This window comes from Ailuropoda melanoleuca, chromosome 7 (assembly GCF_002007445.2).
Source record: "Ailuropoda melanoleuca isolate Jingjing chromosome 7, ASM200744v2, whole genome shotgun sequence".
In the NCBI taxonomy this organism is placed as follows: Eukaryota; Metazoa; Chordata; class Mammalia; order Carnivora; family Ursidae; genus Ailuropoda; species Ailuropoda melanoleuca.
This window is the reverse complement of record NC_048224.1, coordinates 127,806,038-127,878,126: the sequence shown is the minus strand read 5'-3', so window position 1 is coordinate 127,878,126 and position 72,089 is coordinate 127,806,038. Positions and strand designations below refer to the sequence as shown.

The 72,089-nt window shown below is 40.2% G+C and overlaps 1 protein-coding gene across 1 annotated transcript; it reads right to left on the bottom strand.

Moving 5' to 3' along the window:
- Positions 1-29,349: 29,349 nt before the first annotated feature.
- On the bottom strand, positions 29,350-63,036 carry RAP2A (RAP2A, member of RAS oncogene family). The gene is made up of 2 exons (XM_034665393.1): positions 62,695-63,036; positions 29,350-33,183 (listed from the first exon to the last, which is right to left on the bottom strand). Exons 1-2 carry the CDS (start codon positions 63,006-63,008, stop codon positions 32,946-32,948), a joined length of 552 nt encoding a protein of 183 aa, XP_034521284.1. The 5' UTR covers positions 63,009-63,036; the 3' UTR covers positions 29,350-32,945.
- Positions 63,037-72,089: the final 9,053 nt, after the last annotated feature.

The window sequence follows — 72,089 nt, the reverse complement described above, 5'->3', positions numbered from 1 at the left end:
GAACAAATAATGGGGTTCCATTGGCTTTTGGAGATGCTTCTTCTGTATGAAGGAGTCCTGAACAAGGCAATAGCTAAGCTTTACTGAGCAAATACAAGAACTGGCTGCCTTTGGTCATGCACTGCAAAGGGAAGGGTCTTGCACTGCTATGAGGTGTCAGACTAGAAGAAACTTCCATAATGAGTGGCCCAAGGATTTGCTTAAGAGGGAAACACAGGGGGCAGATGATCAATTTAGGAATGCACACTAACTGTAAAGTTTCCTGTGGGAAAAATAAGCAAATATTTCAAACATCAGAAAGAAAATGCCCTGGGGAATTTCCGCCTCTCTTAAATGCAGTATGTCTTGGCTTAGGTACAAGACGAGGCTTGGAATTATTATTGCCCCCATACAGGGCAAATGTAGCCCAAACGGTCAGCTCAGGCAGCCAGTCACATCTAAACTCGCTAATGGGGAGAACTAAAGAGATGCTGTTATTGATTTGTATCTTTAAAAATCTTAAGAACAATTTTAGTTTACTGGTATTCCAGTTTGGAGCGAGGATCAGAAGAAAAGAGGAAGGCCAGAAGCTAGGGGTAAGAAGGTTCTTTTTTCTGCCTCCAGTGTGGGAAAGGGCAACCATCCGAAGGAAAACAGCAGGGGCCACGATGCGTATCTGGGGTCTCCGAAGGCTGCTGCGTGGGACCAGCTGAGCTGGAGGAACCCGGAGCGCAGAGGCTGCAGGAAATCCTGAACTTTGCTCGTGTTAACTCTGGACTGCGTCCCAGGCCCGGGAAACCCTAGTTCCCAGCCCCACGCCGCAGAGACTTGTAGGCTCCCAGGCGAATGGGGGAGGTGAGAAGAGGCGTATCCACTCAAGGCTGTAGGAGCCAAGTCTTCAACTAGTCCACTGTGGGGCTCGGGAGCCAGTCATCCTTCATGCCACTGACATGTGCCCCCCAGACCATCATGGAGGCTTCATAACCCTGCTCTGATCTCACCTCCGCCCCTCAGTTCGCACAGTAGCTGGGCTTCCCGGCTCGGAGAGTAGGTTGCACAGCCCCTTCGCGTCCTCTGAGGGATGGAGGTTGAGGCTTTGCTTCGGCCAGCACTGCAGGCCCGCGCATTGTTCAGGGCAGGAAAGACGGTGGCTAGGTGTCAATGCTAAGATCTCAGTCTCCGGACCACGCTCCTGGAGTGGTTTTGCGAACGATTCAAGCTGCTTGGCCAAACCAATTAAGTTTGCGAGAAGCTCGTTTGTCCTGGTTCTCCGTGTGTTCAGTGTGTGCCTCAAACTCCAGCCCCGTCCCCAGGCCCGGCTTTCTTACAGAGCTGTGTGCCGCTGGTGGGCCTTGGCACGTGCAAAGGAGCGTCTTCCTGTGTGACCACTGCGCACTCTGATCAGAATTTCCAAAGCACTGGGTCCTTCCGTCTGTTTGGAAAACACCCAGGGGAGTAAAAGGAGTGGGAGAGGACCATTGCCTACCTCACACGCATTTCTGGGCCCGCTGAGAAAATGTCGGGATCAGTTTGGCCAGCCTGTCTCCAAGTCACGTTCTGTGTTCTGTTTCCTGCCTTTCCGGGTGGACTACGTCACCACCTCCACTTGGCCCTGTGTGACATAGCGAAGTGCAAACAAGAAGCTCGAGGCAGGGAATGAATTGTCACTAGGACAGCGCTAACCACTTCAAGCCCCAGCAAAGCTGCGTTGTCAGTCAATGACTTCTCCTTTCCTCCCTGAGGTGAGGATCAAATAGCCAACGACTTTTCTAGTGCGATGGTGACGTTTCTTCTGATGATGTTAAAGAGTGAGGAAAAGGGCTCCTTTCCCCACCACCATGACAGTCAACAGGTAGGTCAGATTTCAGGAATCAATAGACATTTCAGACACATTAAGGGATATTCTGCTTGAAGGCCCCTGCCCCCGCCTCAGCTTGGCACTCTCTCTTACCTTTCCTTGCTTTCTCCATAGAACATATCATTATCTGGCATACTATATGTTTACTTTATGTAAACAAAACCTTTTGCCTCTCTCCCTCTCTTACACACACACACAAACACACATGCACACACACACACACACAACAGAATGTTCACGAGGGCAAGAATTTTATTTTTGCCTGTTCTGTTCATTGCCGCATCTCCTATACCTAGAAGAATGCTCAGCACAGAATAACCACTTAATAGATAATTGTTGAACGAAGGAAAGTCTTGGAAGATAGTGTTTTCTCTGAAGTGAAATGTTTACCTTCTCTCTTAGTCTGCACACCTGGAAGCCAGGTCACCTGCCTGGCAGTGAGCTCTCACCCTTCATAGAGCCAAGTCTGAGAGAGACCTGGCAAAGAGCTCGGGGACACGGTGAAGCCTGATGGTCAGAAGCACTGAGAGACGTTTGGGCAACTCTGGGGTCAGTCTTCATTTACCAAATCAATATTCCAGACATGATTCGGGAAACGGATGCAAAGAACAGCCCGATACGAAATTCCATGTACACCAGGTACGATTGGCACGTGCTTTTCCTTCTCCTCTTCCTCGGACAGTTCAAATCTGGATTTTTAGCAAAGTGAAGGAGAAAGATAAAGAACAAAATCCCAAACAAAGCCAGTTATGGAAAAACACTATACAATTCTTGGGGCACCTGGGTGGCTCAGTCGTTAAGCTTCTGCCTTCAGCTCAGGGCGTGATCCCAGGGTCCTGGGATCAAGCCTCGCATCAGGCTTCCTGCTCCGCTGGGAGCCTGCTTCTTCCTCTCCCACTCCCCCTTCTTGTGTTCCCTCTCTCGCTGGTTGTCTCTGTCAAATAAATAAATAAACTCTTTAAAAACAACAAAACCCACTATACAGTTCCACAGTAAGTAACCATTTTGTGTCTCTTTAAGGGGAAATTTCTTTGCAGAATGACGGCATCGGGTCTAAGTCCTTCCCTAGGTGCATATATGCTTTGCACACCAGCAAACGTTTCCTGGGCACTCATTCTGTCCTAAGACCTGTTCCGTGAGCAAGAGAACAAGACAGAGGTATCTGCTGCCTTTTCCAAGTTTGAGTCATGACGTTACTGTACGTCACCTTCCATGATAAAAACCGAGTCCCATTCAGGTGCTAGCTGACTTTATTGTCAAGGGCCAGAGAGTGACTAGACACCTTGGTTTTGTCAGCCATACGCTGTCACAACTAGTCAACTCTGCTGTCGTAGCATAATAACAAACAGTATGTTAATGAATGACCACGGCAGCATCCAAATAAAACTTTACTTACAAAAATAGATGTAAGCTGGATGGGACCGTTCGGCTCTTGTTTGCTGGGTCCTGCTCACTGCGTTGTTGCCTTATAGTCAGATTCTAGAGATGTGATTCAGATAAAACTATTGTTTTGGTTTCAAATTCCCATGCCGTTTGTATACAAAGACTTAGGAAAGTACAGGTTGGTCAAAGAGGACTGATTCCCAGTTTTAAGATGGATCAGATGGATAAGTTCTGGGGATTGTAGTTAATAACACTGTAGTAGGTACTGGAACGTTGGTAAGAGAGTAGATCTTAAAAATGTTCTCACCACAAAAAGAAATGGTTGGCACGTGAGATGATGGAGGTGTGAGCCAAGGCTATGGTGGGAATCGTTTTGCGATACTTAAGAATATCACATCAACACACCGCACACCTTAACTTACGCAATGTTATATGTCAATTACATGCCACTAAACCTGAAACCAAATCAAGAGAATTAAATATTTGTTTTCAGAGTTTATAGGCGTTGTCTGTGGGAAGGTCAGTCTACTAAAAGTTACCAAGACATCTTTTAAAAAAGAAAAGAAATACAGGCTTATAAAGGCACTCACTGTGCATTTACAGCGTTTGAGCAGGTATTCCTATCAGGGTGAGGGGTTCAGGTTATACCACAACTTTGCCTCTGTGACCGTAACTGTCACATCCGTGTGGTTGTCCCTGGGTCCCAATGGAGATGGGTTTGTTCTGTTTCCAGATGTTTCCTACACATCATTTAGGGCAGCAACCAGGGAACAAAATGACCCACTGGCCCCTAGCCACAGGTGGTATTTATACCTTGGGGCCGTGTGGCTATTTTACGACCCTCAGCTTGCCCTGGTTATGGCATAAAGAGAACAAGACTATCTTGTGTTGGTTCTTTGTTCATTGTTCTGACATCCCCATCTCCCATGCTCCTCTCTTTCCCTCTGGTGTGAGCCCTCCCTCAGCTTCGATCCATTAGTGTACTAGTTGACCCCTGTGTTGGCTATTTGTCTCCAGATATCCCTCTCCAGATCCACTCTCCCTCTTCTCCTGATGTTCTCTGCCTCGGAAGCCTGACTTTTATGGACTACATCAAAACCATCTCAGTCTTCCTTGCTCGCTTTTGGGTCCAGCCAAAAAGGATTCCTAACAACATATCTGGGGAAGGAAAGAAAGTGAAGATGGGGTATTTATTCCCCCAGTTCTCTTCTTGTAAGGTCACCTTGGGAGGGTCCCATTTCTTGATTGAAGATGGGTGCTCCTCTCAAAGCAACCAAGAGCCGTGAGCCTTCTGGATGCTGTAGCCACTCCCTTTTGTCTCTGCCCCAGGTCTAGAGGCCGGCGTAGTGCTACTGCTACTCGCTCAGGTGCCTGCCCTCTCCCTGTGCTTCCCCTGCACCGCACCCACAGCTTTGTACCTTATCACTTCATAAACAAATCTTCCTGGATAATCTTCATTGGGTGGTACCATCTGTTCCCTTGCAGACCCTGATTGATGAAACAGTTGTGGGCTATTGGTTGTACCATTATCGTGCTCTCTGGCAGAAAGCCCAAAGTCTATGGAGAGACTTCTAGAAGCTTCTTAACAAAAGCATTTCTAATTCTTAAGTCATCCAAACATTGAATCCCCATGAATACAGTGTTCTCCCGACAAGAGTAGACAAGCATAAGCCTCAAATAGATGTCATGTTGATCTGTAGGCTGTGACACATGGTGGCCCGTCTACAGGGCCGTGAGTATGACCATAAACCACACAGACCCAGGAGCTCCCACACCTGAGGCAGAACTCACAGAGCCTTAGCCACTCAGCACCACTGAGTCTCAAGCCAAGCACAGTTCTCAAGCAGCTTTGAAGACCCCAAAGGCGAAAGTAGACCCTAGAACTGTTTCTAGAAACAACTTGCAGAGTTTAGTTCAGCTGGAAGATTTTAGCATCAAGGGCCCCTTAAAGAAGTGGTTTGTGTGGTGATTATGGACAGAGTCTGAAGCCAGCTGTGTGCTCCATCCCAGCTTTGTGTGATATGACCCTTCAGAACATACCAGTGATATGACCTTAAGCAAAATGGCCCGTCATCAGTCTATTTCCTCATTTCTGAAATAGGTGCTGCTGTGAGAATGAAATTGGTAAGTATTTATAAAATATTTGGAACAGTACCTGATGCATAGTAAGTACAGTAGGCATTAACTATTATTGTTGAAGGAGGAACTTCCCTTCCATCTTTTGGGTTGAAATCTGCTTGGTTATGCTTGGAAGACCTCTCACCCCCAGATGCACCCTCTCTCTCTTTTTTTTTAATTAAAGGACTACTAGGTCCTTTAAGGCACAATGACCTAGTATGCTCTGCAGAAGTTTTCTTTTTTTTAAATTATGTTATGTTAGTCACCATACAATATATCATTAGTTTTTGATGTAGTGTTCCATGATTCATTATTTGGGTGTAATGCCCAGTGCCCATTACAACACGTGCCCTCCTTAATACCCATCACCCTGCAGAAATTTTCATATTGGGTCATAATTTCCTGGTTTACTTCAACTCTCAGTCAGCAAGGGTAGAATGTGCTCATTCTCACTCTCTTGTGCTAGAGAAGGCGGCCATGAACAAGAAAGGCCCAGTGCTGACCTTCATGGGAATGGAAAAACACAGCTCGGGCTGGGAGTCAAATGTCTTCACAACTACATTTAATTTAAAATCAAGCCACTTGAGAAAATTCAGCTGTAAGCTTGGCCTTCTCTCATCAACCTGAGCTCAGGGCAGCTAGCTGCAATCAAGCTGTGACTAACTCAGACTTTTCCCATCAAGACCCTTATGTTCTCTCCGTAGATTCCCTTGATACGAGAGTAAATAGAACTATCACAGGTCCTTAGCACCTCTATCTGGAAGAGTCTCCTAGAAGCATGAATGGATTTTCAGTTTAAAGTGTTAAAATAAGTCAAACTGTCTCTCTTTGCAGATGACATGATACTCTATATGGAAAACCCAAAGGAATCCACTCCCAAACTATTAGAAGTTATAGAACAATTCAGTAAGGTGGCAGGATACAAAATCAATGCCCAGAAATCAGTTGCATTTCTATACACGAATAACGAGACTGAAGAAAGAGAAATTAGGGAATCCATCCCATTTACAATAACACCAAAAACCATGCGTTACCTTGGAATTAACTTAACCAGAGACGTAAAGGACCTATATGCTAGAAACTATAGATCACTTTTGAAAGATATTGAGGAAGACATAAAAAGATGGAAAAATATTCCATGCTCATGGATTGGAAGAATTAACATAGTTAAAATGTCCATACTACCCAGAGCAATCTACACTTTCAATGCTATCCCGATCAAAATACCGAGGACATTTTTCAAAGAACTGGAACAAATAGTCCTTAAATTTGTATGGAACCAGAAAAGGCCCCGAATCTCCAAGGAACTGTTGAAAAGGAAAAACAAAGCTGGGGGCATCACAATGCCGGATTTCGAGCTGTACTACAAAGCTGTGATCACAAAGACAGCATGGTACTGGCACAAAAACAGACACATCGACCAATGGAACAGAATAGAGAACCCAGAAATGGACCCTCGGCTCTTTGGGCAACTAATCTTTGATAAAGCAGGAAAAAACATCCGGTGGAAAAAAGACAGTCTCTTCAATAAATGGTGCTGGGAAAATTGGACAGCTACATGCAAAAGAATGAAACTTGACCACTCTCTCACACCATACACAAAAATAAACTCCAAATGGATGAAAGACCTCAATGTGAGACAGGAATCCATCAAAATTCTAGAGGAGAACATAGGCAACAACTTCTATGACATCGGCCAGAGCAACCTTTTTCACGACACATCTCCAAAGGCAAGAGAAATAAAAGATAAAATGAACTTATGGGACTTTATCAGGATAAAGAGCTTCTGCACAGCCAAGGAAACAGTCAAAAAAACTAAGAGACAGCCCACGGAATGGGAGAATATATTTGCAAAGGACACCACAGATAAAGGACTGGTATCCAAGATCTACAAAGAACTTCTCAAACTCAATACACGAGAAACAAATAAACAAATCATAAAATGGGCAGAAGATATGAACAGACACTTTTCCAATGAAGACATACAAATGGCTAACAGACACATGAAAAAATGTTCAAAATCATTAGCCATCAGGGAAATTCAAATCAAAACCACACTGAGATACCACCTTACGCCAGTTAGAATGGCAAAGATAGACAAGGCAAGAAACAACAATTGTTGGAGAGGATGTGGAGAAAGGGGATCCCTCCTACATTGTTGGTGGGAATGCAAGTTGGTACAGCCACTCTGGAAAACAGTGTGGAGGTCCCTTAAAAAGTTAAAAATTGAACTACCCTATGACCCAGCCATTGCACTACTGGGTGTTTACCCCAAAGATACAGACGTAGTAAAGAGAAGGGCCATATGCACCCCAATGTTCATAGCTGCATTGTCCACAATAGCCAAATCATGGAAGGAGCCGAGATGCCCTTCAACAGATGACTGGATTAAGAAGCTGTGGTCCATATATACAATGGAATATTACTCAGCTATCAGAAAGAACGAATTCTCAACATTTGCTGCAACATGGACGGCACTGGAGGAGATAATGCTAAGTGAAATAAGTCAAGCAGAGAAAGACAATTATCATATGATTTCTCTCATCTATGGAACATAAGAACTAGGATGATCGGTAGGGGAAGAAAGGGATAAAGAAAAGGGGGGTAATCAGAAGGGGGAATGAAACATGAGAGACTATGGACTATGAGAAACAAACTGAAGACTTCAGAGGGGAGGGGGTGGGGGAATGGGATAGACTGGTGATGGGTAGTAAGGAGGGCACGTATTGCATGGTGCACTGGGTGTTATACGCAACTAATGAAGCATCAAACTTTACATCGGAATCTGGGGATGTACTGTATGGTGATTAACACAATATAATAAAATAAAATTTTTAAAAAAATAAATAAAGGATGCATAGCAGATGAAAAAAAATAAAATAAAGTGTTAAAATCAGGAGAAAAAGACTTCTGGTTACTTTTTCTATAATGAGCATATACTGGTTTTCCTTGGAGAACTAAAGATTTTTCAATTTAAAAAATGTTTACAGTTGCCATAGAGAGTATCCTACTTAAAGTCTCGGGAAGCACATCAGAAATAAGACACACCACAAGCTGACACTAATCGCATTCAAATAATGTGTCTAAAAACAAGTGGGAAAATTTTTAAGTGTTCATGGTTTCTTTTTCAGCGTTGAGAGCTGGGAGCCCCAGGATGAAGGGGTAGACCGTTAAAGTCATTCAGGCAGGCACAGGTAAGAAGTAAGAACATGTGGAAGGAAGTTGGAGATGCCAGCAAAAATACTTGGACCATAAGCCAAACCATAAAATCTGCATAAAAATGCATTGAAAATGGCACAACAACATTTCTTCATTTGTCTGATTTGGAACACCTTGTAGAAAGTTGAAGTCAACACTCAAAATCTAACCTCATCCATCCCCCTTCCACTCTCGTTCTCTAGCAGAAGAGAAGGTTCCTGCTTCTACCAAAAGGATCAATGGAGGGTAATCTTTGGTTTACCTGGATCTCCCGGATCAGCCTTTTTTCTCTTGTCTGAGGTCTGGAAAGCAGAGTCTGTATTCAACTTAATCTTGATGTCCAGAGAGCCATGCATACTGTCTTCGCATAGTCATTGAGGAATAAACTGTGATGGATAAATGGGTGGATGAATGAGTGAAGATGATAAAATTTGGGTGAAGGAGGCACAAACTTCCAGTTACAAAACAAATAAGTCACAGAGGTGAAAAGTACAGCATAAGGAATAGAGTCAATAATATTATAATATTGTAGTATAGTGACTACACTTATTACGGTGAACATTGAGTAATGTAAAGAATTGTCAAATCACTATGTTGAATATCTGAAACTAATGTAACATTGTATGTCAACTATACTTCAATAATAAAAATCTGAAAGCCACTGGTGTATGCAATATGTTGCAGGAATTTAGAGAAAAATATCAAAATTTCTTTAGTTTTCATTTTAAAAATTGGGGATTAAGGAAAGGAGTTAAGAGAACTAAAAGAATGTTTCCTCTATAATTTACAATGAAGGGTGTAAGAAAAGGAACACATTTTCTGTACCAAAGTGAGCTCTATTTAGGACATGAAGCATTTGTGGCTCAGGGGAACATCTAGGAGTCTTGGGCAGTTTTAGACTTCTGGGCTCATGGGTAAAACTGAGGGTTTGGACTAGGTGATCTCCAGGTTACCTTCAAGTTCTATGATACTAAGTATAAGGATTAAGGATGAAACAGACTAAAATTTACCAAGGTCTAACAATAGTTTAAAATGTGTGAATGCTCATGGTGCCTGGGTGGCTCAGTCAGTTAAGCATAGGACTCTTAATCTCAGCTCAGGTCTTGCTCAGGGTCATGAGTTCAAGTCTTACATTGGGCTCCACATTAGGCATGGAGACTACTTTAAAAAAAAATGTGGGAATGCTCAGTCATCAGCGAGAAGGCCAATGGGTGTTGATTTATTAAAATATCTAGTTTTCTGATGCCTTCTTCCACTCTACAAAATGATGTGTGCCATTTATGCTTTAATTAAAGTGAATAAATTGATTTATCTTTAGCAGACTGTTCTCGAGATTCTAGTCCAAACATATTGCAAAGCTTAACTGGACATTATTCTTTTAATACCGGTAGCTGGATTCGGAGAGAGATTGGGAATGACTAACGAGAAATTTTTCAACTAGGGCAGGCCTGGTGGGTTGATTACCCCATTTACCTCTAGCAGAAAAACAAGATCTCTCAAATCTCTTTCAACCCTTGGATTCTTTGGTTTTAGTTTCCACCTTGCACCTTTGAGCCAATGTTTCCACTGTCCAGGCCCACCACTTTGCAAATTCTACAGCTCTCTCTGCCAAAACCAAATGCTATCTTGTTTTTCTCCCCCTGGACGATTAACTCCCACAATCTTGGACCAAGATGTACGTCTAGATGCCAGCAGTGAACACTGTAGATCCCATCCATCCACATTGTCCCTCTGCCCAGGGCCAAACAAGTCAGAAAGATCAGTGCCAAATAATACTGAGCTTTGCATATTGATTCTCCTTCTTAAAATTAATTTCTTTACAGACTTCTGAATATTTTATTTGCATTGTCTCCTTTTTTTCTTCCTCTTGAGTTCCCTAACTACTTTCGGTCTTCTCTTACATTGTAAAGACAAGGGGTGTGGATTTAAGATTTGTTCTGCTATGTCCTGTTTATTTGCCCAAGCCCTGGAGATTTCTGACTTTCTAAAGGTCAGTGTGTGCATTTACAACACAAATACCCAAAATAAAAATACCACAGTATTTGATTTTTATTCATTTTTCGAGGCAACTGTCCAAAACAGGGTCGTTTAATTTTTCTCGGTCCTCCGTGTATATTCTCACAGTTACCGCGCCCAGCAAAATCTGCCCTAATTTGTTTCTGATCCAGTCCAGAAGATTCCAGAAGTATTGTAATTTATGTTTTTTTAATACCTGTCATCATAATGTCTGTTGTCAAAAACTCTTAACTCCAAAAGGACACAGAGAGCTATAAAATGAAAATGACCAGGCTTTTATTTACTGTTTAATGCCAGTGATGTTCAAATGGACAACCTGAGACCCTGTAAGGTCTTGAGCTACCGTTTGAATCAAGAGAGATTCACATACAATCTGTGATTCACAATCTAAGACTATGTTCGGAGCACTTTCAGATAAGGAACATTTTATTGAAAGATTTTAGTTATTTGGGAATGTGTCCTCTGTCTTTGGTATTCATGGTAATATTGGTGAATCAGAATAACCAATTTACCAGAAAACTCAATTTCTCACTCTCCTGGGGAGAAAGGAGGAATGCGGTGGGGCAGGCAGGGCAGGGCAGGAAAACCCCAAAGAAGCCAAACTAGCAAGTCAAGCTTGGAACACACCCTCTGGTCTGTTAATTCCAATTTTAGCCATTTGTTTTTTCGCTAACTCTACCATAAACCTAGTTTTTTCTGTATTGCTATGAGAGTATATCTTATCTTTTAAATGCAACACATCTTTAAATTGCACACTGCTTTCTATCTATTTAAAATTGTGTCCCCTAAATTGAGTTCTCTGGGGGCAAAGCTTGGGTTTTCCAGTCCTAGCCGCAGGTATGCGAGGAATTACTCAAAACAACACTTAACGATTGTCCCCATTGTTGAGTTGAGATAACCGAGGTTGGTAGAGGTGAGATAATGTGGACAAAGTCAAGATCTATCGTTAGCAAGCGAGTAAATTGGAATTTTCACCAAGGTCTGACATGTCCTGAGGGCCATGCTCAATGCCTCAATAGTATAGGAAATTATTATATACAGGTCCTCTCTAATTTTCATTTGATAAAATTTTCATTAACAAGAATCCAGAAAACTGTGACTCGCAATTATTTTTTTAATTGAATTTCTTTTTTAAGAGAGAGAGAAAAATTACAGGAGTGGTGACTTTATTAATCGCAATTAAAACATATAAATGTATAGATACAATTACAGTGACTATTCTGTTATTCCCCTGAAACATATTAGGTCTAACATTCTATTCTCTAATATTATAAATATTATAGAATGATTAATATTTTCGGAGATAACCCCAAGGCTTCTAAATAATTCAAATCAATGCCAAAACATTAATTAAACTAATTAAATAATACTAACACAGGGAAGTAGTCTTCTCTATTTCTTTTCATTTAGAGAATGTTTAGATTTCATGCTTTAATTTCTTGATTTATAGAAGCCTGATTGTTCTCAGATATGTTACCTTAAGTAACATATTTTCTATTATAAACAAGTAATTACTTATTGTAGAATATTTAGGAAACATTTAACAGAAATTTAACAAACCAGAGATACTTTTGTATTTTCTTCCTGTCATAAATAGATACAGGTATCTACATGATTTTAACTTACAAAATTGAGATTATATAGTATATATATTCTTTATTCTGCTGTGATTATTTTATCCCGTCTCTTATAATTCTTTACGTCCATGAATATAGATAGCCTAAAAATTCTCATGGGGTATATTTTACTTAATAGTTTCTTTTTTGACTATTTGAGTTGTTATATATAACACAATGATTAACACATTTACTCCTATCTATTGTTTTTTCTAGGTTAGATTCCTAGAAATAGAATTACCGAGTCAAAGACAGAAATATTTTTGAGGTTCCTGATAGGTATTTTTAAATTACTTTCCAGTAATTTTGCACCATTTTTCACTCCCAGATCTACCTGACCACACCATTCCTGGCAAGGGGTGTTATCGCAGCCTGTCAAGAGTCACAGTACGGCTTCATTGCAAATGATTTGCTTTATCAGGTTTGAAAAGTTTATTTTCTGTTGGTTCGTGGAATATGTTTCCCTAAAGGTTCTGTTGTCTAATATAGTAACAGTGACCATGTGGTAGCTATTGTACTAAAAGATAAAATAATCTCTTAATTCTAACCACCCTTTTCTATATTTATACACACACGTAAAATAATGATTTTCAAGATAAAAAAATTATCTCAGAAAAGTTTAGACACTCTTCCAAGATAACCCCGCTAGTAGTTGGTACAGTTTCAGCCAGGCCTGAGTCCAAAACATAACATTTTATTTATTTATTTTTCATCAGACACTTTAAGATCAGGCACCCAAGATTTGCTGTCCCTCAACGTTTCTCTACATTATTAAAAGGTTCTGGTCTCTTCCTTTCCATTTGTTTTCCAGATGAACTATATAATCATTTTATTAAGTCCCTCAAAATTGGCATTTTGAGCAATGTTGCATTAAGGGTATACACTGCACTTAAGAACAGTAACATCTTCATGGTACTGGATTTTTCAGCAACGTCGTGTCAAGACGTTTCTCAGGCACCTCATTTAGTTTTGTGGTTTCCTTCCTCCCCTGTTTAGGTGCTTCGGTTTGCTTGCTTTTTTTTTCTTTTCCAATAAGGAGGGGGATCTTTTCTTTATTATATTTTGATTGACTACAGTTAATATTGAATTGTGTATATTTGTGTTCCTCTTCATTAGAATTAGCTATAATAGTTTTCTAATTAATTTTCTAAGGTTTTCCAAATAGACAATTGTATACCTGCAATATTTTTTCCTTCTAGTTTCTATTTCTTTTTCTTTTTAGGATTTTTAAAATTTATTTATTTTGAGGGGGGAAGGGCAGAAGGAGAGGGAGAGAGAATTTCAAGCAGCCTCCTAGCTGAGTCAGAGCTGGTCATGGGTCTCGATCTCACGACCCTGAGATCATGACCTGAGCTGAAATGAAGAGTCAGAGGCTTAACTGACTGAGCCACCCAGGCACCCCTTCTAATTTCTATTTCTTTTCTATCTTTTTCTATGTCATTGAATAAAACTTCTAGAACAGTGTTAAATATTGATGATATGGTAATTATAAGAAACATCTCTCTTTTTTTTTTCCTTTACTGTCATGGAATTATTTCTAGTATTTTGCCTTCAGTCTAATGTGGGGGTGAATGTGCGTGCGTGTTAAATTGTGGTAAAATATACAGATCATGCAGTTAGTAGAAATCCCCCCTTGACTTTAGCACTTTTAAAAAAAAACTTTTAATTTTATTTATTTGACTTTGGCACTTTGCCAGTTTTTAGTTTTCAGTATTTTCGTGCCCAATTTAATGGGGAATTGGAAACACGTATATGGACCTAAAAACTTGTTGCTATTGTAAGTCTGAAATTGAGCACATAAATTTTAGAAAGATTTTCAACAAATGGTACAATATATTATTGCCTAATTAACTTTAAAATTCAATTCACTTCCCTAAGCATCTCAGTCTTCTGAGGTAAAATTATAACTGGCTTTTCCTAATTAAATTTATCCTACACTCCATTATTTTTCATTATACATGCTATTTCCACCTCCCACTAGAATGTATAGTTTTCCAGACCCAGACGAGGGAAAGTCAAACTTGGAGTTAATCAGGAAAAAGCTCTTGAACTGAAAGCTCACCGTCTATCTCACGCCAGTGCCCTAGAACCCACTGACTTCTGCCATAGAGCAAGAGGACTTGGTTCTGGCTGTTCTCGTGTCCTGAGCTCTTGATGACATCATGGGCAAGTCTAGCCACAGGACTAAAAGGAACTGTGGTTTTCTGAAGATAAAAATACATAGGCTCATCTATCAATGGTTGAACGGATAAAGAAAATGTGATGTATGTATATGTGTGTATATATGCCTGTGTGTATTACATACATACATATATATGTAATGGAATATTATTCAGCCATAAAAAGAATTAAATCTTGCCATTTGTGACAACACGGATAGACTTTGAGGACATTATGTTTAAGTGAGATAAGTCAGAGAAAGACAAATACCATATGCTATCACTTACATGTGAAGTCTTAAAAAAAGCTGGTATATACAGAGAACAGATTGTTGGTCGCCAGACAGAGGTGGGGGTGGGGGTGGATGAAATGGGTGAAGACGGCTAAAAGATACAAACTCCCAGTTATAAAATAAATAAGTCAGGGATGTAATGTACAGCATTTGACTGCAGTTAATGATACTGTATTACATATTTGAATGTTACAAAGAAAGTCGATTTTGAAAGTTCTCACCACAAGAAAAAAAATTTTTGTAGCTCTGTATGGTGACAAATGTGAACTAGAGTTATTGTGATGTTCCCTTTGCAATAGATGCAAATATTGAATCATTACATTATACGTCTGAGACTAATAGAATAATATAACAGATATAATGTCCATTATACCTCAATTAAAAAAACGTGGGCTTATAGTGGTGGATACATGTCACTATACGTTTGTCAAAACCCACAGGATGTACAATATCAAGGGTGAACCCTATTGTAAACTATGGGCTCTAGGTGATAACGACGTGGTGACGTAAGTTCTTTGATTGTAACAAATGTACCACCTGGTGGGGGATGTTGCTACTGGGGGAGACTGTGCGCGCATCGGGAGCAGGCAATATGTGGGATCTCTCTATACCTCTGCTTACTTTTTATGGGAACCTAAAGCTGCTCTAAAAAATTATCTCTCGTACCAAAATGTATGAAACATATCATGTTATATGTCAATTCTATCTAAATAATAAAGAAAGAGAAGAAAACACACACATAGTCCATATAGACTGAATAACCCCTAAACACTAGTATGCCATGCCCAGAGAGCCCATGGATGCCAGCTCTGCCTCCGTTGAATGTCTAGCATCTTCTCCCATGTCATGGTGTAGGATTCTGAATCCAATAAGGGCTAATTCCTCAGGACAGTTGTCTGCTCCCTCATCTGTCTTGCTGCCTCTCCTGTTTCTTCTATTCCTGCACTGTCAGCACCCACATTTTCCCCGTTATGAGAGATCTGAGGACGGTCTTTCTGTAAAATCAGCTGCCCTCTAAATTCGGAGGCACCTCATGAGGGTCCTTTCTTCATGCATCTCATTTTGAAAAGTTCACTTGCCATCAATTGGTAATATCGCTGTGCCTGAAAGTAACAAAAACTCTCATCTTCCTGTAATACTCTAAATAAGATTATTTCAAAACCTGCCCCTTTGCTGAAAATCCAGAAAATTATCATACAAACATTAAGCACTGAGAAGAATAGATGAGTGGCGGGGATCACAAGACTAATGACAGAATAGTCCCCACTATGTAGTTAATGGTATCATTTTTGCTACATCATACAGTGTGCCCTGTATGGGGATCCACAGAAATATCTGGAACAAATCTCCAGAGCTGGTTATCTTTTAACTCAAGGACATTTCGAATTTTATAGTTTTGTTTTCTTCTTGACTTTGGCTGCCGGGGAACTCGGAACCAAGTATGAAGAGCTCATGCAAGAAGAACTTTTGGAAACATAGGACCGTCTGGCATGCACTGTGAAGAGTAACTGCACCCTTGTTTGTTTTCTAATTTTTTTTTTTTTTACTTTATATTCCCTTTGCTCTTATTTCCTAGTCAGTTTATGTGGTATGAATTCTTGCAAGCCCCACAAGATATCAAAGGAGAGTATAATATTTTTTAAAATGACGGTTCAATTCTCAGCATGAGTGTCTCTGGCTTTGCAATTTTTTTTTTTTGGCCAATTTAATTACATACTGTTTTCCCTCTGCCTTTTGGTACATACCTGGGTCATATATGGTCATGAAATGCAACACCTTGCAATGTTAGTTTAACTCAAGCATAATTAGGAATCAAGGTTTTCAGAAAAGCATGTCATGCAGTGAATTCTAGAAGCAAGTGAAAATGACTTGGGTATTTACAGTATGATTAGTAACACTATTATTACCTGTGTTATTTTTTTCTTTTTCTGGCTGTACATATTTTTGAGAAAAAATATGTCCAACCAAGATTTCGTCTGGAAGAAAACTTCATAACACAGTACATGAATCAGTCAGAATGTTGCTACATTCATCCTGTTTTTACTGTTTTTGTTTTAATGTAACCATGGAAACATGAGAGCAGCTAATAAATTCTTGATGATACTCAGGCTGCATTTGATTTTACTGTCGCCCGATATCTGCTGTTAACGTTGGGTTAACTGAAGCACATAAATTACCAGATGGCAACAGTAGGTCCACGTCCTATAATTTTTTATTCAGCTCTGTAACAGTGTCTCGTGTATAATAGATGCTTCATAGTTGTTGAATGAATAATTGTGAGAATGAAGGAATGAATGGCTGAGGAGGGAAAGTAACCAGGCTCAAGCTTGAACAGAAGCATTGGCAAGGCTGTTGAAAAGAAGGAAGTTCCATGGTGGGCAACTCAGAATCCATATTAGAAAACATCTGCTCAGGGGCGCCTGGGTGGCACAGCGGTTAAGCGTCTGCCTTCGGCTCAGGGCGTGATCCCGGCGTTATGGGATCGAGCCCCACATCAGGCTCCTCTGCTAGGAGCCTGCTTCTTCCTCTCCCACTCCCCCTGCTTGTGTTCCCTCTCTCGCTGGCTGTCTCTATCTCTGTCAAATAAATAAATAAAATCTTAAAAAAAAAAAAAAAAAGAAAAGAAAACATCTGCTCAAAAGAGAACCCAGCTTTCTCTTAATGTTGGAGGTGCGGGGACTCAGCTTGAGGCTTCTAGCATTCCTGTGAAGAGATATATTTAAATCTGAATCTCTGGGGCACCTAGCTGGTTGAGAGTTCAAGTCCCACAGTTGAGTGTAGAGATAACTTAAAAATAAAATCTTAAAACAACAACAACAACAAAACGCTGAATCCCCAATTAGGGTCTCTGATGAGATGGCCTAAAGGTTTGCAGGCATCTGAATTTTACCTGATGGGCCAGCTGGTCTCCCTCACTCTGTAAGGACTATAGTCTGGAGAGGAGGCTGAAAATGAAACAATCTCCAGGGAAAGGAAACAACTCAATATCTAAGTTCTATCTCATATATGCAGGACTGGATACACAGCTGAAAAGCCTGGTGGGTAAGTGCCGAGTCCCTTGTTCAAAAGTATTAAGAATTGCAAGACTGGGGCAACAGAGCATTAAACCAAAGCATGGAGTCCTTCTTAAGTGCAAGTCCCTTTATGACCACACAGATTGCAAGCCCATAAACTAGCCTAGCATATGTGTTTTTAGACTCTTATTGTTTCTGAGCAAAGAAAATTGAACAGGTCTGGTGCAAATGATTGTTATTGTAATGTAGGGTCGTTGAATAAGACTGTCTGCTATGATGGAAATGGTCCCTATCTATCTGGCCTAATACATAGCCATTGACTACCTATGAATATTGAGCACTTAAAATGTGGGCAATGTGGGGGCGCCTGGGTGGCACAGCGGTTAAGCGTCTGCCTTCGGCTCAGGGCGTGATCCCTGCGTTATGGGATCGAGCCCCACATCAGGCTCTTCTGCTATGAGCCTGCTTCTTCCTCTCCCACTCCCCCTGTTTGTGTTCCCTCTCTCGCTGGCTGTCTCTATCTCTGTCAAATAAATAAATAAAATAAAAAATAAATAAATAAATAAATAAAATGTGGGCAATGTGACTTGAAATTCAGGTAGCTCTACTTGTACTTTAAAGAATTGTACTTTAACTTCATTTAATTTTAATGAACACAGATTTAAATGGCTACATGCAGATGTGGCTAATGGCTGCCATATTGAACATAGAAGTTTAATGAATCAACCAACCTATAAACACAAAGAAAATAGTTCCATATAGAAAGAATTTGTAACAATTTATAACAATGAAAAACAAATAATGCCTTTTATATTAACTGCTTTGAGCAACTACAACAGCTAACTTTGCATGATATCCCAGTGGAAGGTGGCAGCATAGCTTCTAAACTTCTAAATAGAACAAGAAATTTCTTTAAGATCCAGAACTGTGAGACTTGGAGCAGATCCCTGCCTCCAAAATTTCCCAAGGAGAGAGTTTCCATGGCAACGGAGGATCCATCCAAATGTAATTAAAAGTGAGTGACTAGGGTATCTATATTGTTCAGTTCCAGTACATTTTACCTTTAATTATATTTTTCTAAGCCACTGATGTGCTAAAATGTCAGACGATATTTGCTCAGGACTGAGGCTGAGAAGTCATTGTAGGAAGAAAGGAAAGAGGACACAGTCATCTTGGAGGGGCATTAGGGATTCTGCAGATACAATAAAAGAAGGAGAAAAGATGTGTTCTTTGGTGCTCTTTGGAATTCCTTCAAGGAGTGATGAGAAGGCTGGCCACTATGTTAGGGTTTCCCACTTCTTAGTATGACATTTCCCCATTGAGCACTCCTACCAGGTCTTACCCTGCAAAGACCCTCCCTTGAGTCCCAAGAAACATCCGCCCTCGTTCCCCAGCAGGGTTCCAGCATCCCAGCCAACCTGCCTGTGGGCCGTGGGCTTCTCTCTGCCCTTCCCACCTCCCCCCAAGCCATGGCCATGGCAGCTTTGGGAGACTCTGACAGAGAAGCTGGACAGACACCAGGACAAACATTAATTACGGGTCCCGGTTCAAAGTTAATGACGAGAAATGCACATGATATTTGCAATAACAAAAAAAAAGTTTGTCATGTAACAAAATTATACAATGAAATACTAGTTGTATGAGTGAATGAAAGGAGTGTAGAAAATTTTTAGTTTGTTTTGTTTTAGTTGTAAATCACATGTCCCTGAGCGGTGAATGAAAACTCCTGGAGTTGCTAAAGTGAACTAATTTATTACTAGAAAAAACAGCCAGAGCAACCACCAGACCAAAATCATTCTCAAAAGGAAACACTGTTAATGACTTAAATAGCAGTTGTCTGGATTTAGGATGTGGAGCAAATCCAGCTGCTTGGTTCCATGGAAGATACTGGCGGTGATGTAGGAAAGACGTTAGGGTTCGAAGCCGACGGCCAAGAGAGAATTCTTGATGTGTCTTTGGTGCAAAAAGGTGATTTTATTAAAGCACAGGGACAGGAACTGTGAGCAGAAAGAGCCAAACTGGGGTCATGAAGAGTGGCCCATTATATACGTTCAAATTGGGAGGGCAATGGGGACTGCGTAAGCCTCCCAGGTATTTTGGAAACAAGGTGCCCAGGATCCTGAGGCGCTAGCTATTGTTAGGAAAGGTCATTTATTACTATTTAGTAAAAACTCAGTCATGAGACCCTTCAGATGTATAGCGGTGGGTCATATGCTTGGGGGGGGGGTGATTGCCAGCACGTATCTGGGGAGGTTTAGAGATAAAGTTTCCAAAGGAATTTTTATATGTTCAAGTAGACTTATAGGATGGTGGGGGGCTGGGGGGGCTGGGGATTCGGGTAAGGATTGCCTTTGCCCTTAGCAAAGTGTCCACATGGAGGCAGTTGAGTCCCTGGAGGAATGTCACTCTGCCTGCTTCAAGGACTTGTCAGTGGGCTGTAGGTAGTAAGGACGTTTAATAATTTTTCTTCTGCCTTTGTTTCTCACATCAATGACAAATGAGACAAAAGGAAGGGAGGAAGGGAAGAAGGGAAGGGGGAGGGCCGTGAGGGAGGGAGGGAGGGGGAGGGAAGGAAGAAGGGTAATGAAATTTTGAGTTGGTTTAAGGGGACAATTGATATCTATTTAAAATCTTTCACTGGGGTTCACGAGGTAAACTCCATAATTCTGTATTTGCTCTCTCTTTTACCACCGGGCAGCAGTGCCCTGGGCCATATGTAGTTTGTAGCGGTCAGCCGTAAGGGTGGCAAAAGTTGGGCAATTTGAGCAGCGAGCGATATGAGCATCCCTTACATTAAAGGAAAAGCCCTGGCCTAATTCGGTGATTCTCAGCAGGAAAGGGGTGGAGTACCATCTGCAGTGGAAGGAGGTTTCTGAATTTTCAGATCAGGGGAACAACCAGCTTTTTCTATATATATCCACACATACATTTTCATGCATTCCCTTGGGGGTGGAGTCCCACGTTCCTTTTTTTTTTTTTTTTTTTGAGACTTCCTAGATGCAATACATTTTTGCATGTTGAGGCATTGTTTCCATTCTTTTCTTCTTAAAAATGCTTCTGTAGTCTCCTTAAATGTAGAACAGCACCTCATCCTCACTCTACTATTTTTGTCTTTTGAGACAAATGTTCTTGAAGCATCCAGGCTTATTCTTGTGGAACGTCTCACAACATGGATTTATCTGATTGCTTTCCCGTGATTACGTTCAGGGTGTTTGTGGCAAGAACACCATACAGGTGACATGGGGTGCCCATTGCCTCACAGCAAGGGCCCATGATGCATTTTGTCCCACTGTGGGTGGTGCTAAGTTTGATCCCTAGGTTCAGCTCGTGTCAGCTAGATATTTCCACTGAGAAGCTCTTTCCCTTAACAATTAAGAAGTGCTTTGTGAAATGGTACATTGAGACCATGTGAAAGGCCCATCTCCCTACAACATTTTTACCCAATGGTCTTAGCATTCATTGTTGATCCTTGCCTGATTCCACTTTTATGTGAAAAATTGCAAAATGATGACTTCTTGATTCTATCAGTCTTTTTATATTTATTAACTAGATCCTCCTATTTAAGAAATGGCTACTTCCCTATTTTTAGTGACATTTTAATATATCACTATGGATTCTTGGATTCAGTTTTTTTGACCTCTTTTTTGTTGGATAAAATATCCCTTGTCTTAGATATATTTACTAAACTAGTGACCTGTGAAACACTAGTCCTGTGAAATGCTCTGAGAAAAAAATATTCTATGGTCAAATAATTTAGAGACAGAATGAATCTGATATCTCTCTTGAAGTTATCTAATGTGCATTAGGATATGGAAGTCTCCAAGGAGGTCCATAGTAGACAACCTGCTTAACTTTGTTTAACCGCGTGTTTCTCAAACTTATTTGATCATGAAATTTTTTTTCCTATCTAACACAGACTTAGTAACACAAAACTTGGTAAAATACATTTGGGGCTACACTGGCTAAGAGCCAACCTGCCAATTAAATGTTTCAATAGTTCATCAATAATATGAAACAAAGTCTAATTAATGATGGTAGCTCCATCTTTATTTGTTCAACAAACTCTGTTTAATTATAGTAATTATTCTAGGGGCACCTGGGTGGTATCTGACTCTTGATCTCAGCTCAGGTCTTGATCTCAGGGTCATGAGTTCAAGCCCCATGTTGGGCTCTGTGCTGGGCATGGAGTCTACTTAAAAAAAAAAGAAAGTAATTATCTACAATAATTCTACTCATTAGGTCAACATAGAATGCCATTGAGGAAACAGAGGTCAAGAACAACCCCGAAGTAAAGAAAGATGTCTTTAAAAGAATAAAAATAACTATAAAAGAAAAGATTGGTACATTGACTTCATTCAAATTAAGGACTTCTGTCAAGAGACTCCAACAAGAGTGTGAAAAGGCAAGCTTCAGACTAGGATGGTATATCTGCAAATACATATCCAGAAAATATAAAGAACTAAAATATACAAGGAAAAGACAAACAGCACATTTAAAAATGGGCAAAAGACCTGAACAGGTACTTCACAAAAAAGGATAACCAATGGCCAATAAACATATGAACATTATCGGCCTTCGAGAAAAGCAAAGTAAAAGCCACAATGACATACCACTACACACCCACCAGAATGACTCAAATGAAAAACACTGACAGCACTAGGTATGTGTGTGGGTGTGTGGAGTTGGTAGATGCTGTGAGGCACCGCCTGGATCTCCTTTCAATAAGGCGATTGTTGCCCCAGCTGCTGACAGTGCTGACAGCCTCCATCTTCAGTCCTTCAGAGACTGTCTGGGCTGCATCTCATCCAAGGTCACAGTGACTGGTGGATGGAGGGCATTAAAGAGTGGCCAACTTGACCCAATCTGGGACAATTCTGAGGGGCCATTCTAATTCCCTACCCTTCTCCCAGGTTGTTGTTAGCCCTGCAAGGCAGCTCAGCCTCTCCCTTTGTCCAATCTTAATTTCTGCCCCAGAAGTGGGAGATCCCAATGGCACTTCGTAATAAAGACCCTGACCCTACGCTCCGTCGCAGAACCTGCATCCCCGGGAGCCCATCCTGTGACATGTGCACCTGAAGTCAACCCGCATCACTTGTTATTGTGTAAATTGGTACAATCCCTCGAGAAAACTGTCTATCCAAGCTAAATAACAAGCCTACTCCTAGATATTTCCCTGGGAGAAATAAGCACTGCGTCTGCCCATCAGAGGTTCCGTATAAGAATGTTCACAGCGGCTTTGCTCATAACAGACCCAAACTAGGAAAAACCCAAATGACCATTAACTGCAGATCGTATCAGTGCAGTGTGTTCGTAAACAAGAACACTGTACAATGGTAAGAAAGAACAGCCTACCACTACATGAACAGCACGACTGAATCACACAGACATAATGCTGAGCAAAAGAATCCAGACACAGAAGAGTACATACTGTATGATTGAATTTATATGCAGTTCAAGAGGGCAAAAATAGCCCAAGGTGAAAGAAGCCAGAACAGTGGTTACCTCTGGGCTGTAGGTATTGACTGAGGAGCACGAAGGAGCCCTCTGGAGTGACAGAAACGTTCTGTGTCTTGATGTGGCTGGGGGTCACATATGTAAAAGTCCGCTGCCATATACACACAAGTCTAGGGCATTTTACTGTAGGTAGGTTATGGGTCCGTTAAAAAACAAACACACCTCAAACTATAGTAAATTCTTTACTAGCCCAACAGTTGCAGAAACTGTTCTGTGGACTGTTTGGTTTGGTTAAGGTCCCACAGTGACCTGTGAATGTTGTCATCTCCTGGGAATGGTGGGGGTGGGAGTAGGGTTGGTAATAAAGTAGCCCTGATTAGTGCATTGACTAGCTCTTAACTAGCAGAAGAAACTAGCCAAAAAAAAAAAACCAACTTTGGGGCTTGTGGTCTAGTGGGGGAAGAGAGGGACTCTCCAGGTCTCATGTTCCTAATAATCAGAACAGCCCCTCCCACTCGGATATCTTCCACCAGATCTAATCAGCTGCTTCTTAATTACCAAGGCTCTCTGAGAGAAAATCTCTGTAGGGAGGGAAATAATCTCATTTCACGGGCCTGTTAGGGTAGTCCAGAAACCAAACCAGTTAATCTGCAACCTGGTAAATGCAATGAAGTGACAGTTAAATAAACTGTCACCAGAGACTTAACCTGCTTTGTTACTGACAACTATGAACCAACTTTACAAAGGAAAAAAAAAAGATATTTATAATTCTTACAATTAATTTTATTAATTTGTTTGATCAGTCTTGACTAAGAGAGGTTAAAGAGGTAACAAGTTAAAACTCAACCCTCCCATCCCCTCACGACAAACAGCAGGATAGCTTCTAGAGTCCACCAACAGAAGGGTACTCTGTCGAAATGCTAGTTTATCATTTAATGAAGGCCTATCAATTTCCTTTGAAAACCGTACAGGTATGGTACATTTGGGAAATGTATTTGGGAATTGATCCGGGAATACGATTTGGGAAATATCCCCAATGGGTATTTGGGAAATTATTTTACTTGTATTGGGAAAACTAAATATAACTTATGCCTATGTAATATTCCATACTTAAACATAATTAGTTCCTGCCCTTCTAGTTAGCATTATAGTTGATAAGGACTTCCTATATGTCTGTGGTGCACTGGGCACTTTTTCTAGATAGAGTGGTATATGTGATGGTAGGGGAGGAATTGAAATCAAGATAAATGGAAAAAAAAGAGCACACACTGAAATCCTTAGGATTGTGGATCACAATTCTCTAAGTAGGGTGAAAATATGAAATAAAATTCATAATAATATGTGATAGACAGTCTTTTAAGGTGGCATCCCATGATCCTTGCCTCCTGATAGTTACACCTGTCTTAGTTCTCCAAATAAACAGACCAATAGGATGTATGTATGTATACGTGCATGTACGTATGTGTGTATCTATCACCTCTTCATAGAGAGAGAAATTTATTACATGGAATTGGCCCATGAGATTATGGAGGCTGGCAAGTCCCAAGACCTGCAGTTGAGTCAGCAAGCTGGAGACCCAGCAGAGTCAATATGCAGTGCCAGTCTGAATGCGAAGGCCTGAGAACCAAGAGAGCCAATGGTATGATCCCAGTCTGAAGGCTGGCAGACTCAAGGCCTAGGAATAGCCAACGTTTCAGTTTGAGTCTGAATGCAAGAACAAGCCAATATTCTAGCTCAAAGGCTGTTAAGAATTCACTTTTATTTAGAGGAAGGTCAGCTTTTTTGTACTATTCAGGTCTTCAGAGGCTTGGAAGAAGCCCACCCCCGTTAGGGAGGACAATCTTGCTTTACTCAGTCTACCAATTAAATGTTGATCTCATCCAAAAATGCCCTCACAGAAACACCCAGAATGTTTGACCAAATATCTGGGCATCCCATGGCCCAGTTCCTGTGACACATAAAATTGATCACCCTGAAATTCTTGTGTGACATCTTTCTCTTGAGTGTGGGCTGAACATAGCAACTTGCTTGTAACCAAGTGAATGGGGCAAAAGCGGTGAGGTGTACCTTCTGAGGTAAACACATTGGACTGTGATTCTGTTTTGCTCATACTCCTCTCTTGCCTTCACCTCCCAGCTAGGATGAAGCCAGCTGCCATGTTGTGAGCTGCCCAATGGCGAGGCCAATGGGGAAGTAAGGGCCTCACTGTAACAGCCCTAGAGAAACTGAATCCTGCCAACAACCACTGAAGGGTCTTAGCGATTGATCTACCTTGAGTGAAGCCTCTGGATGACTGAATGCCCAGCCCACAGCTTGATTGCAGGCTTGTGAGTGTCCGGAGCCACGCCTAGACTGCCACCCACAGAAACTGTGAGATAATAAATGTTTGTTGTTTTAAGCCGCTAAGTTTTGGGCTCATTTGTTAACAGCAATAGTTACAGAGTGTAAATGGACTGAAAGGTAGTGAATAATGAAGCAAATAAAATAAATTGAGGGAAAACGTATTCAAACTCTACTTAGAAGAAAGGTGTTATTGGGCTCTGATGACGAAAAACCACCCCCCGAACTGTGTTGGTTTTCACTTCCATCTCTGTTCCACTCCCAAAGGGATGACGGCTGCTGGAGGACAGTCAGACCAAGCCCCGTTTAGCCAGGTAGCACGCTGCCCAGTTGGCACCTCCAGGATAAAGGCCGCGGCCTCCCTGTGAACTGAGAGGAGTCTGGAGGCAGCTCCCCCTGGGGTGTCCTCCTGTGAGCTGCCTCCCCTTCCCCCTGGGGAGGATGGCCCAGGGGAGCACCGTGCTAGGGGCTGGACCAACTCGCCTTTCCTCTTTCAGTTCTCACTAGCAGAGGTGTTCTTGCCACGGGATTGCAGAGGCAAGATTCAGGATTTGGATTCAGGCTTCAAATAGATGTGGGCAGAGGCCTTTGGTCTGCTTCTCCTTCTAGGCTACTGTGGCAGACCTGAGTCTGTTGGGGTCCAGGCAGAGTCCCAGAGTTCTGCTCTGCAGCTCTAAAAGGAAAGCTCCAGCAAGTAATTGTCTTTCCCTCACCCCGGCGCTTTAGGGGGTGTCTGTGTGCACGCACGTGTGTGTGCGTTTGTGCGTGTGTCATTGCGTGAGGGCGGTTTCACATGAGCTTATACCTCACTCAGGGATGATGTGGTGAGGATCGAGGATAGGATTCAAGGATTCCTGGATATTTTGGACAGTGTTCTCTCAATGACACCCCTCACTCATCATTTCCTGATGTGGGCCAAGGTCAAGGACACTGATGAGTCAGCATTTTTCAATGTAGTATCTGAAATACGGCTCCCTCTGCCCTCTCAGTTTTGCTGGTGTCCCCAAACTAGCACAGTGCCCCCAACACCCACCATCCAGGAGCCAGCCCCTTGCAGATCCTACTGTTAGGCCGAGTGCTTCCTTAGGAAGTAGCCACGTCATAGAACAGCAGAGCCCTGGAGCCCTGCCTACTGTCGGCCACCCCCACCCACCACACAGACTCCTCAGATTTCCCAGGATGGAATAATTCAGACTGGCCACACTGGCCTTGGGCAGAAAGGAGCCAGCCAGCGATGGCCTCTGCGGGCTGTGCCCAGGACTTTGGCACGGCCCAGGTTACTGGAGTTCTGCTATGTAAAAGTAGGAAAATAAATTCTTTCTTGCCAGGGAGCTAATTTGTATCTGCCTTGATGGAAAGAGAAAGGCCAGAAGACAAGACTGGCACTTTAGGCCGAATATTTGTGGCCCTGCAAAATTCGTATGTTGAAACCTAATCCCCAAGGAGATGGTATTAGGCGGTGAGACTTTTGGGAGGGGATGAGGGCGTGAGGGTGGAGCCCTCAGGAATGGGATGAGTGCCCTCAGGAAAGAGACCTCAGAGAGCTGCCTTCTCCCTTCTGCCATGTGAGGCCACAGGGAGAAGTCAGCAGTAAGTGGGCCCTCGCCAGACATCAAACCTGCCAGTCTTGACCTTGGATTCCCCAGCTGCCAGAGCTGGGAGGAATTAACCGTTGCACTAGCTACCCAGCTTACGGCATTGTTACAGCAGCCCAAGTGGGGTAAGGCAAGTAAGATGCCTCGGATGTCAGGGATTATAGGTCTATGCCTGTCTGCATATTGCTGTACCATGAATAGCTGTGTGAACCTGAAATGAGTGGACACCATTCAAGAGAAAGAGTTAACAGTGGGGGAAAAAATGATCAAAGTTAGAACTTGGGTCTGCACCTCAACTCTGACATTTTATTAGTGTGACTTTGGCTGATTCATTTTTAGTACTTAGAGCCAGTTTCTCAAAGTAACATGGAGTCATTTATCCCTTTACCTATGTGTGTGTGTGTGTCTGCACACGTACGAATGCATAGAAAGACGTTTGCACCCAATGTCAACGTGGTTGGTTTGGAGATCTGGAAATTGGGTGGCTTTTCCCTTTCTTCTTTGTATTTTTTACAAATGTCTGATTTTTTAAAGATAAAAATGTAAACCATACCCTAAAGACTGTCCGTGTAAACTTGTAATCATATGATAAAACAATGACATCTTTCATACTTGGGAGTCTTTGAAATGGAAAGATTTTGTAAAAACATTCCCATAAACCAAACCAAGTAATCATTTCTTTGGTTTCTTTTTTCCTGATCTGTGTGTACTAAATGGATCTTTGTATTTAATCTTTCTTTCTTTTTTTTTTTTTAAAGATTTTATTTGTATTTAATCTTTCAAGCACATAGTCTCCTACTTTGTCTTTACTAATAAGTCTTGGAGGAATCTATAGAAAGTAACAGGAAAACTGTTCTAAGAAAATATCGAAAGAAATAACACATCACCTTACCTGGAAGAGCAGCAAATCTTTCAAAAACCTAATACCTCAAAGGAAAAAAAAACAAAAAACAAAACCAGGAAAGTTAAGATTAGAAAATGTGGAACCAGTTTACCTATTTAACAAATGAAGTGTCCCTATGTTTTATTTTTTTGAGAGACAGAGCGAGCACGTGTGGCACACAGGGGGTGGGCAGGGGAGTGGAGGGAAGGGCAGAGAGAGAGAGGGAGACAGAATCTTAAGCAGGTTCCACACTCACCATGGAGTCTGATGTGGGGCTCGATCTCACCACCCTGAGATCATGACCTGAGCTGAAATCAGGAGTAGGATGCTTAACCCAATGAGCCACCCAGGCACCCTGTATTAATATTTACGTGTAACACAGATTTTGAAAATTAGGAAATAAGTTAGCAGCTCTTTTAGGGAGTTTGTGACCATTTTCTTTGCTTCACAGGTCCGGGCGGTGGGGGTCAGATGGGTTCCAAACTGGGTGGTCCTTTATTCCTGCAGCTACCTGTATTTCCATTCTTGGACCTCTAACAATCAATAGTGCCACTTGCTCCCAAGTACTTGCTCAAAATACTGCTTTTCAGCCATAAAGAAATTCTCCCAATGGAAATTAGAATTCAATAGGTTCAAATACTTCACAAATGCTCCAAAAGAAATTATGAAGCTAACCAGCCGATATCTTATTATACGAAAGTATAGGCACATTTTCCTTTAAATATTTGAGATTCTATCTACAGTGCCTCTGTTATATTCATTCAGATTATTCTTATATTCTAAAACAATGAAGCCTCTAAACTGGGGGAATGTTGCCAGAGGATTTCAACAGAGTTTGAAGGCAACATAACCAAAAGGCATAGTTTAAATTGGCTTAGGGAATGAATGGGCTCCTTATCAGAGCAGCTGAAGGCTGTACGTAATTAACAGCATCTGTCAACATTCACAGGGCCCCATATAGAACAGGCAGGCCCTACAGCCCTGCAGAGAAGCAACCTCCAGCTTCTGACACCTTAAAATCCACCAGACCTAAACAAAAAGACAGCCCCAACCCATCCCTAGAAGGACATTGATACATTTTAGTGATACTAGCAGGATCACAGGACAACTGCTAATTAATGTTAATTACCTAGAACCATTAGCATGGAGACTTCCAATTAGCCAACTATCATAAAAAACTGAAAATACTACTTATGGGGAGGTTATATTTGTAATTACTGATTTTTAGTCTCCCTTGTGTTATGATTTTTAAGGGGTATGAACATGATCGATTAACCTCCCTTTTTATATGATGCGGTCTCAATTTAATTCAGCTTGAATATTTCTGTATCAAGAGTATTAAATTCACTCTATGGCAGTTTTTAGTTGTTTCCCTACATATTGAACACATTTCCCTCACCAACATGTACAAAACCAAACCGAACCAAACAAATCCAGAGAAAGTTTCATTAAATAAATTTATTTGTTAAAATAATTTAACTCCAAATACAACTGTTGAATTTGCATTGAGTTATAACTACAATTCATGTTTTAATTGAAATGTCAAGGTTTAACAACTGACATTGTTACAAAACAATAAAGTGTTGTTCAATTTTAAATGGTCAGTTGTATTAGAGCTCAACAATTAAGTGTGAACTATATCTCTGGGAAACCCCAAATCAATAATGATAAGTCTGTTTCCAAAACCCACTGCAGTCATTCTTGAAACCCTGATCAAGATTTAATAGATGCACAATGACACGTTAATTAAAAAAAAAAAAGACCCCCATAGTCTTTAACATTTGATTGGCAAAGGAGACAAGTAAAGCTTACCAGTGCGAACACAAGACTAGTGAGAAGAACAACTAAAAAACAAACCAACAAGAAAACGAACGGCAACAAACAAAATCCGCACTTTTCACATCCAGACACAGGCAGACAACATTCCCACGGGAAAACTCCTGAAAACAAACAGCAGACATCCTTAGGCAACATTTCCTTATAAAGAAAAGCAGATATCAGTAGTTTTACCACAGAAAAGTGATGGCAACTCTAAGCGCTTGGTCCAAAGTTCAGTCCTAATTCTACAAACCAAAGGAGAAAATCATCGAAGCACCTTTCAATAGTTGAAGGAAGATTTTAGGTAACGCTTTTGATCAGATGTAGCTTGTTTGGTGTAAATTGAACAAAACGAAAGGCATCAGTTACCATCACTATCACAGCTTAAAAAACAACCCCCCCCCCAAAAAAAAGCTGCAACGAAAATGAAAAAAAAAACTTCTAAGAAACGCTGCCTTTGTTGAAGGTAAAACGAGACAAAATGAAAACAAAAGAAAAGCTTATCACAAACAGCTAAAGAAAAAGTGGGTCTTTGGATCAAACCATAACATTTTTTTAAGGCATGTTAGAAAAACTTTCACTTATCTAGTTGCTAGTCTGATCAGGGCATAAAACCAACAGGGACGCAAGGTCGCCGACTTTTCTCTGTAGCCACTGTGACGTCCTGTCATTGAATCCTCCTGTTCCTCAGCTTGTTAGTAACATCTCCACAAACACACTCATTCCAACCGAGTTATATTCCTACCAGATGAAACATCAACAGGAAGAGCACGAGAGGGTTCCCATGTTTCTGGGGATGTTGGACGCTTTGTCACTAAACACGGAGGGCTGTGCGGAACACTGATCGGGCAGCCAGATCGGTTCTTAGTAACAGCTGTACAGTAAAAGCCCACCTTCTTGTCTGACACAAACACTTCCGAACAAAAATCCGAATGGTTAGGTAATCTTTTCCACCTTACGTTTTTGCCATACCTTTTGTATCATTTAACTTCTTTTTCTTTCTGCATAGCAATCCATAATGTAAAACTGTAGTCTTTACAGAGGTTTTTAATATGTAATCTTAGTTGTCATAAATTGCTGTTAAATATGGAATTCTTAAAAAAAAATGATTCTGAGAAGTTAGAGGCTTCAAATCTCAGCCGATTCACTAACAAATATTTCTATTTCTGCAGATAAATCATACTTCTTGAATCTCTGAAGTCTCTAAATGTTTTGAGTTGAATCAACTGTTACATACCGAAATTGCTTTCAAGAAAACTGGTTAGAATTTTCTGTCCTGTAAACAAGGTGCTTCACAATTGGGGGTTGTTAAGAAAAAACTATACTGAAGAATGCAAATATTCACAACTCAAAGCTTTTTGACAATCACGGCCTGGTTGTACCCACATACTCTGTTTTCTCATCTGTGGAAAAAGTACTATCCACCGTTTTGCTATCCTCTAAGCTCAGTGCCAGTTTACTAAGCACTTGGGGGCCAGCAATGATTTCCATAATGTGTAAAAAACCACGGAAATAATTTAAAAGGAAAAACAATGCTTTTGATACACTATATTCTGCAGTACGGATTCTCAGTATAGGCAATTATCTCTGACTTGTGCCAAATTCTTAGGAACAATAAACACACATGCACACACAGACACACACTCTTCTCTCAGGTACACACGTAAGACCAGAGGTTACTTGCACAAGTGTGTGAAGCCAACAAGTGTGAGGCAAGTACGCAGATCGCAGGCTCAGTGATAGTGCAGCTCTGAGGGCCAGATTTCTCTCCAGAGGATTAGCTCAAGATACTCTCTTCAGCATTTATAACTCTGAAGTTTGTTGAAAACCCTTCTACGCTTGATTGTAAAAACTTAGGAAAGGTTTTTCCTGTGCCATTAGTCATGCAAATGATAAATACCTCATGGCTACGAAAACCGAAAATGTCCGAGCTCCAGCACCTTTTCAAAACAAAATATTCACTCTAGCTTTATTTGCCACTTCAGTAATCAGGGCAAAAGTGTTATAAGAAAATCTTTTTATAATTCCCCAGGAAAATTAAAGATAAAGGGTTTTTTTTTTTGTCCCTTGCCTTCCACTCTATAATTTATGTTCTACTTTTAAGCCCAAATTATTTCACATGGTTATTCAATTTTTAGATGCCTGCAATAAAGCTCTGCTACAGCAAACTTGATTTCGAAAGCAGGTTAGCCAAGAATCACACCACCACCATAGCCCTTAAAGGCAAGAAGAAATTTGCTGCTTTCACGCACGTAAAAATGCAAGATATTTGTACTGTCCTGTGAGGTTTCTGCAAATGGGAACATGTGGATGCAACATGGCTTCATTTTCCTTACGCGATGGTACTCGGTAATCTACCAGGACGCATCTTGTGAGAAGGCTCGGCAATCTTCCCATTACAGTTGCTTCCTTCTTGTTCAGTAAAGTAATTAAGACCATCCCTGCTTTGTTAACAGAGGGTGGGTTTGGGGTTTTAAAGCGGCTCGAACCCTGGTGGGAGCCTCCGTCTTCTGTGGCAAAGCAGGAGATGAGACACTTTCAAAAGCCAGACTGCATTTTCTTACACAGCCTGTTCTGACTTCTGCTCTATCAGGGGTTGATGCACGAAGTTAGTTCCGCGTCACGAATTAGGATAACATCTACAATTAAGCATCAATTTTGAGAAACAGGAACATGTCAGCTGAGGAAAGATTCGCTCCCTGGAATGCTGCTGGCAGTCAGCTGTTAGTATCTTACTTGACGGGATACATCGGTTAGAAGCGCTATCTCAAGTCCTGAAATTCAGTCCTCTCGTAGGAAAATATTTCTCCTTTACTTATTTTTTCTTTTTTAAAGAAGACAAAATATTTTAACTGTAAGTGGTCATAGGGATTCTTCTGGTTTCTCTCGCATGGTTACTTTTAATGTACACAATAGTTGCTTCTGTCGACCCAGTGACAATGCCATCGTAGCTTTCGGAGGAGGTCACCCTGTAGATCCACTGGCTATGCCTTAAAGTTGCAGGTGCACACAGGAGCCTGCGGACCATGGTGAAAACTGGAGTTACTGAACCCAAATGTTACTCAGATATCAAGTGACAATCACTGCTCAAGGCTGAATGAGGGCTGCTATCTCACTGAAGATTCACACCACACATCCTGCAAGCTCCGTAGTCGGGCAGACGAGGCGTGTGTCACCTATGGTAGTGGGCAGGTCCCGTGCAGGACAGCCGTACTCGAAGGCTATTGTATGTTACATGCAGAACAGCACGGGTCATCTTTGTCAGGCTGTGCGGCATAGTTCATCTGCCTCACGATTTCTGCAAAGAGTTCGTCCACCATTGTTTTGCTCTTGGCGGAAGTCTCCATAAAGGGGCAGCCCCACTCTTCCGCAAGGGCTCTGCCTTCATTGGACGACACTTCCCTCTCACTTTCCAGGTCCACTTTGTTCCCAACCAAGATGACTGGCACTTTCTCATACCTACAAGAGAGTAAACAATATGCATGAATTGTAGAAGTTAGCACAAAGGTCAACGGCTAAAATGCACGCTCTCTTTTTCCCTTCTATTCTACAAATATTCGTTCTTGAGTTGCGTGAAAAATTACTTGCTCCACTTGGCTTGACATCTACCTGAGGGCATTTAGAAGCTGCTCTCATAGTGGATCATAAATGGGTTTTTTGAACTGAGGTTAATTCATCAATTATACATCTTTTAAAATCAATTTACCTTTCCAGATATATTTGGAAAATTATTCTCAGAATCTCAGAATAAATCCTGTTAGGTGGATTAATTTAAACTTTTTTTCATTCTGAGAGAGGCTTACTCAAAATTTCAGTTGATGAGGTAATAGCTCTACTGAGTAAACAAACAATTTATAATTGTCAGCATTTTACTCTGTTCCATAAATACACACGCTGGTCATGTGTGAATAGTTCCTGAATATGAAAAAAGATAGGAGAAATCATTAGGAGGAAAAACTATCAAGTAAAACTACACCCTATCCCTTTGTAAAACTATTCTAGATTGGCCAGTTGAAAGACAATCATCGTTCTTTTCAGCTTGACAAGGATTCAACTTTTCAATCATTAGCTTTATTTGACGCCGTCTCTTCTTTTCCTTCCTAAACAGAACAGGTGTGTCATAAATAGGCGGTCTCCCTGTCAGACGTTGAAACCTAAGCCCCACTGGGATTGTATTTAAGAGGTCGGGCCTTTGGGAGGTGATTAGGTCATGAATGGGACCGGATGCCCTTTAATATCTAAAAGAGACAGGAGAGTATTGCCTTGCTCCTACCGCTGTGTGAGGACACAGCATAAAGATGAATCTATGGGGCCCCTGGGTGGCTCAGTGGGTTAAGCGTTGGCCATCAGCTCAGGTCATGGTCCTGGCATCCTGGGATTGAGCCCCGTGTCAGGCTCCCTGCTCATGGGGGAGCCTGCTTCTCCCTCTCCCTCTGCCCCTCCCCTCTGTTCGTGCTCTCTCGCTCTTTCCCAAATAAACAAACAAAAAAATCTTAGGAAAAAAAAAAAGATGAGTTTATGAACTAAGGAAGCGGCCCTCACCAGACGTGGAATCTACCAGAGGCTTGACCTCGGACTTCCAGCCTCCAGAACTGTGAGAAATGAATTCCTATTATTTAAGCCACACGGTCTACGGTATTTTTGTTATAGAGCCAGACAGACTAACATAAGGTGACTGTGAGTTATGACATTAGGAAAAGGCTCGACTAATAAAGATAACAAATGATTTGAGAGGAAGAAAAAAAGGCTCTATTGTTATCATTTTGTTACCTAAAGACGGTTCTCTTTACGATGCTTACTTCCCGTGTAAAAATACATGGTGCTACTCGGCATGTTTATTCACTATTTTGTTTATGTTTGTGCTAAGAAATGTTGCTAATATATTTTCATAAGGATATCATTTTTACTCTAAACACCATTTTAAAAGCTTCTTGGGATCTCAGAGTATAAGTCAATGCGTGTGAGTGTGTGTTGTACTTTCTCCTACGCAGAGTGCATCTCCAATGTATCAAGGAAGCAAACCGCAAAACTGCACACGAGTGGTAACAAGTGTGACTGGACACAGCTAATCTGCTCGAAAACTGTCACGTGGTCGAGGCTTCACTGGGGCGGGACTCGCACAGAGCTGTTATCCTTCAGGAAACTGAGCGAGGGCTGGTGGTTACGATTAGATTAGTGAGAATGCTTCCACAATTCCATCATTCTGTTAGAAAGTCATTCCTAACTTGTAAAGCAAACTATATTCCTGACAGAGGCTCACTTCTGTCTTTGGCACTAAACGAAACGGGGAACGCTTTCCACGAGAGGGCACGCTCCAGGCAGCGGGCCATGTAGCGATCTGAAACGTAAAAACAACTTAAAAGTGTGTGGAGTAACAGTATCAACTGTAAGTCTAGAACTTGGGCGTCGGTCTGCAGGAAACGGATTTGCACAACTGACTTTGCACGGATTTACTGCACATCAACTGTGCCTTTCGCTTTCTGGCCTCGTCAGACTGGGAGCTCTGAATACAGGACCCAAGAGCCTGCCGCGTCTTCTAGGACTCTCACCTACAAACAACCACGTGTAGCCCATGGCCTTGGGAAGGACAAATGGCAGCAAGATGAAGCCGCATTACGGACACCGTGTGTCCGCAGCTCCGCATACAAGCCCTCCTGACCTGCTGTACGGAGAAGTCGTATCAGGACCATCTCATGCCCTTACCTGACTTGCAAAGATGTAACTGCGTTTCATTTTTTTTATGAGAGTATATACGCCACAGTGTGTTTGAAAACATTTTGTTCGGCAGTGAGGTAACATAAATATTAATACAATTCAGTCAATGTATTGGTTGAATTTAATTAGGTTAAAAACTAATTTCAATCTCTGTTTACAAGACTTAACTAAAACGACAGTGATAAAACATCACTTTCTATTATGAGTTAAGCGATACATATTTTAGAGAATTTTTTTAGTTTTAATACAGCAATATATCGTGTTTTATATTTAAGGAAATATTTCTTACGCTCCTAATTAAAAACCACAAAATGTGGGTTTTCAAATCATTAACAGTTGTATGATACATTGTTGAACCAAGAATCAGAATAAATGCTACCAACAGATTCTCAAAAGGGCAACCAGAATACTGCGAACATAGGTCCGTATGTAACAGCATTAATGACTGTCACATGAAGATGACAATTTAGTTAGTGTCAGGGAACCGGTCCATTTATATCACTATTCGAATTGTCAGTGGTCTTTTCTAAGACCCACTCGCTAAAAATGCTAGAGAAATCCAGACTGATATCCTCAGAAGACTTTCAAAGACTGAATAAGGTCTTCCGGAAAAAAAGGTATTATGTACATTTCAGAATAGCAGACGGTGAGAAATATTTTTTTCTCTTTCTGTTAACATTAAAATATGACACAGTAGAGAAGATTCTAAACTAGGATTGGAGGCTCAGCTTGCAGCCCTGCCACGGAGACTGCGAGACTGAGCAAACCATTTACTCTATCCACCTGTATTTCACTTCCTTGTCAGTAAAAAAGGAGGAAGAGATCTGTTCCCACTTAACGCACAGGTTGCTGTAAAGCTCACGAGACAACTAGAAACACCCGCGTCCTCGAGCAAAGCAGGACGGCGCTTCTCTCGCCTCCCGCCGGCTGCTCTGAGATGCCTGCTTCTCCCAGGGTCAGAAGAGGAGCTGATGGACGTGAGCAGCTCTGGAGGGCAGACGCGCCGAACACACCGACCCAGAGTCCCGGAATGAAGCAGCCACCTGCCGCCAGCCTTCCCCATCTCTAGTCCGCCGTGCCGAGCATGAGGGTAACGAGGGACAAGCAAAGCAGAAAAGCCTTCTCCAAATGCGGGAACCTGTGTGGAAGGGAACGCGGACCTTTGGGTTGGGATGACAGAGTGGGTCCCATGTTTGGGGGGTCAGATTTGGAAAAACCTGGATCCGCTCTAAAGAAGGCAGATGAGAACACAAAGGGAAAGAAGGAAAGCTCTGTGTGGACAGAACAGAGGAGGGCGTGGGGAAACCTTCCTCCCTGCGGTAGCAAACGGTGTGCTGAAGGACCACCGAACGACGCCAGACCCGGACTCCTGTCCCAGAACTGCTTCCAGCTAGCTCTGTGAATTTAGAGAATTAACTTACTCTCTTGGTTCTCCAGTTTCTTGAGCTATAACATGAGCTGGACTATCATTTCTGAGGTGCTCCTCAGCTAAAAATCAGAACACAGGGGGCCAGCGCCATAATCAATACTTACCATTTACAGAGTGATTGCTGAGAGCTTAGCACTGTTCTCAGCACAACCCCAACAGGCTGATCTCTACAAGGGATGTGAAAGTTTACAGCAGGACTAAGGCCAAAATGTAGGGGAAACCTCAGATCTCATGCGGACAAGACACCAAGCAGCAAAGGCTTCCAACTCGACCAGTGGAGCGGCTCCTGCCCGCGCGCTGGGACTCGGGACCTCAGCTGGGGGACGGTTGTAGCTGCGGGAATACGGAAAGCTCTACTGAAAGCCGCCCGCAGCAGCATAAATAGCAATGAACAATCAAGGCATCATGTATTTATGCATCCACTTAACACATAATTATTTGATAAGAGCCTACTATGTGCCAGATGCTATTCTAGACACTTCAGCGACATCAGTGAACGAAGCGAAGATCTTTGCCCTCACAGTGAGGTCAATCTAGCAGAGGAGACAGACATCTGACAATAAACACTAGTAAATAATTACTGAAAGTGGTTAAGTGCACTGGAGAAAGAAAATGTAGGTCTGGGCCAGGACTGGGGCACAGGTGCAATTCTAAATTAGATGGTCAGGGTAGGCCTCGGGAAGGTGGTGTGTGAGCAAAGATGTGATGGGTGTAGGGAGTTTGCAGAGTGGGTGCCTGGGAAAGAGCATTCCAGCAGGACCTGGAGCTGACAATGTGAAAGCTGGGAGGGGGGCGGGGAGTGCACAGCGGTTCGGGGAATAGCACACGGCCTGCGGGGTCCGTCTATATCACCTCCCACAGTTCCTGTGGCCTGAAACCCTGCAGTGAGGGAACAAGCTCCCTGGAGGCTGTAGAGAACTTGGAAATCTGGGAGGCAGAAGTGGCCTCAGAAGACGAATGTGACATTTATGATGGGGTCGACTCTATTGTTTAAGAAGACCAGGCACTTGGATAATAGGTGACAGCAGTTCCTTTCATTCCATGTTCTAGATTTGTTGACAGTTTTACAGGTTGCCTTCAATGCCGCCCCCCCCCCAGTCTAACTAATAGCACTTGGGAGTGAAACTGAAGGTGCAAAATTCCAAAAAATATTCAGGTGACGTATTATTGTTAACCTGATCTTGTCCATGTCTTAAACCTCAGCTGGGTTCTCTTCCACTTTAGCGTATCTTCCTTGACATTTCCTTTAAGAGCATGACCAGGGTTATGGTTATGAGGCTCAAATAATTTTATTTTTGTTTAGAGGCTGCAGACAAACCCATGTTTTATCCACATGCATTTTCATACTGTTTATCGTATTCACGAGTATGATGACAGTTCTGGGTAAATAAAACTAGTTCTTTTAGTAGTCTGCTTAATGCACTGAGAGCAACGTCATATAGGCTCCAGTAGCACCTAGCTGTAGAGTGTGGATCGGCTTCTCAGTCAAAATATTTGCTGCTTTCCAATGGTCTTTATGTTGTCTTCTCCTTTCTTGGTAACTGTCTTGATATGTGTGTATGTGTATGTATGTGTGTATGAATATTTTGTTTGTGGCTGCGTCTAAATTTGGCCGATCACCAAAATTACTTGAGAATTAAACAATACTGATCCCCAGGCCGTACTCCAGAGCTCCTGATCTGAATCTGCGGGGTCAGGACCCACAGAGAGCCTATTAAAAATATGTATCTATGCGTGTAAGCTCTGAAGACTAATTGTAAGGTTCAGCAGGGTTTAGAAATCAGTGGCCTGATCAATCTACTTCGTGACCCCAAATAATGTCGTATTTCTGTAGTTCATGGTTTTCCGCTGGGGCAAGTCCAGAATCAATGCCTCCTTCCCTTCATTTGTCAGGCAGTGACGAGCTGTAGGCAGAAACCCTACTGTCAGCCCCTGTAACTGCCTTTGGAGGGTGCTGTATTGTCGCATATTAAAAGCAAGCCATGTTTCACGTGAATTTAATCACGTGCTTTCTTCTTAAGTCACTTTTTCACCAGCAGGTTGAAGTACAATTCTCTCTGAATGCAGGGATGAACATCAGAAGGATTTTTATTAGGTCCCCTGATTCAACCTTCTACCCGTGTTAAAAATCTCATCTACCGAGAGAGTCTCAAAGCAAAATGTCAAACCACTTGGTGCTCCAATCACTTCCATGACAACCTTACCAAATGGTTATATTTGAACATCATTAGTGATGCGGAACTCCTATCTCAAACAACCTGGTTCTGTCCTGTCAGTTCTGTGAAACATTAGTGTTAAAAAGTCAATGTTAAAAACTTTATCCCGATCTCATGAGCTGTCATTTGCAACATCTTGGCCCTTCTCAGAGGTTCTAGTTCTTTTACCCTTCTGAATAGAAAAATCTTTTCTTTCCTCCAAAACGAAAACAGGTTTTCTTTCTCCTCTCCCTGGACAGATGAAATAAGTACAGATGACCCCGACCAATGCGGGACGTGGGCCGCTGACCACACATAACTTCCGACTACTCCGCAACTACTAGCAGCCTACCAATAACATAACCAGTTGCTGAACACACATTTTGTATGTTATACGTATTACATACTGTATTCTTACATGAGCGTGAGCTAGAGAAAAGAAAATGTTAAGAAAATCATAAAAAGAAAATACATTTACGGTACTATACTGTAGTTACTGGAAAAAAATCTGCATGTAAGTAGCCCTTACAGTTCAAATCTGTGTTGTTTAAGGGTCAACTGGAATGCATAAGGATAAAAATCCCGAGCAATATTTAAATAGATAAAGAAGAAAATGAAAAATGTTTTTCATACCATCTCCATGAGAACAGTCTACCTATTCTGGTATATAGCCTTCCAGACTATTTTCCTATATGAATCTATACAAACATAGATATAAAATCTTGTAAAAGGTGATTATACCAATTATATTCAGTAGCTTCAATGATCACTTGATATCATGGAAACTTCTATTTCAATAAGTGGGTATATATTTTATTAAGGACTAAGGAATATTACATTCTATAGTTCTAACCTGCAGCTATACCCTCATTTAATTATTCCTTCCCTATTAGTATATATGGAGGGCTCCCACTCCCCCATTTTTTTCACTAACATAAACAGCAATGTGATGAACTACGCCGAGAAGTGTGATTTCTGTCTCAACGGTACACACGTGTGTGTACGGCTTCACCTTTGAACCAGAAAAATCATATTTCTTAGTTAATGCATCAGACTATTGTGTACACACACACACGCAGTCTTAATTGACATCCCCGAATTTATATTTCAACCAATGGTGCTTAAATTAAGAGTGCCTGTTTCCCCACCCTTGGGGTTGATATTTTTAATCTTTCAATAAAGTATTACAGCAGTCCTGAAGGAAAAGGATTGTTTCTGGCCGGGAGGCGACAGCTCCTACCGCAGCTTGCTAGCACGACACATCAGCACTTCTTGTAAGGATGGAAAACACGAGCCAAGTAGGGCTGCTCTCTTCCTCTAGACTGACTTGTTTTGAAGTGACTAAATATTTCATCTTAAAAGGGCATTTCTGGTAATTTAGTTTGAATAATGAAAGGAAACCACAATCCTCCGCTCTGACTTTCTCTTGGTTTCAAAATGCATACTGAAGAAAAACAGAGAAATTTGTAAATGTAATATAAAAATTAAGCAAGGAGAGTAATGACACTAAAAAGATATTCAAAGCTATTAGGGATACTCCATACCCAGGTTAATAAAGATAATCTGCTTTCCAAGAAATTAAGGGCTGACACTGTATCAGAAGAATGGGTTCCTAATAGTTTGTGAGGGACCAACTGATCACGACAATGCAACTCAGGCATTGATTAAAAAGTCATTTGAGGGAGAAAATATTTTCACATCTGATAAAGACACATCTGATAAAGGATTATAACCCAAATATATACAAAGAAGTCTTGAAACTCAACAACAAGAAAACAAACAACCCAATAAAAAAAAGAGCCAAAGACCTTAACAGACACGTCATCAAAGCAGATATACAGATGGCAAATAAGCATATAAAGAGATGTCCCACCATCATCTGTCATCAGCAAAATGCAAATTAAAACAACAATGCATAGCACTACACACCTACTCGAGTGGCCAAAATCCAGAACACTGACACCACCAAATACGCCGGTGAGGATGTGAAGCAACAAGAACTCTCATTCATTTCTGATGTTAATGTAAAATGTAAAAACCACTTTGGTGGTTTCCTACAAAACTACACATACTCTTCCCATGCAATCCAGCAATCCTTAGTATTTGCCCAAAGAAGCTGAAAACTTACGTCCACACAGAAACCTGCATGTGGATGTTTCCAGCAACTTGATTCTTAATTGCCAAAACTTGGAAGCAACCAAGATGTTCTTCAGTAGGTGATGGATAAATAAACTGTGGTCTATCCTGACAACGGGATTTCATTCAGCATTAAAAAGAAATGAGCTATCAAGCCATGAAAAGACAGGGAGGAATTCTAAATGCACATTACTAAGTGAAAGAAACCAATCTGAAAAGGCTACGTACTGTATGATTTCAACTATATGACATTCTGGGAAATGCAAAACTATGGAGACAGTTAAAAGATCAGTGGTTGCAAGGAACTGGGATCGGGGGAGGGACGGGATAAATAGGTGGAACACAGAATATTTTTAGGGCACTGAAAATACTCTGTAGGATACCATAACGATGGATGCAAGTTATTAAACATCTGTCTAAATCCACAGAATGTACACCACCGAGAGTAAACCCTAAGGTAACAGTAAACTCTGTGGACTTTGGGTGATTATGATATACCAATGTAGGTTCATCAATTGTAAGAAATGTGCACTCTGGTGGGGGTTGTTGACAATGAGGGAGGCTATGCATGTGTGGGGTCAGGGGTTATATGGGAGATCTCTGTTTTTCCTTCTCTTTTCTCTCTGCCCACTTTGCCAGGAAGGTGACCACAATTGTGAGAACTGTGTCGCAGTGCAAGAGGCTATTAACCAACTTTATCTAACATTCATATAACACCCCATTCAACCAAAGCAGAATACACTCTTCCCAAAGTGTGGGAACAGTCACTAGGATAGACCATATTTGGGCTATAAAAGCTGTAACAAATGTCAAAGACCATAATGGAATTAAATTAAAAATCAGTAACCGAAAGATATCGGAAAATATACAAATATTTGGAAACCGAACCATACACTTCTAAATAACCCATGTGCAAAGAAGACATCACAAGGAAAACTAGAAAAGATTAAAGAGAAAGAAAATGAAAACATAACACACCAAAATTTGTGGGATATGGTTAAAGCAGGTCACAGAGGAAAATCATAGCCCCTCCTCAGGGGCTGACATTAGCTTTCCAATGTTAACCATATCATATCTAAACCCTTGTTTAGTTCTTTAGCTATCCAAACTCCTGCCCTTCATACCTGATCCAACCTTACTTCCTACAACTTTCCAAAGAGGATCTTCTGCTCTAAATTCTGTTTCCTTGTTCATGGCGGTCATTTAACCATAGTGGCCCCCACTAATCAAATTATTATTTTTATTATCTTTTAATTTTCAAGTTTTCATTTAAATTCCGGTTAGTTAACACATAGTGTAATACTAGTTTCAGGTGTAGAATTTAGCAGTTCATCACTTCCTGCCAATCAAATTCTAAATACCACTCAAAGCTCAGGTCAAATTTCACCTCTTTTAATAAAAATTTTCCCTTACTTTTGTAAAAAATTAGCTCATGTGTCTGAACTCTTATTTACATTTTACATCATTAAGAATTTGGGGTGCACAGATTTTCAGTAAGATAGCTCTTGAGTATCCACTAGGTATTGTGTGAGGGACTGGGGATATAAGACAAATGAGGTCCCTGAAGTTTACACTCAAGTTGGAGGAAACACTATAAACAGACAATATAGCTAAACATTGTGATGGCTGTTACGAAGAAAACGAATCCTGATTATTATGTAGGAACTTGGGCAGGCCAGTATTAATTCCACGGGGTGATCAAAGGCATTTCTGGGAAGATGAAATTGAAGCACAAGCTTGAAGATAGAGAGATGAATGAACCATGGGAAAAACCAGGCATTAAACATTTTAGACAGAAGAAAATGTAAAAGATAGGCAGAGGGAAAGAAGCAGGCCACTCAAATTTTACCGTATCGAAGGTCTTCCTATATACTCTCAGATTACTATTAAGAGAAAGAGAATGATATTTTACTCTTCAACTCTTACCAAACACTTGGACATTTTATTCCTGAAAGTTTGTGAATGATAATTATGCAACACTGTAAATGTACATTTTTTAGCTCTTTCTAAATTATTACTTTAATTAAGTCTTTAAGAGTCTTAGAAAAATATATTAAATAGGACACAAACAAGAACCATAAAAGGAAAGGTTAATGAACTGGGCTTCATTAAAATTAAGAATTTATGGTCATTAAAAGAAACTATTAAGCAAGTGAAAAGGTAAGCCAAAAATCGGGACAAGGTATTTGCAATACATTTATCTAACGAAGGACTTCTATCCAGAATGTATAAAGAATTTCTACCAAAGAAAACAATACAATTTTTTTAAAGATTTTTTATTTATTTATTTGACAGAGAGCTAGCCAGTGAGAGAGGGAACACAGCAGGGGAGTGGGAGAGGAAGAAGCAGGCTCATAGCGGAGGAGCCTGATGTGGGGCTCGATCCCAGAACGCCAGGATCACGCCCTGAGCCGAAGGCAGATGCTTAACGACTGCGCTACCCAGGCGCCCCTAACAATACAATTTTTAAATGGACAAAACATTTGTAGGTGTTTCTTGTAAGAAGACATCCAAATTACCATGAAGCATGTGAAAAGGTGTTCAACATCATCACACACTAGGGAAACAAAAACTAAAACCACAGTGAGGTACCACCAGAATCTTACCAGATTAGCTAAGATTAAAAAGACTGACAGGATCAGGGGAAGAGGAAATTGGTCCAGCTGCTTTGGAAAATCATTTGGCAGTATTTACTACTGCTGAACGTATGCATTTCCAACCCAGTAATTCCACTCCTAGGTATACACCGAAAGAAAGTGTCCACGTATGCAGCCAAAGATATGTATTAGAATGCTCACAGTGGCATTCATCATAATAGCCCCCATCTAGAAACTCTGCAAATGCCCATGCCCAGGAGAGAGAACGAAGCCATGGTGCGTCCATCCCAGGGGACGACCGCAGCTCGGGGAGGAATGAAGTACGACCAGCAGCGACATGATGAATCTCACATGGCGGGTGCTAAAGGACAGAAGCCAGCAGCTCGGGAGTAGACACAACTACTCTGTGTTGGTCCCTTAGCATGGAAGTGACAGGGACAGAACACGAGGGAAACTGCTGTGGCTGGAAAGGTCTGTCCTGCCTCTTCCTCTGGGATTTGTCCAGCTAGACGCTGAAGGTGGGTGCACATTACTGCACAGAAGTGATGCCGCAATAAAAAAAAATAAATTGAAACTGCAAACAAAAATCAATAAATAAGATAATTATCTAAATGATTTCCTCATTAAAATAGGAACAGGAAATAACCTTCAAGACAAACTGAGTCAGCACGCATCTTGGCTCTGGGGTTCAAGGCACATCAAGTGCATTATTCAGTCGATCGGTTAAGTTCATTACTCAGCCGAATGCTGCAAAGCAATTTTAAATTTCTGTCCAAGTTCTATGCTGTTTAATTTATATTCAAAATTGGCTAAAGACTGAAGGTGTAAGGAATACTAATACTAAAGTACATGTCATTGGTAATAAAAATGAAAACAATTTTGAACATTTTCTTCACTCTCAAATTTAAAATTGGATCCATCTGCCCACAGTTCTTTTCAGGCTTATCAAGAAAACCATAGCACTTCAAAGATCTCTATTAAAAAGAAAAAATACAGGAATGACTACACATTTAATTTGGCTTTTTATTTTTCAGAAATGGAGATTTTCTATCCCAGTAATGTGTTACTTGTAAGGAAGTGTTTACAACTAGAAGCCTAAGATCTTGTCACTGAAAAACCAAATGCAAAAAATTATCTGAGTAAACCAGTTGATTCTTAGTTTTTTAAATGCACAATATTCAAGATAGCCAAAATAAGGTAGAAGAAAGCAGTGATGGGTCTATATTTCACACTTGAATGTGTAGCTAAATTTCAATATGTAATTTAATATATATTCAGTCACCAAATCAAAATATATCATTTTAAAAATCTGTCAGCAAAGTACGGGTCTTCCTACATAATTTAAGCAGCAGGGAAAATTCAAGCTTGGATGCATATATGGAGGGCACACAGCTTTCATCTATCAAAGGAACAAATGTGTTCAGACATAAAACGTGCGTTTTACCTTTGGTGAGAGTTGCAATCTGAAACCCGTGCATTGAAACAGGTCTGGCTATTGTACTTGAAGAGACTACACTGAGCCAATTGCTCAGGAATGTCAAGTTTTCTGAACTGTTCCATACATTTATACCAGGTTAAGTTACAGAATGCATCTTCTTGGCACCCCTTCATTTCAGAATTTCTGGCAAAAATGCTTATGAATGAAAACTCACATCTCTGGTACACAGTTAAAGTTCAATTACAAATACTGTTTAAAAGCTACTTTTGATTGAAGAAGACCTTAAGAGGCAGCAAAGCTATGAAGAGCTAAAACTTTTTTAGGAATTTTTAAATGACGACAGAGAAGGATGTGTCCTGGGACACTGTTCTATTTGTGTAGTAGGGTATCAAAAATAGTTCTTACTTTTCAAATTACAATGCAAACACCACCAAATAAAACGGAAAGAAAAAGCAAACCCCAAACCCCAACACAGCGGATGTCTAGAAAGCTTGGATTGTCAGACTAATAGAACTAGGATTTCTTCTCTCCAGCAATAAAGACCTCGGGGGACAAACACATCAGTTACACATGATGCTGTTAATTGGTTGGTTCAATTAGCGTTAGGACTGACTGGTGATATCTATTAAACAGGTTTTTACATTCGAACCAGAATACCAGGTGACAGATGGAAAAGGCAAACCCAACAAATGCACAATAAAAGAGCTGGAAACCATCACCATTGGCAGACGTTATGGTGCCCGACAGCAGCCAATGGAGAAGGATGGACTACAGACACTGGGTCAGGATTCAAACCAACACTGAAGTAAAAGAAATGAAAAACAGTTATAAGAAATCTCTGTGGGAGTCAGCAAGGACGAATGGCTGGTAAGCAAAAGGTCTTCAAGTCTTTAATAGCAATCAGGTTTGGGATGAGGGGCTGTAACAGGTCTAGGATAGTGAGTACAGAGGATGGGGAGAGCAAGGATTATTGGATGTGAGAAAACCTGGCCCTTCATTTTCATTCCTGCTACAGAAACCCTTCCATTTCCAAAATAACTCATGCCTGAATGATGCAACAGTCTCCGAGCTGATCCTACCTCCAATTTCACACCTCTGTATTCTATCCTTGATGCCACTTGCACAATAATTATCTTAAAAACAATGCACATAGTTTTCTCCCCATCCCCTTGAACGGCGACCTCAGAAAAATATGTGTTGGCTCTGCAGTGACTAGATAAAGCTTATCCCCAGGTTAAGAGTCAAGGTCAACCACAATTTGGCCCCTGGCTAAAGTCCTGATGGAGTGCATTGTAAGGGAGAGAGAACTGCATTTGGATTTAGGGGACCTAGAAAAAGCCCAGCTCTCCTCCCGTGGATATCAGGTGACCTTTCTGAGCCGCAGATTCCTTATTTGTGACACAGAAATAGTAACGATCCTTGGGTATTATGTTGAGGAACACGATGGTGGTGATTTTACTAATAATAGCTGGCATTTGTAGACGGCTTAGGAGGTGCCAGACGCTGTGCGAGGCAGTTTACATGAATTAGCCATTAAAGTATTATGGATACTGTAAAATACTACAGAAATGCTAATTACTCTTTTCTAAGTTCGCTCAAACCATCTGTTAGTCAAGTCAGTTCTAGAATCTTAATTGTGGTGATGGATTTGTAAAAATATACAAAGAATGTTACATGGACTCTTATCTCCTCTATCTCCGGCTCCCATTCGCCTGGCAAGGATGACTAAATCTAACCGTCTACGGGAAGACCATTCTACTTTAGAAAAAAGCAGGATAAATACGATTCCTTCTAATATCAAAGGCTGACAATTTCCCATCTTCTCTGAACAGAAGTATCTTTTCTCATTCTAGTCATCTTCTCACTCCGAAGACTGCTAAGTCATTAGATATGAGCCATGGCTCGGAAGCCCTAGTGAGATAATGAAAGAAAATAGAAAACAACACATAACAAAACTCTGAATAGAGTTAGGAGTCCTGAGACAAAGTCTTGTTTCTGCTTTACACCAGCTGTGCTACCTTTGAAGTTACATCTGGGCCCTCAGGAAAACAAGGGCTAGCAATGTTTTATATGTAGCCCTGTTGCCAGCGCTGGAATCAACTCTTTTACAGACACACAAAACAGAATGAGTACATGAAAAGAAAGTCTTCAAAATATGACAGTTTTTTTTAATGTAGACCATAGTAGAAATGTCGCAGAAACAATGCAAACATATCCCCGGTCACCAGCCTGAGAAAAGCATTTTTGGATGAACACTATCCAGAATATTTTATTTTTTATTCTTTATCATACCTTGCATTAGATACTGAAACGCTTAATCTGATTTGTGGTATGCGGGGGGGGGGTCCAGATACTTGGGAGGAAAATGGCCAAAATGCATAATGTAATGACCTGAAGGGACCTATAATCATTAATTCAACAAACTTTCTATGTGCCAGATGCCCGATATCAAAATTGAAGCAGTTTACCACCAAATAAACACATGGAAGGAAATTTTTTTGTTAAATTAGATGGTAGTATATGTCAAAGGGCATATACACATACTTAGATTTTCTGTTGAAACTAAACTCTAACATGTTACATTCTTTTCTTTTCTTTTTTTTAAAGAGAGGGAGAGAAAGAGGTGGGGAGAGAGGCAGAGGGAGGAGAGAGAATCCCAAGCCGACTCCGCTCCCAGTGTGGAGCCTGATGCAGGGCTCGATCTCACAACCTTGAGATCATGACCTGAGCCGAAATCAAGAGTCAGATGCTTAACTGACTGTGCCACCCAGGTGCCCCTAACATGTTATATTCTTAATAAAATCAAATGTGATCTTCAAAGTTAATTACGTGTGGATGGGAAGAGTAAAACGACACAGGGCAGATAAATTTTGAGGGCGGATAAATGTGAGGGCAGGTGGAGGTGCTTCTGTCTGTCACCTTTTAAGAGTTAAGATACATTAACTCATTCACTTATCATTTATCTTTAGGAAGTATTTTTTAAAGATCTTTACCGAGAAATCCAAAGCATCAATAGCACTCTTTTCTCAAACTAACTTCTAAAATAACATGTGTAATTAAAAACGTTTTGTTGTTTCAGGTAACTACTGCTGCATGAAAAACAACCCCCAAAACTTTATGGCTTAACATACCCATTTTACTGTATTTCTTTTTTTTTAAGATTTTATTGATTTGACAGAGAGAGAGACAGAGCGAGCGTGCACACAAGTGGCGGGAGCAGGAGAGGGAGAAGCAGGCTCCCCGTTGAGCCAGGAGCTCCATGTGGGGCTGGATCCCAGGACCCTGGGATCATGACCTGAGCTGAAGGCAGACGCTCAACCGACCGAGCCACCCAGGCGCCCCCCATTTTACTGTATTTCATGATGGTATGGGTCAGGAATTTAGGTGGAGCTCAGGTGGGCAATTCTTCTGCTCCCGTAGCACTGACCGGGCGCAGTCAGTAGTGTTCGGTTAGGGCTGGGCTGAGCAGAGGGTCAAAGATGGCCTAACTGCGGGCCTGGAATGCGGTGGGCATGGCGACTCTCATGGTCTCCTTGTGGCACCTCCGGCACAGTAGCTGCACTTCTTTCATGGCAGCTCAGGGCCCCAAAAGGCCACAGTGGAAGGTGCTTAGTCCGCTTAGTGACTAGGCCCAAAACTTGCTTAGTACCACTTCTGCCATCCTCTGTTGGTCAAAGTAGTCACCGGCCAGTGCAGACTCAAGGGGAGGGGAGACAGATTCTCCTCTCCACGGGAGTTGTGTAAAGACTTTGCAGCCATCTTTAATCCAGTGTGCTTAGAAAAAATGATGTCATTTTTAAAAACCGAATAAACGTTCCAGTTTATCAGGATTTATTGATCCACATCAACAAATGCAATACAAAAGGATGTTGGTCAAAGAGACTCTTTATATATATAGACTAGATATCACAAAAAGACATGTAAAAATGGAATTTAAATTGTGATGAATTCTAAAAACAGGGAATTTCAGGTAAGAGTTTAGAATAACCATATAATCTATTGCCCAGAGACACTTTTGAGATGGAAAGGGGCACTGTAAAAAAATGTGCTATGGCAACAGGCAGACACCAGAACTGGCCCAAGTAAAGAGAGACTGTGGTCACTGCTGGAGCAAAGGGACAAGATCAAAGCAATGATACTTAAAGGACAGATATATGGGATTGTTTGGAGCCAAATCGTATGGCCAAAAAGAAAAGCTTCCAAACTTGTTATTTTAATAGGATGTGCTGATGAAAGCCATGGACCAAATCTCCTCCCCCCAAACAACCCTCTCTTCCGTCAATGTCCAAGTGTTTCTTTCAATCAAACCAGATGATCTGTTCAGGACGGCCTTGGGAATAAACACGGTCTGTCATCGAGGGCAGCCATTCAAAATATATGTACCTCTGGGAGATATCCTACCATCATCAGGGTGCTGACTTGTTAGGCACAGATGGGAACAGGCCACACTGGCTGCCTCTCTCAGGGTAACTGCTGCTGGAGGCCACAGCATTCTGAGCCCGCACACGGCCGCCGGAGGGGCCTTCCCACCTAGCGCCCCCTGCGGCGGCTCTGAGACGAACACTGTTTAGATCCTTCCTCACTAAGGAACCAGCATGCCAAAGCTGGTTAATGGCCGTTTGAGAGCAAGAACAGTTTATGCAAACATTACTGCTCCTCAATGCAAGACCGCTGAAGAAAAGTTCTGTGTCATTAGTATTATTAGTCCGCATGCATGCACTGAATTAACCACGCAGAAATTCTTTTCTCATCTCTTGCTCTTCAAATTAAACTAAAAAAATTCTCTTAATTTCCAGTTAGCATTCATGAATGTGTGCATACGTGTATTAACTATTTGTCTTACCACGGGCATCCGGCCCTTCACACTACTGATGGCCAAAGTTTGTTTGAAGTGTTGGTTCAAAAGCAGATAAAGAACAGTCTTGAGTGCATGTGGATCATTTGGGGGGGATGATATTTTGGGCAGTATAATTTTATATACACTATATTTGGATATCTATTTTGCTAAATGCAAAAACAAAAGTGATATAAAGATAAAGCTTACTTTTCATTTCTTAATCTATATTAGACTATCCTTGGTAATCAACTTTTATCTTTAGCTAGGCTCCCAACTATCTTCCTTGAGGGCTAGTTATTCTACTGTTTTTTTCTCAATTTTCCACCAATCAGTTTACTCTTCTAATGCTTTCTAAAATAACAATTCTGCTCAAACCATTCTATAACCAAATATAAACAGAAACTAAGATTTCATTTCCAGGGAGTATAAAAAATATACTTAACATAACCAGTGAATTTATAATCGTAGGCATTACTCTTACAGACAAATTTTTCATTTCAATGAGTTACAGCGCATGAGAAAGTCCTTAGAAAAGGTGGCCTAGAAAAAGGAATGTTTTTTGGTGGAAAAATATTTTGAAACTTAGAAATCAAATTGTTTTAGAGAATGCATTTCGTCCCTCTCTCTCTATACAATTAACTCAACACTGTCAAATATATATTCATTTACAGTACATTTTGGCATACCAGCAGGACAGATACTATCTTGTTCTGACTTTGCATAACGCCCAGAGCAATGTTAATGCAAATGAAGTGGGTTAAACCATAGTATTTAATGTTGACGCTGATGACTTTTATACAAAGACAGATAAAACTTCTGAAATCAATTTATTAAAAATCTATCAACATGTTTCTCTCTATATACTAGCCATCTATCTATCTGTCTTCTACCTATCTATCCAAACTGGCCATCTCTCTCTCTAAACTGGCCCTATCTATCTATCTATCTATCTATCTATCTATCTATCTATCTATCTATCTATCTATCTAAACTGGCCATAAAGAGTGTTAAATTGTCTTCACCCCATGTAGTTTTTGGTATTCATAAAAAGGTCTATTATCATTATCAACTTAGAGACGTGTTACTTAACAAATACTTATTATATGTCTCACCACTTTTTATAAAGTATTCCTTATATTTAAAATATATGTACTAAAAATCATCACAATTCTTTGTGAGTCACAAAAACATACTGTCACCATTTATAGCCAACATAGTCTCTAGTGGAAGGCAAAGACAACACACTCAGGGTCTATGCTATAATTTCTATAACATACTGTACTAGCAACTTCAGAAAGAGACAAGAAAGCAGTGGAAAAAAATGGAGAAGCACTACAAGATTTGCTATCTAGTTTATCTAGATATGGTAAGGCAATTCTTGAGTCTAATTCTTAAGAAATCATGTGGCAGTATACTGTTTTATAAAATCAGATAAATGCTTGGTTTCCATTCCTGTTTGTATGATTTTTGGGGAAACTTTACTACAGATATTTTAGGGTTACTACATAAACACTACATCCATTACCTCATTAGTATTGTACCCATATTACAGATGAGGAAGTTGAGGTGTAGATAACCTTAACTTGCCCCAATCATGTGACTAATAAGAACTGCAACTCAGCTTTAACCAGATTAACACTTACTGTCTTCATAAATAAGATCAGTATGTGCAATAAAATAAAATACTAAATTAGAGCAATTATCATATATGCAGTATGTTTATAATCACCGGAATCCTAAGGATGGATGTATCTAGAACTTAGAATAAAACAAAAAAATTCTCCATCCCAGAACTGAGAAAAACACTCCATGATTTCGTTGACAGAAAGCTGTAAGGACACCTAACAAAGAAAATACTAATATGTACTGAATTATTAATATGATGTAGTATTAACATATCTGAATTATTAATTTTTAAGGGTTGCTCCTAGAAAAGAATGAGAAATAACACTCCTAAATGTTTTAAGTAAAGGTTTATGATCTTTCTCTTGGGTAATTCTACTAAGTGATGTTAAGATATATATAGTTATGGCCGTCTTCGTCTATTTTTACTGTCAAAGGCAGAGCTGAATCAATGTCATCCTGGACAGATGCAGCAAAGCTCTAATACAGATCACTTTCCCAACCCCCCTCAGCAACCTGTTGTAGTGATGGATAACCCTCGTAAGCACACATCCCGGGCTGAATCCTACTACATCTCTTTCTGTTTTAAGTCTTCACAAGGCAGGAGAATGAATAAAATTCCACAACAAATGAGAAACTGGTCCCCATATGTCTAATATGCACAATCAACAGAAATAAATGTTTCTTTGAAAAATAGACTTTACGTGTCTTTTTGTTTAGTGACAGAGCATTTGCTAACTCATGTTATGAAGCATTTCATTTTGTAGCATTTATATAGGGTTGATGGAAACTGGAAAAGCAGGAAGAAAAGATAAATGTTGTTTCCAACTATTACAGAGATACTTCTATTTATTTTTCTTAGAGTACAAATATTCTAGGATAGCAGTTTTCAAATTGTGTGTGACGAGATCAATTTAGTGGATCAAGAGGAACATTTAAAAATGATGAAATAAAATAAAAAGATTAAAATAGAAAATATAAGCAACATAACAAGTTTATTATTTCATGAAACTTGTATATATGCTGTCTGTATTGTGTCACAATGTAAAATGTATTTCTTACTGAGGGCCATGATTAATAAAATGTGAAAGCCACTGCTAAGTGAATACACAGAAGCAGACGGAGAGATGTGTCATTTTTTCAATGTTTTGCTTTTTGACAGAAAATAATAATTAAAAAACAAAAATTGTAAGATATGGATGAAAGAAACTGAAGAAGACACAAATAAATGGAAAGATATTCCATGCTTGGACTGGAAAAATGCTGTTAAAATGTCCATACCACTCAAAGCAATCTACAGATTCAATGCAATCCTTATTAAAATTCCAATGGCATTTTCCACAGAAATAGAACAAATCTAAAATTTGTGTGGAACCACAAAAGACCCTGAATAGCTAAAAGCAATTCTGGGAAAGAAGAACCAAGCTGGAGGCATCACACTTCCTGATTTCAAACTATATTACAAAGCTACAGTAACTAAAACAGTATGGCACCGATATTAAAAGACACACAGATCAATGGAACAGACTAGAAAACCCAGAAATAAACTTATGCATACATGGTCAACTAATTCACAAGAACAAAGCCAAGACTATGCAATGGGGAAAGGATATTCTCTTCAGTAAATAGTACTGGAAAAACTGGAGAGCCAGATGGTAAAGAATGACACTGGATCAGTATCTCCATTATACATAAAAATCAACTCAACTGGATTAAAGATCTGAAACCATAAAACTCTGAAGAAAATATAGGGGGTAAACTCCCTGACACTGGTCTTGGCAAAGATTTTTTGGATGTGATACCAAAACAAAGGTAACGAAAGGAAAAATAAACAGTGGGACTATATCAAACTAAAAAGCTTCCACACAGCAAAGGAAACCATCAACAAAATGTAAAGGCAATATATGAAATGAGAGAAAATATTTTCAAACATAGATCTGATTAATATCCAAAGTATATAAAGACCGCATACAATCAACAGAAACAAAACAACAAACAACCCACTTAAAAAATGGGCGGAGGATCTGAAAAGACATTTTTCCAAGGGGGCCATACAGATGGCCAACAAATATGAGAAATGGTGCTCTGAACATCTTGGAAATGCATATCAAAACCACAATGAGATATCGCCTCACACCTATTAGAATGGTAATTATCAAAATGGCAAGAAATAAGGAGTGTTGGCAAGGATGTGGAGAAAAGGAACCCTTGTGTATTGTAGGTGGGAGTGCAAACTGGTACAGCCGCCATGCAAAACAGTATGGAGGTTCCTCAGAAAGTTAAAAGTAGAAGTACATCTGATCTGGCAATTCTACCTCTGGGTATTTATTCAAAGAAAACAAAATCTTTATCTCTAAGAGATGTCTGCACCCTCATGTGCACCAAAGCATTACTTACAGTAGCCAAGACATGGAAACCACCTAAGTCCCTACTAATGGATGAACGGAAAAAGAAAACATGGTCTGTCTGTGTGTCTGTTTGTATACACGTGTCCACAGACACACGAACAAAATATTATTCAGCCATAAAAAAGAAGGAAGTCCTGCCATTTGAGACAACATGGATGGACCCTGAGGGCATTATGCTACGTGAAATAAGTCAGAGAAAGACAAATATTGTATAATCTCACTTACATGTAGAATCTTAAAACAAAAGAAAACAAAAACCTGAACTCACAAATACAGAGAACAGATTAGCGGTTGGCAGGATGTATGTGTGTGTATGTGCACATGTGGGGGCACATGCATATGTGTGTGTGTGTGTGAGAGAGAGAGAAATGGGTGAAGGTAGTCAAAAAGTACAGATTTCCGGTTATAAGATAAGTAAGTCCTGGAGGTTTAATGTACAGCATGGTGACTATAGTTACAATTCTGTAGTGTATATGTGAAACCTGGTAAGAGAAAATTGTAAAAACTGTCATCACAAAAAAAAAAACAAAAAAAATTGCAACGATGTATGGTGATGGATGTTAACTAACCCTATTGTGATCATTATGCAATATATATATATACATCAAATTATCATGTTTTATGAGGAGTAACACTTCTAAATGTTTTAAATAAAAGTTTACAATGTTTCTCTTGCATAATTCCAGGTGAAAAGAACCTTAAAACTAATACGTTCTATGTCAATTATATCTCAATAAAAATAGGTTTTTTTAAAAAAAAATTATAAATCATTATATTTTCCCTTAAAATATCAATTTTGGTATATTTTCAAACCTTAAACATATTAGAGGAAGTAAAAAACAGAACAAGCAAAACCAACAATCTAATTCTGACAGTGAATATATTTGAGCAATTTGAGTAAAAAGAATGTATACTTTACAAGTGTACTTAATTTACACACTGTCATCTATTTTAAATAGCTTATTCAGATAGGAGTTTTCAGCAATGTGCAGTATCACCAACATTAAGTAATAAAATGTAAAAGATTCCAAGACTCCCAATGTTGCTTTGTTACTGGACTTACCAAACTGTGATTTCAATACATTATGCTGCTGATATTTGATTCAGATATCCAATAATTTTATTTTGATTCACAGGCCTAAAATTTTTTTATTTCACAGTTGTGACCTTTAGTTTAAACTGAAATGTATTAAAAATCAGGCTAATGTAGGTGTTTTATTAGGGTTTTCCTACAAGAATAAAAGGTGAAATAGTTGAAATACTGGGCCCAATAGTTCCAAAGAGGTCTCAACCTTTTGGAAGTAGAAAGTTAAATCTATTGAAAGAGTAATCAGTATACACCATGTTAAAATCTTCGCAACTAGAGATATGCTATTTTTAGATATCTTGATAAACTTTTACCAACATTTTTACATTTTACTTACATACTTTATGGAAATGTAGATGTCTAAAATCCTAGCATGACCATTTCTGGTATTATTCTACTGAAGGGTACAGTTTGATCTGGTAAAGCATAAAGGTATCTTTATGAAACTTAACTTCTCTCTGTCAGGCTGAGAATAATTTTTAATATCATGAACCACAACTGTGAAAGTAACAAATAAAAAGGCAAATATATGGTGTATTTCCACACACTCTTAAAATTTCATGATGCATTTCCTACAGAAATAATATCTCTACATTTATACTTTCGCAATTATTCTGTCACCATCAGTTTTATCTCGTATTAGAGTCTACTCATATCCAAACCCAGATATTTTCCCAAAAAACTGTAGCGTAGTTACAATTCTTTTTATTCCATAAACCAGAAAAATACAAGTACATAAGAAAATAGTAGGTAAGAACAGAGAGAGAGAGAGAGAGAGAGAAACAGATAATAAGGAAAAGTAAAAACAGAAGCAAAAAACAAACACAAAATAAAAAAAAAAACAACCCTAGAGTGGAATCACACATCCTTCCCCAGGGGCTTAGGTTTGAAGACAATGGCTAAGAAAAAAACTGTATAACAAAAATTATCCTACATAAGGAAAAAAAAAAAAATCTCATGAATTAAGTATGGTATACATGCTTTTATGTAAAATTCATTGCTTAGAAATATATATAAATGTATCATCTATGCATTTTAGTGTGCCATATAGGATTTCCTGAAAGAGGACACAGAGAAAACACTCAAATGTATTACTAACTGGAAAACTTCAACAAATAAAAGGATTTCAACTTCGCTGGGTCTTCCTGTTGGCTGAGTCATCCAGAGATATTTTATCAGCTCCTCCTCCTCCTTAGTGTTTATCTATTCATTACTCGACTTTTTCCTAAAGTAGCCCTAGAAAGTCAACATCATCCACTTGCCTGGGGACCTGAGTATTTCTCATTGGATGGTCAGTGAGGTCACCTTCAAATCAATCATCCATTTGTTCCTGCTGGAGGACTTATATCAGTAAGCAGGGACAGGTGATATCTTTTGTCTGTGTGCAGAATGGTTGGCTATTTAAATTACTTTTGCCCCCTCTCCCTTTAAAAAAAAAATTATAGTAATGATCCCTCTGATTATAGATTTCATTGACACAATTCTCACCAAATCTTAACTAGAAAAGATTTGCGGGTCACAGGCGGCTCATTCATTAAGGCTCATATTAAACTCGACCTCTTCCCTCATGGCGCCCACTAGACAGAAGTACCAACACATGTCAGAGCTGAAGGGAGATCATCTGCTCCATCTGCAAAGTGAATTTAAACAATTCCGATCTTGGGATGGCAAAGAGAAAAGTACAATATTGTAATATTCTAATTTTATAATGCAGCAAATACAAGTTTCCGCTTCAGGAAGACAACACTCGGGGCTATAAAAAATGACTCATGCCTTCTAGGCTCTCTGTACCTTGGAGGCCCAGATTCCAATGACAATTTTGGTTACCGGAGGTATCAAACTGGGGAAGGAGGTGTTTGTGGAGGAAGGGGTGGTGGGAGAGTCTAGAAATTTCACTTACTTGGGACAAACATTTGATGTATTCCCTGGTTTCGGATCCACAGCACCAATCTGTCATGGGTCAAGATCTATGTGTAGCAATTGGCCACCTGCCTCTATTTTAGAGAAGGTTTTTGTGGCTACTTATTGTGAGGAGAAAAAGTGCAAATGATCAGTTTGGTCACTTAAAAGTGATCACTTACATGATACAGAAATATTAGTAATAAAAGTTAAAAAAAAAGTAATTTTGCTTTGGGTAGTGCAAATCAGCTGTCTCTTCCCATTCTTTTTTTTTTTTCTTTTTTTTTTTTTAAAGATTTTATTTATTTATTTGACAGAGACAGCCAGCAAGAGAGGGAACACAAGTAGGGGGAGTGGGAGAGGAAGAAGCAGGCTCCCAGCGGAGAAGCCTGATGTGGCTCAATCCCAGAACGCTGGGATCACGCCCTGAGCCAAAGGCAGACGCTTAACGACTGCGCCACCCAGGCGCCCCTCTTCCCATTCTTTTTCCCCATCTTAAAAATGCCCCACGCCTTCTAGCCTATAGTAATGTGTGAAGCCTCCTCTCTATAGCTTACAACTCTCAAGTTCTATCCTTGGCCATATTCATTTACAATTTCTATTTCTGGCTATATCCATTCATTTCTCTCTATATTCTACCCAGGAGATCTTATCTACTCTCCACATTGAACTACGGGGATGATCCTGAGTCCTATATTCATAGGTAAAGTGATCTTTCAGGCTTTATTCAAATATTCTAATTACTTTTAGGTGCCTCTATGTGGATGATTACCATCTCCAAAGCAGAAATAATGTCCCCCAGCTATTCCTCTATATTCCCTTCACTCATGTTCAAAGCATCCAAGGTTACTTTTGACGCTCCCCCCTCCCTCTCCAACTAAGTTTAATTCATTCTTTACAATATTATTCACATCCCTTCTTTCCTTTCTGTTCCTACAGACACTATGCTAATTCAGAATCTTTCTACTTCATGTACAAACTAGATAGACAATCATAATTTTGCAGGATTATTCCCCGACTCTGGTCTATTGCCACTAAACCTTCTATCACATCACTGCCATGTTACCATTTCTATAGCAATTTTGATCACGGTCCGTTACTACAAGATCAAGCCCAAAGTGTTTAAACTTCTGTAACTTAGCTTTACATTTTTTAGCCTTACCTCCCCCCTTTCACTCTTCATATGAATTCCTAGTTTAGCCAATCTGGTCTATTTAACAGCCAACAAACACACTCTATGAGTTTCCCATGCCACTTCCTCCATCTGGAAGGCTTTGTGCTCCGGATGCTTTAAGATTCTTATTAAACTTCACCCCTTCCCTTGTCACCCCAACTAGGTACAAGTACTATGACAGAATGTTAGAGCCGAAGGGAGACCATCTCCTCCATGTGCAAAACAGACTTTTGAAGAATCATCTCCCCCATCTATAAAATTAAAATGTTTGGGGAAACTGAGGCCAAAGGACAATAAAAAGTTTTCTTTCCAAACACTAGGTTTTCTTTCAACACTTTTTTCTTGAGCGTTTCCTCTGTGCCAGGAGCTGTGCTAGCCACACAGGACTAGAGTTTAATGAGAAAGACCGACTGCACGTCTATCATCACACAAATAGTTCAACGTCAATGAGTGCCACAAGAAGAGGGAATACAGGGTGCCACTGATGTCTGAAGTATGAATGGTTCAGGGAAGAGGTGAGGCATGGCATTAATCTAGTGGGGGAAGACAGAAAGGAGTTAACTCAGTCTGGGAAGAGGAAGAAGGCTTCCCTGAGGAGGAAATCTTTTAAGTAGAGATGAAAGTGAGTAGGAATTAACTGCAAAAGGTAAATGATTGCTACATGTCCAAGGAAAGCCCAGATACTTTCAAGGAACTGAAAGCAGGTGCTGGAATCTAAGGGACGAGGAAGATTGCAAAAGGTGAGACTGGAAAGGCAGAGACAGGCAGGAGCATGCGCCTTGGAAGGTCATGTAGAAGATTTCTGGGCTTTAGTCTAAGAACAAAAGGCCTTGGACAGCACGTTCTAAGATACTTGAAGTCAGGACCATGGCTTACTCTGGGAGGAATGGGAGAAGCAAGTATGAAATCAGAAAAAAATTCTAGTTTTATTTCCATTGAAACATATTCTGTATCCCTATCACACTTTCTTGAGTGTGTGTTTTCATTTGAAGTCAAGTTGGAAAAGGAAAGCATATGAATTTATAAATACTGCCATTTTTAGTTGGTCCACTTGGCTTAGACAGGAGATAGTGTACGTCTATGAATGCCTCTGCACCTGTAAACACTGGAGGGAGTATGGGCTTGTTCTAGATTTTCTAAAAGCACAACCTTCCATACAAGAACAATTCAAAAAAAAGATCCATTTCACTGTGTGGCCATGAATTGGTGCTATACTTGAAGTTAAAGCTTCAGTCTTCTCCCCTTTTCCATAAGGCCCTTAATGAGGGAAAATATTTTGAGAATCTACAAGCAAAATTTTTCCAAGCGTTGTTTTAATCCCAGTTGCTTTTTATCCTCATCTTGTCTACATCAGGTAATGAATTTCAAAAGGCAGTCACAAATTTATTTCCTCTAAAATTACATTTATATCAAGGATAAAATTTAAACAAGGTGGAGTGACAAGGTTATTAATAAAAGAACAGCTGGAATTTTGGAGCAATTTCTGTGTTCAAGGTATTGTGTTGGACACCTTAAAATAAATTATCTCATTTAATCCCAATAAAGAATTTGAAAGGTGCATCTCTTTCACAGATAAGGAAACAGGTTTGTTTCCCTACAATATATACATCTTAGATGTATACTGTCCAATATGGTAGCCTGTAGTCACGTGTCTTCTGAGCACTTGAAATATGGCTAGTCTGAATTAAGATGTGCTGTGAGTGTAAATCACATAACAGATTTCGAAAATTTAGAATAAAAAGTAAGATATCTCAATTTTTTAATATTGGTTACATGTTAAAATGGCAATATTTTATATAGTGTATTAAAAAATGCACTATTAACTTTATCTGCTATAATTAAAAAAAAAAGCTCCTAGAAATTTTTAAATTGCATTTGTGGCTCACATTATACTTGTATTGAACAATACCTCCCTAGACCAAAAGCTGGGTATTGAATTTGCCAGTAAATAACAAGTCCAAAGGCAGCCTGGTATAGGAGAAGAGTACATGGATTGTAACAGATCTTGGTTTAAATCCTTCTATCAGTGACTAGTCTTGGGTAAAATACCAAACCTCTCTGCACTTCACTTTTGTCATTGGCATTATGGTGATATTAAATATCCCCAAACAACTGCTGTAATATGTAAAGCAGCTAGTGGGCAGAGGGGAAGGAATGATTACTGAATACTTCCTATAGCAGCTGGTTAATTTAAGAACTGATAACCAAAAAGAGTAGAAAATTCACTTATTTGAAAAATCATGTTTTATTCTCATTAAGTGGGAGGAGTGAAATCACTAGCACATTTAATGCCTACTTTAGCATCATATAGGCATTATCTATCACTTTGTAATATACACAATATACACAGATCCTTTCTTTCAGATGATAAAAGTTAGGGTGAGATATAAAATGTCAGGACACAGACGGGCCCAAGAGGTCCTTATGGATACAATGGATGAATTCCAGTGAAAAAAGTTTATGAACTTGACTTCAGCAGATCCATGGGTTTTTTTAATCAAGAACTGAGACTAGTGAATAAAATGACACCTGGGCAAGTAGAATTTTACTCTTATTTTTCTCTCTAGGTTGTGATGCAAACAAATAAATTGTTCCAGCATACCAAGTTTAGACTAGCCCACTATTAGTAACCTCCACTAAATCACAAGAAACTACAAAATCATATTCTGTCCCCTAGGCTTTTGTCAAGAAGTTTGCCCTTTTATCAATGTTTAAATTATATGTATACATTTAAATGTAAAGTTTGGGCAGCTGGGGTATTTACTTTATTATCTGATGAATGTATATGGCTTAAGATTGACATTTGACAATGTATTAGACTGCCCTGTTCTGCATTATTTTTTTTTTTTTTGTAGTCTGGGGGGTGGTGTACTAATTAAGGATTTGAGTCACTTCAATGTAGCCCCTTAAGTATACGTTTATTAAATTTAGCACCAAAACTGCCCATTTGTTATCTACAGCAATTAACTTTAAGAAAATGAGACTGGAGAAGTAAAAAGCTATCAGATTTACAGATCTTAGAACAGCAACAGAGACCATGAAAATATTCACTTCATTCTAGTTTGAAATTTAACAAGAAATAATATACAAAATATTAGTTTAGCTATTAAAATGCATGTGCAATGAGTAAAGGGGTATGGGGACAGGGCCTATCATTTGATCTCATGTTGCATTAAAAATCCACCTCTTGTAATGAATTTTTGAGTACCTACTGAGTACACATGATTCGATATTTGCTCTTTCAAAATGAGTGACTCTGACTTTCAACGTGATTGTGTCTACAGTACACTTACAACTATCTTTCAGTAAATGTCTTCAAATTTAGGGCTAAAGCTAGAATTAGGCAAGAAAAAAATTACACTAAATCAAAATTATTAGCAATTATTAGCTAATAATAAGAATCACACAGAATATGTAACTAGTAATTAGAAAAATTTGCTAAAACTTTAACCTAAGATATTTCTGATCCTTGAAATTATAGGAAAATATATAGTTAATTGAAGAGGAAACAAGTATTTTAAACCACTTAAGCAACCAGCCCTTTTTTCAAAATGCACACAGTAAAAAAAAATAAAGAGTTCGTATCAGGAAAGAGCTGGTTTGCATTAACTTTAAATTAGCTAATACTTGAATTACACCTTTGAAGAAACTTCTGTTTTGTTTCCAGGAACGCTTTTTTCCCTTCCTTTTCTTTCTTTCTTTCTTTCTTTCTTTCTTTCTTTTTTTTTTGGGGGGGGGGTAAGGCAGTTGGATTAAAAAAAAAGTTAAGCCGCATTCTTTAATGTAAATGGCATATCTGTGCTCCTATATGCTAAAAACTCAATCTCACTGAACTGTTATGATGTCTTCAAATAATTTAATAATGTCTTTAAAGTTTCGTCTTAAATGCACAGTTCATTTTTGTAAAACGCCTTGGCACCTCTCAATCTTTTAAGAGAGGAGAAAGGTCTCTTTCCTCTGGACCTGACATTTTTACCATATACGTGTGAGCAATTTTTGCTGTCAAATATTGCCAAGGTAGATTTTTTGTTGTTCAATCTGAAAATGTCTCCACTATGCTTGCCCAGCTCCCCTCTTCCCAACACAAACCTACCCAACCCTTTCACCCACTGCAAGTTTTAAACTTTGTTTCCTTTGGGGTTCTGCACAAGTGCTACTAATAATATCCAAGAGACAAAGAGCTGTGGTGTGGGTTCACGGGATGCCAAATTTGAGTTGTGAAACAAAGCACTCAAATTTGAGATTCAAGATGATGATGGTGGTAATGCTGGCAAAAAAAAAAAAAAATTATTATAGAGCATGAGACCCCAGAGCCATCTCCCTAGACAGCTCCCCCTGCCCACAGCCACCCAGAGCACCGGGGAGTTCTGGCCCCGGGACGTCGGCTGCCGGCAGCACCGCGAAGCCCCCTGCCCGCCCCCGGCCCTCTCACCGCTTCACTCGGATGATCTGGTCCCGCATGGGCTTAATGTCCTGGAAGCTCTGCTGGTTGACGAGGCTGTAGACGAGGATGAAGCCCTGGCCGTTCTTGATGTACAGGTCCCGCATGGACGCGAACTGCTCGGTGCCCGCCGTGTCCAGGATCTCCAGCACCGACGGCGACGAGTCCACCTCGATCTCTTTGCGGTAGAAGTCCTCGATGGTGGGGTCGTATTTCTCGATGAAGGTGCCGGTCACGAACTGCACGGTCAGGGCGGATTTGCCGACCCCGCCCGAGCCCAGCACCACCACTTTGTACTCGCGCATCGTCCCTCCGCGGCCCTGCCGGAGCGCGCGCCCGAGCGGGAGCCGCAGCGCTGGCGGGGGCGGGGCCGGGCAGCACGAGGCGGGGCTCCGCGACGCAGCCCCGCCCCTGCTCCCTGTCGCCTAGGCGACCGGCCGCGCGCGCTCCCGGGATACTGCGCGGCGCGGAAGCCTCGGCTTGGGCTTAGATAAACAACCTCCTCTGCCACCCAACAGCATCCTGCTCCGCACGCCCCGTCGAACCCCAGGGCCTGCGTACTGAGCATGCGCAGTTTGTTTGCCTGAGCCAGGAACCTAGTCAACTCGAGAATCCCACGCTGGGCATTTGGGGGAAGCAAGATGTTAGCGGGGCCAGGGCAATCTGCTGGCTTTAACGTGAGGCGGAGAGTGACAAGAAGAAACGGACAAGGTCCAAAAGGAGGTCTTGGCGAGGGATTTTGTTTGACACCACCCAGTGTCTCAGTACTCCTGAGAGCTTTGCTTTTTATCTTGCATAAACATAACAAGAAGTTTTGAGGGGACGAACATTAACACAACGAACTGAAGCTTTGTTTTAAGCGTCAGAACACTAAGGAAGAGGTTACAGAGCCCCTTCTGCCCACAGCCCGAGGCGGCGAAGGCGAGACCGGCCCACGCCTCAGCCCACCCCAGCCCCGCCCTGCTCCAGCTCCGGACTGGTGTCGAGCTCTTCCCACGCCCTCTCAGCTACGGGCACTTGGAAAACCGGGAGAACGGAGCTCCAAGCTGCAAGAGAAAGCCCAGGGCCACCTCATAGCAACAGCTAGCCCGGGCACCTAGTAGGAAGCTGGGATTCATTCCAACCAACCAGATCACGTTTCTGTACCCCGTGGTACCACTCTCGGCCAATAGAGAGCCACTTCATGCCACGTGACACCCACCCGTCAGCCAATGGAGGAAACTCTAGACGCAGGATCACCAACTCACCTCCCTTTGCCTGGCCAGGCTGGGGGTTTGCTTCTGCGCACGCTCCGCCAACCAATCGTAGGTGAGCTGACAAATGACGGAGGTTCGATGTGAACCAACCAGGACTCGCGATTCCCTTGCCACCTAGGGCGGGCGGTATGGAGACAGAGCCAGTGGTGGGGTCCGGGAGGGGTCGGAGAGTGAGGGGCCGGTCGCTGTGCCCTAAGCTGGCAAGGAGCAAGGTGTTTTGCAGGCGAGAGGGATGAATTCTGCGTTTAACGTCGTCTCCTTGGCATGCTGCCTAAATGATGGGCATGGAAATAGTGCTGAGGGATGTGGGCTGAATCGTGGGATGAATCGAGAAAACAGGGACTTTTGTCCTTAGGGTGAGAAATTTTCCGGTACTTAAGGAGACATACTGCAGCAGTTGGCACGGGTTTTCCGTGCGTGCCTCCTGAAACATTTTTTTTTTAACTACTTAGCTTTTAAACTTACCGTTCCGTCTCTGTAGCATTATATGTCAGTTACACTTTCCCATACCCGCAACGTCAAATTTAGAAGTTGTATTTCCAAGTATTCCTGGATTATATTTTGTAATAACTGGTTATTGGATTTACCTTACTTAAACTATGTCCTTCTCAGACAAGTCTACACCCATCTGTTACTAAATCACATTTCTTGGGAATAATAAATTTCTGCAGTTCTGATGTTTGATCATGGCATACCTCTTCGCCCTTTCTCTTTCCCACAAGGTCATTATGTAGGAGGATTTTGGTCTGAGTTCCTCGAAAAACCAGGTGTTCCTTTACCATCTTTTCTGTCAATTATCAAACTACTACAAAGGTGTACTTAGATTCAGCAGTGTTCTATTGCTCTGTTAGTCCATTATATTAGAATGGAGAACTTATATTTGCATTATCTTGCTATAGTATAGCACATACCAAGTTTTTGCTTTAAATGAGGGCAAGTGTCATGTCAAAATGTGTAATAAATATAACTCAGTCTTCATTTCTTGATTAAATATTGTCAAAGTATGAGAGGTAATATCAGCCTCTGGAATCAGCAGTGAAGGCAGATTGCAAAAAAATACGAATCGGAAGAATGTTTTAAGATCATAGAAACCATAGAGGATCTGATATCTCATTCTAAACTAGTAATGTGGAAAAGTGAATTAAAATTAAAGGAGCTCACATGGATGCGTTATATCTGAGTTTTTTTGGCAGGGATATTTCAAGAAGATGTTGTAGATGGAAGCAGTGTTCACCAGGCTTTTTATAAGTCTTATATTTTGTGTGAAATTGTGCTGATTTGAGGTTACTTTAGCTTTGTAATAGTCACACTTCTTTTTAGAAGAAAGACAGATTGTCCTTTTAAGATCCAAATTGTGCATCATGGTGGTAAAATTCCTAGGCTTTTTGAGAAGCATCAAACTTTCTCTGTATAGATCATTACAATCTGTGTAGTATGGTGCATTACAATGGAGCTGAAAAATCATTTATTTTGCAAGCAAATAAAGGTCCAGTGGCTTTTTTTTTTTTTTAATTTGCACTGGGATTGTGAATCCAGAATGTAACCTTAAGCAACTTTTCACTTCCTAGGTCCCCAGAAGTTGAGAAGCTCTGGACTACAGTGCATCTGATAGAAGTTGTCACAAAAAAAAAAAAAAAATAGTGAGTGGGCTCCCTAGTCACTCCACTTAACACAATAAAGAGTAGGAGAGCTTTTTGAAATTTTTCAGGCTGTTTTCTCTGACCTTTCATTACTGCTGACTTTTCCTGATAAGGAGAAGTATACAGACTGCAGCCCTTAGGGTAGTTGCACCTCATTTATATTTCTCATCTTGATATTTGATATGCATTCTCGATGAATTCATATTCATTTGATATTCATTCTCAATGTTACCATAAGGGTAGAATTTTAACCACTAATAAGCAAAAGAAACATGATAAGCAGGGCATATTTTCTTTCCTATTCTGTCTTATATGATGGTACTTACCTAATTTGAGGCTGTATGTGAAATACTGGTTGAAGGATTAGCTGCCATAAGAAAGGATATCAGAATGTGTAGAGAATTTTGAAGATTTGGTAGGGAGATGGGTGTCTGTCTCCTGATTTCTTAATCATGTTCATTTTTATGCCAGCATGAACTATCTATTCTGAGAGTGATTTTGGAAATAAAAACTTACGTATCCATTCATTTGTTTGTGGGAAAGACAAAATAAAAATGAGATAAAATGAAATTGAATTTTCTCCAAGAGCTGTAAATCTGTATGATAGTGAAAACACTGTGCACTGACACTTTAGGGCCTCTTTAGCTTCAGAAAGGCATTACTGGAAGAAAAAAAAAAAGAAAAGAAAAACTTCATTTCTCCTCTCCCCACTAAATCTGAGAGTTATCTCGCCTATGCCCAGGTACCCTCAACTGTCACACTTGTGTTACTATGGAAACCCAGCTCCTTTCTTTGCTTCGCTGAAAGATGTTGGAAAAGGTGGGTTGAAGTGGGAAATACACTGTGTTCAGGGACTTTCTGACTAGAGCAAGAGGCAAGTCTGTAAAGAATTTAATATAAACAAGTTAGAAGAGGATGTTTGTAATATTAGCAGGGCTTCTTATCTATAAAACCCTGATTCCTATTGCTTCCTATTAAGGCCTACGTAAGTGTGAGTAACCATTAAGGGGAAGGGCAAGTCAAGTACATTTTGAGCAGAAGACATTTTCTTGGCCTCTGAGGCTCCTGATAGAGTTGAGAAATGGAAATATATGTAAACAGTGGAAAGGAAGGGGCAAAATAAGCTTGTTTCTTTTTTGAAAATGCAGTATGTCTCAGCACTTTTGAAAAGAAAAAGAATTCAGGAATGAAGTGAGTATGTAAACAAGTCAATGAAAGAAAACTTCTGGTTGAAAAAGTAAATGTTACTGAAGGAAAAGGCTTAATGATTAAGATACAGGAGATAGAAAAAAGCCTGAAGAATCTTAAAAGCTTGAATGTTCAGAGGAAAATAGAGCTCCAGTGTGGTTTGTTTAACGTGACAGAAAAGTAAACACAGTGTTGCTTGCATCCCCAGCAGTTTCCTTTTCGTTTGGGTAAAAAATATGGGATGAATCAGGATTGATCATTAATGGCAGTCCTCTCCCCTCTGCCCAGTTAGTCCAGCAGTAGGCATATGACTCTGTTCTCATCATTGGAATGGGAAGAAGTCACTGGGACTGGGGGATTCTGAGGATTCTGACTAGAATGAGTAGATATCCCCATTTTTTTGGTGTCATTCCCCTTGCTTCCTGCTTTGCACATTGCAGTAAGAGAATGTGGCCACCGTCTTTGGGCCATGATGCGTTATGGCTGAAGTTCCAAACCAGCAAGCTTCGGGTGGCTAAGAAGGATGAGAAGAATCCAGGTCCCGGAAAACAATATTGAACTGTCATGCCGATACTGGAAATGTCCACCTTTGGACTTACTGATTAAGTAAACAGCTAGCCTCCTTTGGTTTAAGTCTGTGTTAGTTTAAGACTGTGAGGTTTTCTGCATCTTGGAGTCAAATACATCCCAACTGCTATAGAGAGTGTGAGAGATTTGAGAAAAAATGGTATTTTAAAAAAATTCGTGAGTATTTATGATATTCTGATGCATATCCTACTGATATCCTGAATGGCATTTCAAAGACATTATGGTATTAATTGAACACTTACTATGAATGTTATTCTAGGCTCTGGGGATACAAAAATAGACAATTAGACTGAAGAGCTTGTAGTTAAAGACATTATAAATGGAAGAGACCGACGTTCAACAACTGATTGCACATTTACATTATGTAATAACAGCTTATAATTCATGCTAACCAGAAAAAATTAGAGATGGTAAGGATGTAATAATAACATAAATAATAAAATATTGCAAAATATATAGCCACATAACTGAATAAAATTATAAAAACAAGCACTTTCAAGGACATGATAATATTATATATAGTTTATACATGAATTCTGGGAGCTTCAAAGAAACAGAAAAAACTGAAGTGGGTTTAATAAAGGAAAGCTGTCTGAAGGAAATTAATATGGAGCCAGGTTTTGATGGAAGTAGCCAAATAATAGACTCGATGGGTCAGAAGGGAGCACTCTAGGTGCAAGGAATTGAGAGAGCAAAGGGAGACAGCAGGAATGAAGTAGGAATGGAATGTAGAAAATACAGAATCACTTGATTCTTTAATTCTCTATAGCAATGCCATTCTAGGGACAACTATCGGGTAAAAATCAGAGGCTAGAAGTCTCAAGGCAAGATTACAAAATGTATAGAAATAATCTGGGGGGAAAATAATACAGAAGAAAAAGTAGAAAGATTACAAGGGTGCATTTGAAGAAGTTAAGGTATTATTAAAAATGATGAGTAATTTATAATGTGGGCATCATGAAAAAAATTGTCATAAGAAGTAATTATGGACTTGAGGGCATCAAGAAGGTGGAATTCAAACTTCACAAACAGAAGTAGAAAGAAAAATGAGGGGTAGCAAAAAACAAAGACAGCAAAACAGTTTTTGCTTATGGTTATTTTTTCATGGTAGCTGTTACTGGCATGCATTATGCAAAAATGAATGGAATTTGATTGAAAAGAAAAATTTCAATAGACCAGTAATATATAAAGGTAGTCTTTTAGGTAAATAATGTAATTTAGAATGTTTTTCCTAGAATGCCTTTTTGTACCTTGCCATAGAAAAGTCTTTTCAATTACAGAGCTGTAAGGAATAATAAGTTACAGATTAGTGATGCATTTTGGAAATTTGAAAAAAACCCATAGATGTGCCAAATGTAATAGTGTAGCAATGGTAATAAATACTTGTAACAAAAATCAGAATTTTGTCATATTTTATGTGGTTTCTGGTCAAATATGGTTGTAGTATTTTTCTACTGCTATTTTCCATACAAATATAAGAATATCTCTTAAAAATTAGGCTATGGTAGGCATATGGACATACCTTGATATTATTTATAATAATGTAATTAATATTTATTGTGCTTTGCCATTTCCAGAGCCCTTTTTTCTACGTGTCCAAGAAGCTTGTAGTTTTTTAATAAAAAATGTAAAAATGATTAGGAACCACCATACAAATATATGATATGAAGATGCTGAACTAACATTATTGCTGCTCCTTTCTCCAAGGTCATGGAAGCAATGTAGAGGGTACAACACTGTCAAATGAAGAAAATTACGAGAAAACCCTGGTAATGAGAAGATTTGAGGGAACTGTTTGGTAAGTGGACTGGGAGAAGAAGGTGGTGGTGGTTTAGGCCTAGGGCAATAAGCAGCCAGCCACACTGCAGGAAAATAATAAAATAGGAAAAGAATTATTACACATGTGGTCATGCTTCTCAGTCACTATTACCTTGGGAAAATCAGTATCTGCCCCCACACGTGTGGTGACGCAGAGCTCTGGTCCAAGTGGACTCAGGAGGACAATCAGAGCCACACAGGAGCTTGTAAGGAGCTTGTAAGGAGCCAAGAAACTCCTTAGGTCCTAATGAACTTAGGGCTTTGCCCATCCACATGTCCTACTCTTACTTCCCTGGGCTCATGAATTTCAACCTAAGGACTAGTCTTTCAAGTTGCTTCTCTCCTCTTGGGGGAAGCAGAAGATGAACTCTAGACCTAAAGAGTGATGGGCTGTGATTTTCCTGGACTTGGGATTCTCTGCTCTAGAGCTTATTTATTCTCATCCCTGAGCAACTTGGTGTGACTCAAAATGGGGTCTAGAAAGATGATCAACCATTTGGTTTACCTGGGACTGTCATGGTTTTAGTCCAGCATCCCCCAAGTCCTCCTCAGCCCTAGTGGGTCACCCTATGTCCATTCTCATACGCATTTCCAGAAAAAAGAATGAATGCATATGATACGATATTTTGAGAAGTACAACTATTTCAAAGAAAAAAAAAGTGTATAGATTTCATCAGAAGCATAAACATTAGAATGGACCAAGCATTTACATTTAACCCCCAATAAACGTGCTAAAAAAGATAAGGGATACTGTTAGACATATGAAAACAAAGAAACACAAAAAGAACCAAATAGACATACTACAAATGGAATGTATAGTAGTTCAAAAAAGAAAAAGGAGAGAGAATAAGATGGCAGAAGGGACACAGTTAAGGAACACATGAAGGAATTGGAAGACCAGATTGAGGTCACCTCACAGAAAGAGGAAGGGAAGTTCAAAGAAATAGAAAAAGGAAAAAAATCAAGAGATATGGAGAAGAGAAGAAGTGGCAGCATAGAGATAAAAGAAATCCCCAAAAGAAAATGATTTCTTAGAGAAATGATGATGTGAAATTTCCCATGAATGAATGGATGGATAAACAGGTAAAAGACCTCAGTGAGGAGGGCTCTTAGAGCCTCAAAGGAAAGTGGTCTGGGAAACCTATGTCTACAGACATATTATAGTGAAATTTGGAATATCCAGGACCAAAAGTTTTAAAAGTTTACAGTATGAAAGATTAATATCAGATTAAACATCAGATTTCTTAATAGCAGCATTAGAAGTCAGAAGAACAGTGGAGTAAGAGTTTTAAAATATCAAAGGGAGAAGAACTGGAAACAGAAGTTTAATATTCACCCAGAGTGACATTCAGGTATGAGAATGAGATACAAATACTCATAGACATAGAAGGCCTCAGAATCCCAGAATATTGCTACACAGAGACCCACACTGACAACTTGGATGGATGGATAATTCCACGCTCATAGTGCATCTTTTTTCTTTCAATTACTGATAGCTCCAGCAGACAAAAACTACAGGGATACTGAAGATTTGAATAGCCCATTAACAAAATTGGACTGGCAGACATGTAGAGAATTCTATAACCCATGATTACAGCATACATATTTTTTTCCGAGCATGTACAGAACATTGGCAAAAATTGATTATATGCTGGATCATAAAGAAAATCTCAATATACTTCAAAGAATAGATATCATTCAGAATCTGAATTCATAATTACACTAGAACTTTAAAAACAAAAAGACAAGTGAAGAACCATTTATATGGATATTAAAAAAACTTGTAATGCTAAATAACTCATGGGTTAAAGAAGAGATTTAAAAACACTTGGATATATACAATGGAATATTACTCAGCCATCAGAAGGGATGAATACCCACCATTTGCATCGAAATGGATGGAACTGGAGGGGATTATGCTAAGTGAAGTAAGTCAAGCAGAGAAAGGCAATTATCATATGGTTTCACTTATATGGGGAACACAAGGAATAACATGGAGGACATTAGGAGAAGAAAGGAAAATATGAAAGGGGGGAATCAGAAGGGGAGATGAACTATGAGAGACTGTGGACCCCAGGAAACAAACTGAGGGTTTCAGAAGGGAGGAGGGTGGGGGGATGGGTTTGCCCTGCGATGGGTATTAAGGAGGGCACATATTGCATGGAGCACTGGGTATTATACACGAACAATGAATCATGGAGCACCACATCAAAAACTAATGAAGTACTACTGTATGGTGACTAACATAACATAATAAAAAAAATAAAAACACTTGGGGCCTAGTGATAATGAAAGTACTATCTATCAAATCTTGTGAGATACAGTAAAGTGGTTCTTTGATGGAAATTTTTTCTTTTTTTTTTTTAAAGATTTTATTTATTTATTTCACAGAGAGACAACCAGCGAGAGAGGGAACACAAGCAGGGGGAGTGGGAGAGGAAGAAGCAGGCTCCCAGGGGAGGAGCCTGAAGTGGGGCTCCATCCCATAACGCTGGGATCACGCCCTGAGCCGAAGGCAGACGCCCAACCGTTGTGCCACCCAGGCGCCCCTGATGGAAATTTATAGCCTTAATGTGTATACTGGAAAAGAAGATACAGGAAAATCCTGATCTTACTTCCTCCCATGGTCACACTGAGGCTGTAGCTACATATGGGACAATTCTGTCTTTAAAAAAGTCTAAAGGCTGGCTGAGTGATGACTACACATTGGGCAAACGAGAAGAAAACCACACTGAAATGGGTAGGAGAGGCTGGAACATAATCCCTCTATAAGCCCCATACCTGGCACAGTGACCCACCACAAGGAGGGAACCCAAAATACAGAGCTTCTTCCTGAGTAGTGAAGGGTTTGAACCCCACATCAGAAAAAGAAAGACTAACTTGAAAAGGTATATGC

Bases quoted from the DNA above. Each gene is read 5' to 3' on its own strand.
- RAP2A (XM_034665393.1), bottom strand. From the start codon at position 63,008: ATGCGCGAGTACAAAGTGGTGGTGCTGGGCTCGGGCGGGGTCGGCAAA. The intron at 33,184-62,694 runs GTGAGAGGGCCG...ACTCTCTTGTAG, and splicing joins CAGATCATCCGAGTGAAGCG to GTATGAGAAAGTGCCAGTCA.